This window comes from Hypomesus nipponensis, chromosome 23 (assembly GCF_054491055.1).
Source record: "Hypomesus nipponensis isolate SF chromosome 23, ASM5449105v1, whole genome shotgun sequence".
Taxonomy (NCBI): Eukaryota; Metazoa; Chordata; class Actinopteri; order Osmeriformes; family Osmeridae; genus Hypomesus; species Hypomesus nipponensis.
This window is the reverse complement of record NC_140383.1, coordinates 3,299,105-3,371,193: the sequence shown is the minus strand read 5'-3', so window position 1 is coordinate 3,371,193 and position 72,089 is coordinate 3,299,105.

Here is a 72,089-nt window from a genome sequence, read left to right as displayed (position 1 = left end):
CTTTTATTTGCCATTCGACAAGTGGGTGTGATATCATTTCACCCTGTGGTAAGAGAGCTTTAAGAGTAATCTCGCCAAAGTTTTACAATGTCTGAGTTTGCAGTCATGTCTAATGGAGTTGGCAGTGGAAATGGCCGCTATTTTTTTTACGCGCTCTAGTCAAAGGGCTCTCAACGGAATGAGTCTACATGACTAATATTTTATTTAGCATAGAGTAGCGTTTTAGCACAAACATGTTTCTGGATGGGAAAACCAAAACACCTGGCATGACTGACAGGCAATTTAAAGAGGAGAGATAGAGGCTTTGATCTTTTCCAAAAAATCGGTGCCAGACACCTTGGTCAGGGATGGTGTGTTTTTTTGTTGTTGTCTTGCGTGGTCCTTTTTTCCATTTCCTTCCTGGGTTATCCCCCCCCCCCCCTGGAGAGGTGATAAAGATTGATCGAGGACTTCCGTGTAGAGGCAGGCCTGTCTGAGTTGCCTATTGTAAGGTGATCTGGATCAAGGCCCAGTTAAGATCACTTGGGGAAATGGATGGGTCTGGTGAGCCTCTGTGAATGTAAAGCACTGCTGTGATGTTGTCTGTTTCCCTTCCTCTCTGTCCTTTCTCCTTCCTCTCTGTCCTTTCTCCTTCCTCTACATCCCTTTCTCCTTCCTCTCCATCCCTTTCTCCTTCCTCTACATCCCTTTCTCCTTCCTCTACATCCCTTTCTCCTTCCTCTCCATCCTTTTCTCCTTCCTCTCCATCCTTTTCTCCTTCCTCTCTGTCCTTTCTCCTTCCTCTCCATCCCTTTCTCCTTCCTCTACATCCCTTTCTCCTTCCTCTCCATCCCTTTCTCCTTCCTCTACATCCCTTTCTCCTTCCTCTCCATCCTTTTCTCCTTCCTCTCTGTCCTTTCTCCTTCCTCTCCATCCTTTTCTCCTTCCTCTCTGTCCTTTCTCCTTCCTCTCTGTCCTTTCTCCTTCCTCTACATCCCTTTCTCCTTCCTCTCCATCCCTTTCTCCTTCCTCTACATCCCTTTCTCCTTCCTCTACATCCCTTTCTCCTTCCTCTCCATCCTTTTCTCCTTCCTCTCCATCCTTTTCTCCTTCCTCTCCATCCTTTTCTCCTTCCTCTCTGTCCTTTCTCCTTCCTCTACATCCCTTTCTCCTTCCTCTCCATCCCTTTCTCCTTCCTCTACATCCCTTTCTCCTTCCTCTACATCCCTTTCTCCTTCCTCTACATCCCTTTCTCCTTCCTCTACATCCCTTTCTCCTTCCTCTCCATCCCTTTCTCCTTCCTCTCCATCCCCTTTCTCCTTCCTCTCTGTCCTTTCTCCTTCCTCTCTGTCCTTGATTCAACTCTCGCTTCTATCTCTCTGTCACCAAAACTCAATTCACACCAGCTTCAGTTCAGCACTTATCCTGGAAATATCACTTTTACTAACCTAAAGTAGCTAAAGGTTTTTGGATGCCAGCTGTTGGTAATGGTACCACAGGCAGAACATGGACACTGTCTCTATCTACACCACCATGGCAGACTACAGCCAAGCCAAACCAAGTGCTCCCATGTTAATCTAATTCAGTTCAAGTGCAGCATCTATTATGTAAACCCTAGCCTCTGGGAAGCCCTGCAAAAAGGTGCTCTGACTCAATATCCTGATGACTAAGCTTTTATTCCTCGTTTACAACAACACATCGTACGCTACGCTAATTACGCGGCCCCGAGACCGATGAAAACATCTTGGACCCCGACAGGCGGGAGAGACAACAGAAGACGAGCACATACGGTCCTGTCCCGAAACACGACGACAACAACGGCAACAACAACAGCAGCAACAGCAGCAGATACTTGGTCTGCCTCCGGCCTGTGAGAGTGACTCAGCGCTTTTCAAGGACACGGGGACCTCCCCTTCGAAACAAAGACTGTCATCCCTCTCAGCGGCTGTCCGACCCTCTCTCCTCAGGGATGGGAAACGTTGCCCCTTTTTTTGTGTTTCTCGAGAGCTACAACCTCCAGCCACAACACATTTTGTCCTCTGAGATGGAGGGAGAGATGCAACACAACTTCTTTATGAAGCGGGGCATATTCAATTCTGGGGGTGCTGTTTGTTCATTCTGAGTAGTGTGTGTATCGCCACTGCAAGGTTGCCAGGTTATTGTGAAACTGGGGGGGGGGGTTGTGTGAGAACCCTTTTTTACACTTGACCTTTAGCACCAGCAGAAATGGATTAGGTTTGTGTGTTGCTCTCTGTGATGCAAACAAATACTGAGTGTCATCACAATTACATAGCTGTTCTGGCTCATGTATTCTCTGGTATTCAATTATCTATTTTTTTCTTTCATTTGGAGGCTTTCAGGTGAAATCCGTTTGCCCACTGTGAAGCACTGATGTTGTTTACGTGCTGGGGAAGAGAATCGATCTCCCAAACCATGCTACCATTACTCAGAGTTCAAATCAAACATGTTGGTCATAAAGGGCCGCAGTAGACATGCTGTACCATTTGAAACACATTCAGTACAGAATCGATTTCACTCACCAGATGATGCTGTTTATTATACATTTTTTACATGCAGTAAGAGATGACAGAAGTGAACAGATTCGCTCGACTCACTGCATTTGATAGATTGTTGGACAAGAAGAATAGGAAGTATTCTGTCGGCAGCGTGAAACAAAATGGCAGCCAAATCATTGCGTGAATTTCCATGAAATCACACGAATAAAGGGTCTCAGGTCTGTAGAGAAGACGGTACGTTGTGCCTTCTGTTTCTAGAGCAGCTGTGGGTGTGCTTGTGTGTGCATGTGTGTGTGAATCTAAGCAAAAGAGAGTGGCCCATTCTCAGCCAAGAAAGGGATTTATAAAACCTGACAATTGCAGGCTTTGAGAAGCTCGCCTTATTGATTTTCATTATCCGGTTTCATCGCTGTCGCTTGAAATCAACCCTAATGGCATCAAGACTCATCAGCATTGGGTATTTTGGAGAGGGTTTGGAATCAGGAAGGGAATGCGACAACAAGAAACAGATTGTGTGTGTGTGTGTGTTGTTCTGTGTGTTTCTGTGTCAGTGTGTATGCGTCTCAGAATGTAGAAAGGATCGGGACGTGAACAGGAAGGAAGTGTGTAATGTAGGATATGCATTTCCATACGTATTCTATGCTAACCATAACAAATCACCCAGCCACACAAACACTTCTCGTCATCATCCGATCCAGTGGTGAGGAAATGTGTTGTTGTGGGAAAGGAGAGCGGGGGGGGGGGAGAGAAATAAAGGGGGGGGGGGGGGATATAAAGAAAGAAAGAAGTAAAGGGAGGCAGAATAACAGTCAGGAAAAAGGAACAGGAAGGAAGAGAGAGAGAGAAGAATAGAAGATAGACGTGAAATGCGGAGAGGGAAAGAAAGGAAGAGCTGGAGGGAGGCTGCAGGGACCAGACAGAAAGACACGCCAGGTCTCTGGCTGTAGCGGTGTGCTGTAAAGGGAGGGTCAGAGGAACTGCCCTTGGCCTGTTCTCAATGCTATATTTGAAGCTGTGGAGAAGCCCGCAGCTAACCTTCCCTCTCTCCAGACTCCACACCCATCAGTGTCAAACCATACAAAGCTGAGCTTTCAGCCTGCGTCCAACTCAAAGTGGTCATTCTTCCTCGGTGTATGACACATCGTACCGCCGTTACCAGAGCTGGACTGGGACAAAAAAAACGGCCCTGGAATTTCTGCTCATACCGGTTCACCACAATCAGTTGGACACCACTGGAGCCTGTTAAGCGATGTGATTGGCCCAGCCCAGTGTCAGTAAGGAAAATGAACCAATGGGCCGCTGTCCCTGCTTCAGGGGCCGGTCTTTGGCCAAGTTTAAGTTTATTAAAAAAAAATATACATATATATATATATACATATATTAAATATCATATCGGCCCCAAGTGCGTTGGCCCACCGGGCCTTTGCCCGGTATGCCAGATTAGCCGTCCAGGCCTGTCCGCTCCGTCAGCTCTGCACACGGGCAGAACACGGCGTTGGACGAGTGACTGAAAGAGAGAGAGAGCAAGGGGGGAGATGGGACGCTTTGCAGGTCTGACATATCCTCCTCTTTATCGCTGGAGTGCGTGACCCTTTCAGCCGTAACCCTGAGGTCCCAGGTAGCCCGTAAACACACTGATTTGACTGGAATGTTCTCCTCAAAGACTCTCTCCACAGAGGAGAGCGGTGTTTAAACGTTGTGAACACACGCGGGCTGCTTGTCTGCGTTTCACAGGGCGCAGACAGGGTCCCAGGATTCTAGATGTAGGAGAGTGTGGAATGTACGAGACGTAGTCGACGATGGAAGACTGCAGGGGTCAGCATCTTAATCAACATCTTAATGTGTTGGGTTTATATCGTCCTCCGCTTCCCTCGGCCCTCTCTTTAGTGGGATCTGCACACCTTTCCGATAATGACTCTGCTCTGCGTGTTGGTGTGTAGATATGTGCCTGCATTGATGTGTGTGTGTGTGTGTTTGTGTAGGTATTTGTGTGTGTGTGTGTGTGTGCTCCTGTTCAGAGAGCCCTTCAGGGACCCTACAGAGTCATTTTCCTTTTAATTTATTTCTTTCCCCAGATCACGATGATTCCCAGCCTAGGTTGCACTACCTCCACTGCATATTAAACACACAAATACACACTGTCACACACATGGAAAGTCATGCTAGCACACACGCATGCACATTCTCATGAGCACACAAACACGCAAACACACACACACACACACACACACACTCTCTCTCCTTAGAGAAGACTGCTCTGTTTCATAATTACACCTAATACCAACCTAATCTGCAACCATAACTGCATGCTTTCAACCCTGCACTGCAGTTAATTACAACATGCTGCCATCTCTGTAAGGCAATCCAGAGAGGCCTTTGTTTTTCCTGAAAGCGTGTGTGAGAGAGTGTGTGTGCTTATGCAGCTAAATGCATATGCGGTGTATGAAAGGGGTGCGGTATCAAGGAATGCAAAACAACCAGGTTCGTGACCCCGGGCGCAGAGTCGTTTGTAATTCCTCTTTTTCTCCCTCGTTCCTCTCATCATCCCCCCCCCCCCCTCACAACAGGGAGGCGTCTCCTGTAGAGGCGGAGGGCCAGGTGTTCTGAGTTAGACCGTCAGCCTGAGAGCATCAGTGTGATCAGAACCATACACCGCCAGCACACCGGGGGGCGCGGCGCCGACGAGGTGAGAACAGCCGGCCAAATTAGTCCGCCCTCTCGCCTCATCCATCATCCCTTCTTTCACACTCCTTCACGTTCTTATTGCTTCTCCTTCCTTCGCTTCTTTGTCTCTCTCTCCTCCCTCCTTCCTTCTCCCTGGGCAAGCAGAGACCGCCTCACAATCAGCCCTAACCAGAGGGACTAATGGTCAATTAATGACCTGCGAAAGAATTGAGCTTTCTCTCTCTCTTTCCATCTCCTCATCTCTCTCTCTCTCTTTCCATATCCCCATTCTCTCTCTTTCCATCTCCCCATTCTCTCTCTCACTCTCTCTCTCTCTCTCTCTCTCTCTCTCTCTCTCTCTCTCTCTCTCTCTCTCTCTCTCTCTCTCTCTCTCTCTCTCTCTCTCTCTCTCTCTTTCCATCTCCCAATTCTCTCTCTCTCTCACTCTCTCTTCTCTCTCTCTCTCTCTCTCTCTCTCTCTCTCTCTCTCCCTCTCTCTTTCCATCTCCCAATTCTCTCTCTCACTCTCTTTCTCTCTCTCTCTCTCTCTCTCCCTCTCTCTTTCCATCTCCCCATTTTCTCTCTCTCACTCTCTCTCTCTTTACTTTTATTTGCCTGGGTGATAGGGGTTGCCTGGGCTGCAATTACCGCTTTGATTAAGAGAGGAAATTGCTGCAGTATCAAACAGTGTTTATAAATGAGGCGTGGATTCATCAATACAGGGGACAAAGTGTCTGTCAGGGGCTTTAATATGACAAACGCCACCGAGGCCAGCAGCGGTCACGCCGTAAACGACCGGGGTCACACACTTATCCTCTAGAGGCCGTTCTTTTGATCTGTTATGTAGATCAGCACACACCTTCTGTGTGTTTTCTAACAGTGTTTCCAGTAGTGGATTTCCTTTGGTTTTGTGTTGGTCCACGGACAAACTGGTGTGTAAATGTGTGTGTGTGTGTGTGTGTGTGTGTACATTCTGACCCACAGTTTACGCACATGTGGCCATGCATGTCTCGTGTTTGTTTGCTCTCCTCGCCGTTTGTTTACGCGCGCTCGCGCGTGTGTGTGTGTGTTCCGTCCGGCGAGCTTGCAGCTGTGTGGTATCCCACGGTGGTGAGAGGAGATAAATAAGGCCTTAAAACAGCCAGGCAACATCAACCAAGCTCCGCACTCTCAAGTCAACAGGGAGGAACGTTCTGAATGGAGGGATTCAGACTCGCAGATCCCCCTGAAGGCATATTTGCGGTGCTAATGTGAATCACATGCCTAACTCTTGTGCTGTGTCTGTTTCCCTTTAGACAGACTGGGTTTTGTGGAGGGTGGGAGGGATGGAGGGAGGAGAAGAGGGAAGGAGGGAGGGGGGAGGGAGGAGAAGAGGGAAGGTGGGAGGGCGGGAGGGATGGATGGAGGGAGGAGAAGAGTGAGTGAGGGAGGGGATATGGGTGTCATTGTGATGAAGAGGGTGAGATGGAAAGATTGGAGAAGAAAAAGAGGGAGGTGATAAGACTGTCATTGTGAGGAACGGAGGTAAAGAGTGAGGGATGGAGGGTCGAGGGGGAGGAGAAGGAGATGAATCCCAGGAACAGTGAGGCAGACCCAGTGCTGCTGGTGAGGAAAGGTGGGTGGAGGATGAGAGAGACTTGCAAGTGACAGGGTATATGTTGTTGTTTAGATATGTCAGTAAGTACACACACCCACCCACCGGTGATCGATATACAGTGATGAACATTTCACTGATGAATTATCATCATCATCATCATTACCATCATCAGAACTATCAATAAATATGGTCATAAACCTCTGCCAAGTAGACTTACATATATAATAGCCTGCTCATTAAAGCAATGTCTTTCAGCTGTACAAAACCTGTTTGTGTGTGTGAATGTGTGTGTGTGTGTGTGTGTTTATGCAAACACAACTTGTTCCATCTGCTGTTGAGCCTGGCTTCACTTTGTAAAGCCTCCATTCACCTGCAGGCAGAAATACCATGATGTTTTCACACGTTAGCGCGTCCATGCTTCATTTTCTTTCTCTCTCTTTTATGCTCTCTCTCTCTCTCTGTTTCCCTCTCACCTTCTCCCTCTTCCTCCCTCTCTCTCTTGCTCGCTCCCTATCTTTTTCTCTTCTATTTCTCCCTCTCTTTCTCTCAGACTTTCTCCCTCCCTCTCCATCGGTGTCTCTCTGTCTCTCTCTTTTTACTTTGTCTTTGTGTGTCTGTCTCTGCTCAGCCCTTTCTTCCTCTCTCCCTGCTAAGGTGTGGAGTGAGAGAGAGAGATAGATAGAGAGAGAGAGAGAGAGAGAGAGAGAGAGAGAGAGAGAGAGAGAGAGAGAGAGAGAGAGCCCTGGGCTGGCCACCTGTGCCACAGTGTAAATCACTGATCAGTGGAATTAGCGTCTGTGTGTTTATCTCATTGTGTGTGTGTTAAGTGTGTTAGAGAGAGAGGGGGAGAGAGAGAGAGAGAGAGACGAGGGAGAGAGGGGAGGAGAAAAAGGGGAGGAGAAAGAGAGAGATAGAGAGACGAGGGGAGAGAGGGGAGGAGAAAGAGGGGAGGAGAAAGAGAGAGAGAAAGAAAGAAAGAGAGGGAAGGGGAGGAGAGAAGGGAGGAGAGAGGAGAGGAGAGAAGGGAGGAGAGAGGGGAGGAGAGAGGGGAGGAGAGAAGGGAGGAGAGAGGGGAGGAGAGAGAGGGGGAAAGAGAAAACAGTGCATCTGTTTCTCCCATGTATTCTCTGCTCTCAAAATCACAAAGCTCTTTCAGCAGTGTAACGATGTCTCAATCTGCTGCTTGGTCAGTTTGGTTTCCTCCCTGTTTCCACGGGGTTCACATGAGAACAGGAAACACATTGCGACCAAACAGGCCCTCGATTTTGATGGAGAACAAACATCAATCTAACGTTATAATGTGCAGTCGGCATACCGAATGGCAATTTTACTGTGATACTTTGCACGGGCACAGAGTGCATTCAGGGAGCTGCACCTATAGCCTGTCTACACGGTCCACTAAAATATGCATACATGTGCATGAATAAGCAAGAGAAGGAAGTCATGCTAAAGTTCAGGATCATAAATAATTGTGATCGGGTCAACACGCCTGCTCCGTTCATGGTCAGCCACAGCCCTCTGATTTGTGGCAGAATGTGCCGCTGTAAAAGTAGAACGACAGGGTGACACCCAGCCCGGGGCCAGCCTCGCTTTTTAGAAGCTTACAGAGACCATCACAGGCCCGCACTCTCTCCTCGCTACAAGGTGTGTGTAGTCTCTTTCTCTCTCTCTCCCTCTGTGTCTCTTTCTCTCTGTGTCTCTCTCTCTGTGTCTCTTTCTCTCTCTCTCTCTCTGTCTCTTTCTCTCTCTGTCTCTGTCTCTCTCTCTCTCTCTCTCTCTCTCTGTCTCTCTCTCTGTCTCTCTCTCTCTGTGTGTGCCCGCTTGTTTCTGAGGCACAGGACTTCTCCTCATCTCTCCTTCTGCGGATCATAAATAAATAAGAGGAAATTTAAAGCAGATCTGTGGTCTGTGAGCTCCTCGCTACACCTTCTCAAGTGGAGCGGAGGAGGGGGGGGGGGCGCACTGCTCCGTCCTGCGGCCATGCTTGTTTGGCCAAGACCTCGAGCGGGCAGCTCGCTTTCAGATAACCGTCGGGAGAGGTGAGGGGTTAAGGGATGGAGGGGAAGTGTGTTTCTGTTGGGACACGGATATCAAGAGAGGAAGCGTGTTTCGGGCGGGCTTTAGGGAAGAATGCATGTCCGAGGGTTGAGCAGGAGATGAAGGGAGAGAGGGACGGAGAGAGAATAGAGAGACAGGAGACCCGGGCTTTAACGCACACTTTACTGTCACTGAACCGCATCTCCCATAAAACATTGCCTGTAATTACCCAGACGCCCCGGGTCATTTCCTCAGCAGAAGCATTTTTCATTCCCTCCTAACCTGGTTGTCTCTCCATATACTGGAGGTTTCATTTTTCTCCCCTCCGCATACTCCCCCTCCCATCTTTCTTCTTTTCCTCTCCGCTCGTTTCTCACAGAGAGAGTAAAATGGAGTAAAGAAAGAGAGAGAGGGAGGGTGAAAGACAGTGAGAGTGAAAGAGAGTGAGAGTATGAGAGTGATAAACAGTGAAAGAGAGAGTAAAAGGGAGAGAGAGCTGGAGACAGAAGGAGGTGGGGTGGGAGGGTATATACGTAGGGGCCGTGTTCTCTAGACGCCCTGAAAGAACAGTGTTATAGCAGTGTCCTCTGCCATGCCTAATGACATACATGGAGGAGGATAGAGAGAGCAGGTACAGGGGGAGAGGGGACGAGGGGGAGGAGAGGGAGAGAAGACAAGAGGGGGAAGAGGGGGAGAGAGGGAGGGAGGGAGGGGGATGACAACTACCTTACCTGGTGATATCATACCTCAACACCAGTGTTACATTCTCAAAGTCCCCTCCTCTGGCCCATCTCTCTTTCACAATGACATGCACACACACACACACACACACACACACACACACACACGCACACACTTCTTCCTGCGGCGCACTGTGAAAGTCACTGAGTTCAGGACGCATAGTAACAAGTATGCCAGCACCTCGTTCCCCCTCAAGTTTGGGTCCAGCAGCCATGCATGAACAGCAGAAATGTGTTCAATCTGTTCACCTTCAGAGAACAATACAGTGCATATGGCAATGGGTTTTCTACTGAGCAGGAGTAATGTTGGAACTCGCCCCTGAACAATAATTCTGTTCATCAACATATTATCCTGATTCTTATTATTAGCATAACATTTATAGTTGTCATTATTTATTAAAATGTTAATTGCAATGGGGCATTTAAAAAATAATAACTTTTTTTTTATGGTCTTGAGAGAAGGAAAGAATGCACGCTGATGCTGAAGGCCAAAACAGCCAGGTGCTGAGGATAAGGAAGAGTCTCCAGGGCAAGAACACCTCAGACACACCCAGGAGGCCTCTAGGGGCCTGGGCAGGGGCTCAACTGCTTTGGATCCCAAAGCAGTTTCATCTTGCTAATTAGGATTTAGCTAAATCGCACACACACACACACACACACATGCATTAGTCCTTAACCTTTATCTAAACCCATTTAAGGTGAGGCCTGTCGCTACTCTCAGTTGTAGGGTTCAACTGGGTTTCAAATACAATTGTTTGCAACACCAGAACCCAGGAAGTGGCAAGGAGAGAGAAAGAGAGGAGAGAGAGAGAGAGAGAGAGAGAGAGAGAGAGAGAGAGAGAGAGAGAGAGAGAGAGAGAGAGAGAGAGAGAGGGAGAGGGGAAGACAGGGAAAATGAAGCACGGACCCGCTATGGGGGAGACAACCGGGAGAGACAGCCGACAGGGATCAGAGAGAAGGGGAAGGAGAGCGAGAAATCGGCCAGGACATAAAGAGACAGATAAGAGATAGCAAATAAACGGAAAGGGAGAAAGGGAGAATTCTCTCTTTTCATCAGAGGCTGTTCCCGGGTAGCTTGCTGATTGAAACGGACACAGTGACAGTGTAATATCCCCCCTCAACGCTGCCTGGTGGCTGGGACTCTGACCTGTATCAAACAGCTCCATTAACCCCGTCAGGTGAAGGGGCTTGAATACGACCACTCTGCAGAGAGTGAGGTCAAGCTCAGGTGAGTGGAGTTAATACTGGGTGTCCATTTGAGTGAGCCAGCAGTGTTTGATTACCCATTCTGTTTTCACAAGGCCAAAAGGCTCTGGAATGCCGAATAGTCCGAAGTCTGTTTTTATCATGCTAATTCAAGAGCTGTCTTTGCTAATTGGCCTAATGGGAATACGTTAATTCAAACCGTTTCTGTTCTGTCACATTTTTTACCTAGAAAACTTTTTTTTCTTTTTTTCTTTCTCTCTCTTCAAAATCTAGCCTACTATTTCAGTCACGCTTTGCTCCTCTCTTCTCTCACAAATGCCACGGATTCTGGTGCAGTAAGCGGCTCTCTGTGGGCCATATATGAATGTTAAAAACTCCCAATATATTGCTAGCCTACCAAGCTAGTCTACAATCAATACGAATTAGCATAAACATAGCTATGCTAACGCAGCCAGGAACTCTGGGGGAGTTTCGCTTGCACCAGCCTCGTCAGAAGACCCCTTAATCTCGTCTGGAAATAGCCCGGTGCGTAGACAGGGTTTGGGGCGAAAGGACGAACGAAGCTTTTTAGCAAACGGCGTCTGTAACTCGACAGAGAAACAGTTGGTTAAAGCCACAGTGGACGGGAGAAGGGGTCGTTCCGTTTTCATCGAGGTGGCGGGACTTAACTGTCGTAGAGACGCTTAGACGAGTTTCAATCTGAGGAGTCGGGCTGATGGAGAGACCGAATGGGGACGAGAGGCAGACCAGTTCAATTAGACACCGTGGGAGAACAACACCGGAACATATGAGAAGAAGACAATCATAGAATGTAAATGAAATGTAATCGACCCCCCGGTCTGCAGCGAGGAACAATTATCTCAGACGACATTTGAAGACACTCAACGTCCATTATAAACGTTTTTAACAAAAGTCATGAATGATCTTTGACATAGACGGCTCAGTTGAACTCCATCTGTTTGGTCCCATTTCTCACTAACCAGAGGAAATTATATATTCTCTTTAAACACGATATGGGCCCATTAAATATTCTGTTTCTGACTCTGGTAATTGACATTGACTAAAATTTATTCTTAGATGAACCAAATGACTGATATTAGCTAATGGTAAAACAATCCATTTAGCATTTAGAGCAAATTATTGTAATCATATCAAGTGTTAATAGCTATACGCCATTATAAATCATTTTTTATGACAACCGCTAATCTAAAATCCGATTACAGGCTGGTTTTTCTCTGACTTGTTGAATTGTTCAAGGGTGGGAAAGATAGATTTTACACGTCTTCGTTCTAAAGGGTCTGTTCATTTTCACATTAAGAACTTTAGGATCATTTGATGGAAAGTATAGGCAATGAGTTTGTCATTAGATGGTCTAAATAGATTTTCAAAAACCTCTCATCCTTTACGACATCCATTCTCAATGAATTGCTTCATCAGTAGTCTCTAGTAAGGGAAACAACAACTGGAAAAAATACCTGAAATGTTAGAGGCGGTTTCCAGGCAACGATACGAAGAGGACATTCCACAAAATCTTTGGGTGGTGACGTGTCTGTGGAAAACTCAGTGGCAAAACCCCCATGCTGTTTCTCAGGCTAATATGACATTGTGTGCCACACTATCGATGTCCGATCACGATCGTCGCACCATGTGGAGTGGAACTGATCACCTGCCAGGATGCATGTTCTGATTCTCTCTCCTCCATTATGCTAACAACCGCTATCATCCTCAAACAGACCATGTGCCAAATGAAAAGAAGAAAATAAGAAAAAAAAGCGTTTGAATAATGTTCAGTACTTGGCCCAGACTCTCCCTTTGGAAAGCCGTCGTTGTGTTTCATTAGATTACATCTGATCAATGCAGCCGGCACTGAGACCCCCGTGTTAATTGTGTTTTGGCCAACATCTCGTTATCTGAGACATATGCTCTGTTTTGTGTAGGCTTATATTTTATGTATTTTTTGGCGGGGAGGGGCAAAGGGGGGGGGGGGTGGCTCTAAAGTTATTAAAATATGCTGTTTGTCTTCTTTAAAGCGGTATACGGTAAATAACATAGATCCTATAATCACGTGAAGTGGAATGGGCTGTTCCTCCAGCCCTGTTGGGTTGTATTAGAGGGGGCTAATGTTGTTTCTCCGCTGCCAAATGCTCTGCTTAATGGCGGCAAACGCATTACCACAGCATCACATTCCCTCAGCCTCGCGGCTCAGTTAGTATTGTGCTACACGGCACTGCCCTTTGCCCCCATCCTGCGTGAATAAAGCTTCCCGCCATAGGGAAACAAACTCTCTGGCAGTCAGCGGGAGACGACACAATAAAAGGATTGCTTCTGATGGATATCAGCGCCGGTGTCTCTTTCGCTTTCCGACATCTACATCCGTGGAACCCTCCTCTTGGCTGACGGCTGTTTTGGAAGGCGTTCTGTGACGCTCAGGTGTTTGCGTGGAGATGAAGGATCACTCCCAGCTCAAGCCCAGACACTCAGGCCTCAGGCAGGGGAGTTGAGTTGAGAGTCCCTCTCCGCATGGAGGCCCCAGAGTGGGGCTTACTGCCATCGCACCTCCCGCTGAGCGAGCACGGATATGGATCCATCGTACAGTCTCGACCCAGTGGAGGGGGGATCAGGAAGCACACACACGATCGCATGCACATACGCACACGGGCGCCTGGATGAACCCCATTTCTGTCTCACCGGGCCATCCATGATGTATAATGACAGTGGAAACCCAAATGGTACAAACAGACCTAATAGTAATCACCGATTAACTGTCTCATCCTCACCATTAGCAAAGTAGCAGCAGCATGGATAATTGCTTTTAACTAATGGCACGCTTGTTACCAGAGTGGAATCACCATTGGTTCTGGGGAATCTAAAATGGATGCCAGGTGGATAACAGGGCATAAATATCCTAAAGGAAACTCTCCTGTTATCTTGTTTTCCTTCCTCTGCCTCTTTTTCTCTCTCTCTCTCTCTCTCTCTCTCTCTCTCTCTCTCTCTCTCTCTCTCTCTCTCTCTCTCTCTCTCTCTCTCTCTCTCTCTCTCTCTCTCTCTGTCTCTCTCTCTCTCTCTCTCTCTCTCAGGCCTCCTCTCCTTCTGTCTGTCTGTCTGTCTCTTCATCATCCATTATTCATTAAAACAGTCCACACTGACAACAAAAGCTTTAAGTTTCATCGCAAAGAGCACTTTGTGTTTGTTGAGGCTTGAAAACACAGCTTTTTTCCACTCTCCGTCCCTCAATCTGACAACAGACTTGATGTCCACAAGTAAATGCCAAGTTTTGGGCACACACACACACACACTTTTTATTCCCTTTCATGTCCAGAGTATTCATATGTGAGCCTTGAGATGGAAACAGTGGTGGTCTCCATTATTTCACCTCCAATCATGGACTATATTCAGACTTAGGACACCAGGTGAGCAAATTCTGCAGCCAATCAGCAAGGATAAGCAGTTAACCTGTCGCCGGGTAGAACATACTTCTGCCATAGCAATGTAGAGGTCTATGATGACGTGGAGTATAGCTGAACCTCAGAATATATGCGTGTCTACATGCACATTTCATAGCTTCCCAGACAAGTGTATCCAGATGGAGGGAAAGAGCCTCTGCTCATTTAATGGTCAGTTTAGCTAATGTAATAATGGCTGCCATGGAAGCTCTATAATGACACCCTCAGTGGGTTTATCTGCTAGCGAATCCATTTCAGGCTCTCCTATTAGCCGGTGGCGAGGCCCCATCCGCAAGGTAATTGCAGTTTTCAGACACCTTGGGTTGCCAAGACCTGGGAAGAAGACATGAGAAAGAAAAGGCAAATGAGATGAGGCAGTGTTATTTAAAAATAAGTCCGCTTCACTGAGCATGTCTGTGGAAAGAGGCCACTTTGAACCTTTGCAGCGTGTTTGAGATGTAAGACATGGTTTTTGACTTAGGACGGTCTGGCGGACGTGCGTTTTCTGCGGATATGGACTGTGTTTACCTCTGCTGTGAGCTCATGGCGCTGGAGACGGACTCACATGCAGACACACAGTCCACACTCTATCTCCTTGACTTTGATGGGTCTCCCACGCACAGCCACATAGATCTCTCTGTCATTTTAACAAGAGCACCCCCCTGACTAAAGATGCTGTCCTCATCACATTCTCCAGCCTGCAAACGTACCCCCCCCCCCCCCCCACACACACACACACACACACACACACACACAGACAAAGACCAAGCCTCATTCGATTGCTACAGTTGGACTTCACCAGAACACATGGACACTATTATTTTCCTCCCCTATACATTTACTTCCTGTATCATCATTCCAGAGGAAGTGTCAGAGATTTTTAATTACAGTCTGTGTAAAGCTCTACAGTGGGAGGTTCTTTTATCCGTGTTTCCTTTCTCTCCAATTCTCCCTCTTGCCTTTTCTTCTCCCACCAGTAAAGGTTGGAAGACACGCCACACACACTAGGGAAGAAGGAGAGAAAGGAAGAAAAAAACAAAACAGAAACCGGGTAATTTCAGCTTTCCAGACTGTCTTGTCATTTGAAGCTAATTGCGCGGTTTAGCGAGACTCTAGCAATTACAGTCCCCTTCTTTGTGTAAACGCGATAGCTTTCAGGGGTCTGCTGGTTAAAAGGGATGGGGCCCGCTGCATTCTCGCACGGTTGAATTCAGTGTTTTATTTTCCTCTTCTCTCAATGCAGATGTGTTTTAATGGAGGAGAAACACGAACATGTAATGACGAATTAGCTCGAACGACGCAGACACTAAACACAGCTAAACAAAACGTATTCTATACACGGGCTTGATGTGCTTGATCCCTAAATTGGTCAAAGAAAGCCAAATGGTCCATAGGTCTGGTTTGGTCCTACATCTAGAAACAAATAGGGTCTGTGTGTCTTTTGTTGTTTTAATCAGGAGGACCAGTAATTGGGACAGTGATAAAAGAAGATTGTATGAATGTAATTAAATGTCTCTCCATCTCTCTCTCTTTCTCTGTCCTCCACACACACACACACACACACACACACTTTTGGTCTTTGTCTGCACTCATGCCCACACACACACGCACACACGCACACACACACACACACACACACACACACACACACAAGGGAGAGCATCAGTAGCGATGGAGCCTGTGAGGTCAGGGCTGTCTGGCTAAAAAGGTCAAGTGTCTGCCTGTCTTGTTTTCGTCTTATGCCTGGAATGCAGAATACTGCGTGTGTGTCCGTGTGCACATGCACACATGTGTATTAGGATATAGAAAGGGATAATCGCCTGACCAATGATCACTCTATTAGTCTACAGGTGGGGCCTTGAGTGACACAGTCATCTCTGTTTCTAGAGGATACATCCCAGCAAACACAGATGCACACTTTGCTGACTGTCACTCTCTCACGCCGTAGGCTGTGAAACGTAAGGCGGTTGTCTTCGGCTTCGAACCGCCTGAGATCATTTCACCTTCTTACCAGAGGAGGGGATTTATTTATTTATTCACATTGACATTCTGAAATGATTTGAGCCTTAAGACTGTATGGATTACTTAAATAGTGTTGCAAATAATCCAGACCCATGTCACAATGTCAAAATGCAAAAACACAATCATTTTCATTTTGGGGGATGGTCAAGTTCAGTTTGAGATGGTTAATTTTGCACTTTGGGACGGTACTGGGCGAGTGAGGATAAAAGTTCCAGTTGTAAGCCCTGGGCCCAGGAGGAAGCCATGGCCAGAAAGGATCCCCTCCCTTGTGGCAGGAAAACATTTGGATGTGGCAGAGGGGTTGGTCTGGTGCCTACTCAAACAGGACTAAAGCTAATGACTGCTTAGCTGGATCAACCTGGGCTGATTGGGCCTGTTGTTGTAGTCAGGAAGCCAAAGGCGGAGGATCAAGTGTGTGTGTGTGGTGTGTGTGTGTGTGTGTGTGGTTGGAGGTGTGCTCCTATGGAAATGTCAGACAGAAGCAATTCAAGCTCTATAGGGTGGACTGATGAATATACAGAACATAGAGAGGGCCATGTACATAATATGGCTGCTTTCATCACAGTGGTGTGGGATGCCTCCACACACACACACACACAGACACACACACACACACACACACACACTCACACACACACACACACACACACACACACACACACTGCTGTGTTCAACATACTGAATAGCCTGTGTAGAAACATACGTACATTCATTAGGATGAGACGTTGGCTAACAGATGGGAGGATAAACTACAATTCCCAGTTGTTCCGATCAGTTTGCCTTCAACAACTGGCCCTTTTCATTTCAGTAGTATGGATGGAGCTTACATAATACCATGCGTGGTCTGCTGTTTTTGGAAACGCAAACGATGGCAGTGGACCAGGCGAAGGGGATGAGAGTCCCAGTTTTGCTCAATTACAAGAGGCTAATCCTACATGAGTGGAGAATGCACGACTCCATTACACACACACACACACACACACACACACACACACACACACGAGCGTGCGGACACACACACACACGAGCGAGCGGACACACACAAACCAAACAGACTCTTTCTTCTGCACAGACACTCAGACACACACGGACACACACACGGACACACACATGCCCTCTCACAGACAGAAACTCTCATACACTGATCATTTTCCTCTCTCTCTCTCTCTCTCTCTCTCTCTCTCTCTCTCTCTCTCTCTCTCTCTTTATCTCTCTCTCTCTCTCTCTCTCTCTCTCTATCTCTCTATTTCTTTCTCTCGCACACACACAAGTGAATAATTTATCATAGAGACACAGGGAGCCGTCAGTTTTCTCACTGCACACTCTGTCCCTCAACAGGAACACTACTCTCAGTGTGTGTGTGTCTGTGTGTGTGTGTGTGTGTGTGTTTATCTTCATCGTTTTGATCAGCGCGCTCACGTCTGTGTTTGTACGACAGTATGCCTCCTCAATCAGACTGAAAGCCTGTACACACAGCTTTTGTTCTTGTGGAAGTTTGGAATGTTAATCAGAGCAAACAACGTTGTACTTTCCAGATGTGTTTTAATGCTTAATGCTGAGGCAAGGCATCATCTTACATCAGGCAACATGTCTGCTTCATGTGGATTATTTAGATCGAGGGACTCACACCTGTTGTGTGATATGAACCTTCCTTTGTATGATCAGTTTCTGCTTTTCTCTGTTTCATTATTTAGATGTGAAGATAGTGAATGGCTCAGGCTTAGGAGTTAGAGTGTTTGCTGTAGAAATTGAAACAATGACGTTATGTTGAGTTGAACGCTAGGTGGTCGCCATTTGGACACCAAACCTAATAACAAAACCGTGTAAAGAAGTCTTTAGTCGGCTGAACATTCAAGCCATTTTACCATATAACTGTATTTGAATGATCAATGTGCCTTTGTTCGAAACGCCACACAGTTTTAATTGGAGTCTACTAGATACTAAACTTATTCTGAATGAGAGCAGACGATGACATTTATCAATTACATTAATCCATTACATTAATCAATTCCATTCCAGTATTGAAAAGGTAATTAAGGTGAGATTGATTCGCTTCACAGCTGGTACTCACGGGTCTGACCCTTCCATTTAAAATCAGTGGGTGAGACAAATCAAGCGCGTCCAAGTCTCTGACAGCAGATAGCCACTGACCCGGGCGTGCTGTCCCTCTAGCCTCTCCTGTCCTCCACCCCAGGGTCAGACACGGGCAACTATTGAAGTTCATCTACTTAACTATTTGACAGAAACTGAGGCGCGTTGGATTCGAATCATAACTGGCAGACAAGGGACAGATCCATTGATTTTATTGGGTAAAACGGCGGTGTAGATTCTCTGGCCACTCCTGTTCATCATGCCATGTCGAGGCATGGTCCTCTTGTTTTCTCTCTCTCTCTCTCTCTCTCTCTCTCTCTCTCTCTCTCTCTCTCTCTCTCTCTCTCTCTCTCTCTCTCTCTCTCTCTCTCTCTCTCTCTCTTTCTATTACAATCTCTAACACTATCTATTTCTCTCTCTCGCTTCTGCTCTCCATCATCCTTCACTAGAACGCATGCCTCCTGTGTTTACCTCAATGGAGACGGCGACAGTTAGCCTGTTTACACAGACAGCAGGGCTGGACACGGGCCCAAGGTCGCTCTCTCTGTCTCTCTCTCATTCTCTCTCTCTCTGTCTCTCTCTCTCTCATTCTCTCTCTCTCACTATCTCTCTCTAACTATCTCTATCTCTCTCTCTCTCATTCTCTCTCTCTCACTATCTCTCTCTAACTATCTCTATCTATCTCTCTCTCACACACTATTTCTCTCACTATCTCTCTCTCTCTCACTTTCTGTCTCTCACTTTCTTTCTCTTTATCCTTCTCTTGTTCTCTGTCTCTTTCTTCTTTTTTTCTCTCTTTCATGCCTGCCATTTCCATTTCCTCTGCCATCAAGCTGTTGTTGTGCTGCTGGGGGGTCTGTGGATGGATAGTGTCTCTGGAACCTAATGATCCACCCTCCTGGTCAACCAAGTGAATCAACCCTCCCACAGTGTGGGGGGGGGGGGGGGGCTGGAGGACGGCCAGTGTGGATTGACCTTCAAACAGTTGAGTCATTTAGATTCTGACACTACTGAGGCACAGCCCACCCCCTCCCCACCCCCCCTACAGTCTCAGCTTCAGAAACCCAGCACACCCTAACCCCCAGCTCCACCCCCCACCACCCCCCCTACAGTCTCAGCTTCAGAAACCCAGCACACCCTAACCCCCAGCTCCACCCCCCACCACCCCCCCTACAGTCTCAGCTTCAGAAACCCAGCACACCCTGACCCCCAGCTCCACCCCTCCCCACCCCCCCTACAGTCTCAGCTTCAGAAACCCAGCACACCCTGACCCCCAGCTCCACCCCCCACCACCCCAAACACATCATACCCAGAGAGCAGAGGACAGAGAGTTGTGGGCTGCAGCTGAATCTCAGACTCTCCTCAAAGGGTCTTTTTCGGCAGCCACCCTCCCAGCTGCACGCTGGGACCCAGGTCATGTCATATTCAGCATCGACCAGGTGGTGCTGCAGTCTTCATTTATCGTTGTTATGGATCCGTTGTGCCAGGGAGGAATATGTGTTATTGTATATTTTTCCGCTGTCAGGCTCGATCCACTGCAGATGGACATTGAGCTATGTGAGTGCACTGCACAGACCGTCCCTGTGTTACCGCTGAGTGCACTGCACAGACCGTCCCTGTGTTACTGCTGAGTGCACTGCACAGAGAGTTCCTGTGTTACTGCTGAGTGCACTGCACAGACCGTCCCTGTGTTACTGCTGAGTGCACTGCACAGAGAGTCCCTGTGTTACTGCTGAGTGCACTGCACAGAGAGTCCCTGTGTTACTGCTGAGTGCACTGCACAGAGAGTCCCTGTGTTACTGCTGAGTGCACTGCACAGAGAGTCCCTGTGTTACTGCTGAGTGCACTGCACAGAGAGTTCCTGTGTTACTGCTGAGTGCACTGGACAGACAGTCCCTGTGTTAGTGCTGAGTGCACTGGACAGACAGTCCCTGTGTTAGTGCTGAGTGCACTGGACAGACCGTCCCTGTGTTACTGCTGAGTGCACTGCACAGAGAGTTCCTGTGTTACTGCTGAGTGCACTGCACAGACCGTCCCTGTGTTACTGATGAGTGCACTGGACAGACAGTCCCTGTGTTAGTGCTGAGTGCACTGCACAGACCGTCCCTGTGTTACTGATGAGTGCACTGGACAGACAGTCCCTGTGTTAGTGCTGAGTGCACTGGACAGACCGTCCCTGTGTTACTGCTGAGTGCACTGGACAGACAGTCCCTGTGTTACTGCTGAGTGCACTGGACAGACCGTCCCTGTGTTACTGCTGAGTGCACTGGACAGACAGTCCCTGTGTTAGTGCTGAGTGCACTGGACAGACAGTCCCTGTGTTACTGCTGAGTGCACTGCACAGACCGTCCCTGTGTTACTGCTGCACAAACTGAATACATACATGAGCTCCTCGATGATTTCTTGTTGAAATGGCTTCACATCTTCCATATCTTCCACATCTACTATCCACATCAGACATGTCATTTTGTGACGATCATGGCCAGACCTAGTGAGTGACAGGTCTGACTGTGCAGGACTACTTCCCTGTTGAGTCTCTCACAGCATCTCTCCAGCACTCATCCATCCTCCGATCGCCATGGGAACCTTCCCTGTCAATAGCTTGGGTTGCCCCTGGAACTGCCTGTGGTGATGAGCTGATAGGAAGTCGCCACGACGTTGCTAAGTGGAATGGCTTCAGTAAGTGCCTCTATCAGTTTGTCCACACAGACTTACATTCGGATGAACTCATTTCACTCTCCTGCTTTCCTTCACATGCGCTATTTTTTGTTGTTATTGTTGTTCTTGTACTACGTTCTTATGACACACACATTTCCACACCAAAATGTCTTCCTCACTCTAGTTTCCAGCGTAAACCCCCTCTACATCTCCCTGGCTGCGCTGCACACAGTTTGTATATTACCCATCCATCTCCCATAGAGGAACAGGGATCACAAGCCCTGTTGTTCCAGATGGAGTCCAGGGAATGGGATTATTATTGCAGGCAGACTGGACTGAAACACACCATACTCCCAGCAGCCTAACCCTCGTGGAAGAAACTGTCTCCAGGACAGAGGCTGAGGCTCCACGCTTAGCCGGTCCCTCCTGGGGGGTGGGGAGGGTGGGGCGGCATCTTTCTGATTCTGTGCAAAGTGTTATTTGTCCTTGTTGACCTCTAAGGAAGTAATTGCTTTTTACTTTCCATACTTTGTTTTTGTTCCCAGGAAGGGTCAAACTAAAATGCGGTATGTGTTGTGAAATTCAACAGTTTATGTGAAATCCTCGGCACCCGTTTGTTATTTTCTTGCAAACTTGATGTATTCCGTACATCTGTAAACCCCCTTGCTCATCTCCACTCACCTCTGACAGACAAACGCAGTACCACCTCCAGTGTTTACCATCCCACAACAGATCCGGTTTGGTTTCCCGGGCAAAGCTCAACCTGGGTCGTTTGGGAAGCGAGCCGTCGGAGGGCCCGAGGACTGGGTTTCTCTGATTTAATTTGCAGTTTACCGCAGTTATCTGGGTGCGTGTCCCGCAGCGTTCTCCGAGAGGGGAGAGTGAACGGGAGCGACGCAGAACAATACAACTCAGCAGCCCCCAACCTGACAGAACGCTGTCACGCTGATCATGTTAGAACCGCCTGCTCACAGGAGGGAGGGAGAGGGGGAGAGAGAAAACAGGGGGAGAGATGGATAGATGGGGGGGGGAGAGACAGGGGGAGCAGAGGAATGGATGGAGGGAGAGAATGACAGGGAGAGGAAAGATAAAGGGGGTATCAGAGGAATGGAAGGATGGATGGATGGAGCGAGAGAGACAGAGAAAAAGAAGCAGTGATAGGTGAAAAGAGGAGGACGTTAAAGAAAGTGACGGCATTGACGCATTGAGCGTTGAACAACAGAGGTGATAGGAGTTCAGAGAGAGAGACAGAGAGAGACAGAGAGAGATAGAGAGAGAGAGAGCGAGAATGAGAAAGAATGAGAAAGAATGAGAGAGAGAACGATTGAGGGAAATAGCAGGGGAATTGCCATAAACCTCCCCTTGGTTGGAATTCTGGCCTCGGGAAAAACAATGCAAGCAGCCATTAAATACCTAGGATGTGGAGCCAGTGGAGGGCTTCCCCTCCCAGGCACAGCCTCTCCGTCTGGGGTCCACCACACTGACACAGCCTGCCTCACCGCTACTGCTGGAGCAGCAGCACATTAGCAGAGACCCTGATGACTGGATACACGGTCAACTGAACATGAACCACCCCTGTGGGTTGGTGCTGTTGAAAAACACCATTCTGAATGGTGTGTGTGTGTGTGTGTGTGTGTAGGGGGGATCTTTGTGTGTGGTTATACAAGCACCATATCATTCCATATGACTGTGTGTGGTTCACTGGGACGATAGGGCCTGCCACTCGGTGTGTCAGCTGTCAATAGCAGGCCTGTAGCAGGCCTGTAACCAGTCCTCCTGCCCTGCCGTCCCACCGCAGCAGCCTGTCACAGTCCACAGTCTCTGGAGTACTCCAGCCTCCAGCCCCCCCTCTGCTCCTTCTCCCTGGGCCTCACTCGGATGAGTCCTCCAGGGGGAACCCTCCGGGGGACCCCGCCGTGATCACTTACCCCCACCCGGTGTAGCTAGCCAGGGGCTGACGTCCAGGGATGAGGGGGGTTCCAGGGGCGAGGACGATGGGGCAACTGGAACACATATACACAGCATATACAGTGAACACACACGCTAACACTCTCTCTGCTTTCAATATTTTTGTAGCAGCCTACTTACTTCGCCAATGAATGCTGCCTATTTGGAGTAAGTGCATCAACCATCACTTTCATTACCTTTCCAATCACACTGGGCTGTTTTTGGCACACTGACAGGCCTTGGTTGAGTGTGTGTTTTCCCAAAAGTTCGCACATAATCATCTCTGAAGTCCAACAAATCACTTGTGTTTACTTCTCTCTCCTTTTCTCTCTCCCACTTTTTATACTCTACTCTTTCTCGTTTTTAAGTGCCTGCCCCCTTAAACTCTCCATTCGTATTTTAAGTTCTGAAACCCTTTTATAATGAACTGTCAGACGCCATTGAAATAAGTTCAAAGACATCGAATTAGCAACCCAATTAAAGCATTTGTATGTTCTGAAACCAAGTAAACATTTGTCAATGATGAGTAGATATTCAAATAATCAATGAATGATGTTTAAACCATTCAAACCCAAATTTCCAGATACTGATGCGCTAGTAATGCCCTTTAAACTAGACAAAGCCATCTTCACTCCTTCTTAGCAATAGCGTTTTCCTCGCAGCATTAAGGAAATAGGTTGGGCTCTTCCTGCTGAGAGTTGATTTGTGGACAATTCATCACCATCAACTGAAATAGTCACCGGGATCCAACACAAGCTAATTAATCTCCTTCCTCTTCTTTCCTCGGGCTGGGAGCTTCATCAGTCTCTGAGCTAATACCGCAAGTCCTCTCCTCTCGGGCTTAGAGTCTCCGCCAACGCTGTTACCAACAGCCCGTCAAAATCTTAACGCAACGTAGGAGCAAGCTAACGCACATGGCTTATCACCAGCAGACATGGGAGGCAGCGATCTTGGCTAGCCTGGTTGATATTTGGGCGTCTTAATCCGTGGCACGTTCGCTGTTCAGTGCTCAACCTCATTCGTTATCATCGGTGTAAAGCGTAACGGGCCAGGAAGGGGCTTAGAGATCCGGTTCCACTCTCTCTGCTCACACGGGGGACGTTCCTTCACGGAGATGGCTTCGTGCAGCGCCCGGTTCTCTTGTGAGAAAAGAGAGAGGGAGGGGGAAATAAGAAAGGATGACGTGAGAGAATCAGGAAAAAGTGAGAGAGTGAGAAACACAGCAGAGAGAAAGAAGAGACAGTCCCTCGGTGAAGAAAAGGACCGCCTGCTCCTAAAAAAGAAATAACCAAAGAGATAGAGAAAATGGGAGAGAGTGAAAGAGAGAAAAATAGAGAGATGGAAAGACCGAGAGAGAGAGAGGGCTTTGGCAACAATGCTCACTCATTCATGCTGTGGTGTTCATGCCAATAAAGCACTATTGAATTCAGAATTGAGAGCGAGAGAGAAAGAGAGAGAGAGAAAGAGAGAGAAAAGCTTAGGTGCTCATTTTCCCTGGGCTGGGAGGGCCAGTGTGGATCAGGCTGCCTGGGAGAGAGGCCTTCTCCTGGGGTATAGCTAAGCCTCCTGGGGGAGGCCGAATTCCACAGCCCTCATCAGTCAAGGATCCCTACCCTGGACTCACTCACCTTAATGAGGTCGCAGTCATGTGACCCGTCAGAACTCTGGAAACACGGCATGCCCTGGAAATAGAGAGAGGTGGGGCTGCGTATCCTGGCTGGTTTTGATGTTGTTTCAAGGGATGTGATTAGTGTTTTTATGTGTGAATATGTATGTATCTGGATGTATTTGCTTTTGTTTTCAAAGCGTGTGGGTATGTAAAGTGCAGAAGAAGTGGCACGACCTTAGACACACGTGTGTAAGTCACACACACACACAAACACGTGAGCATGCATACTTGTAAATGACCCTGCTCACACACACACACACACAGCTTGGTTAGACCAGGCGCCATGTGTGAGTCAGAGCCATTAGACCAGTGGTTCAGTGGTGTCCTCTGTGAGTCAGAGCCATTAGACCAGTGGTTCAGTGGTGTCCTCTGTGAGTCAGAGCCATCAGACCAGTGGTTCAGTGGTGTCCTCTGTGAGTCAGAGCCATCAGTCCAGTGGTTCAGTGGTGTCCTCTGTGAGTCAGAGCCATTAGACCAGTGGTTCAGTGGTGTCCTCTGTGAGTCAGAGCCATTAGACCAGTGGTTCAGTGGTGTCCTCTGTGAGTCAGAGCCATTAGACCAGTGGTTCAGTGGTGTCCTCTGTGAGTCAGAGCCATCAGTCCAGTGGTTCAGTGGTGTCCTCTGTGAGTCAGAGCCATCAGACCAGTGGTTCAGTGGTGTCCTCTGTGAGTCAGAGCCATCAGTCCAGTGGTTCAGTGGTGTTCTCTGAGGTCCAGACACACTGGGATGAGAAGAGCCTGTCAGGAGAGCAGCTCTGTGGGCCTCTGGTCCAGCGTCCGGCTCAAGCTCTGGTCCAGCGTCCGGCTCAAGCTCTGGTCCAGCGTCCGGCTCAAGCTCTGGTCCAGCGTCCGGCTCAAGCTCTGGTCCAGCGTCCGGCTCAAGCTCTGGTCCAGCGTCCGGCTCAAGCTCTGGTCCAACGTCCGGCTCAAGCTCTGGTCCAGCGTCCGGCTCAAGTTCTGGTCCAGCGTCCGGCTCAAGCTCTGGTCCAGCGTCCGGCTCAAGCTCTGGTCCAGCGTCCGGCTCAAGCTCTGGTCCAGCGTCCGGCTCAAGCTCTGGTCCAGCGTCCGGCTCAAGCTCTGGTCCAGCGTCCGGCTCAAGCTCTGGTCCAGCGTCCGGCTCAAGCTCTGGTCCAGCGTCCGGCTCAAGCTCTGGTCCAACGTCCGGCTCAAGCTCTGGTCCAGCGTCCGGCTCAAGTTCTGGTCCAGCGTCCGGCTCAAGCTCTGGTCCAGCGTCCGGCTCAAGCTCTGGTCCAGCGTCCGGCTCAAGCTCTGGTCCAGCGTCCGGCTCAAGCTCTGGTCCAGCGTCCGGCTCAAGTTCTGGTCCAGCGTCCGGCTCAAGCTACTCTCTGAGACTTCCCATCAAACAGGCCTCAGACACACCCTTTGTGTCAGCACTCTGTGGAGCTCGGACACATCCTGGGCGCCCCTCAGTCACACACAGAGAGAGACACGCATCGTCTCCCTCTCCCAAACAATCAAACACACGAGCACACACACACACACACTCAAACATTCCACCTCACATAAACACACACTTTCCACCTTCACATGTTGTACAGTACACACACACACACACACACACACATACATACAGTACATACCTTACAGACTACACACATGTATGTGCATGTGCACACATACTGTGCATATATCATATCTGGGACATAAATCATGATCAATCAGACAACAATCTACGACACTATTCTGGGCCTTAATTCCCCTGGAGGCTTCCATACCTCTCATACTCCCCTCTCCTTCACCGCAACGGTATGTTTCACTGCCATAAACACTTCAGAAGTGTCTGAGACCAACACACACATACTCTCACACACACACACACACACACACACATACTCAGACACACACACACACACACCGTGCAGAGGCCACTGTCTGTGTTTTAATAGGAAGCAGATTGAGGCTGATTTCTCGTTGTGCGTGAACGTGAGTGTGGAAGAGATGTGACACCTAGCTGGCTGTCTGAACCAGACACCAGCTAAACACCCCTCCAGCCTCCTCAGAACCCATTCCTGCAGGGTTAGATGCTGGGAGAGCCCACATTGTGCAGCGCCTTTCTCAGTCCCCGCATAAACGTCAGCCCAAATGACAGGTTCCCCCCTTTTACTGCCGCTGCAATCTCTCCCGCGGACTACAATGGACTTGTGGAATTTTAATGGCTTCTGCTACAGAATTATACAAGCCGTCTCTCTCAGATTCCCTCTGACGCAGTAGTTCAAGCTTTTACCTCTTGGAGGTTTCGAGTGAGATCAAGATGGAGGAATGGATGTGCGGCTTGCCACACGCGCAGCACGGTCATGATGGGAGAGAGAGGATGTAGATGCTGCAATGTTTTCGTCATGCCAGGCTGATGCGTTGATGCCAGGGGCTGCCCCTATGCCTGTGATCTACGACAACCACCCAGTCCACCAACTTGAAAAGGCCTCTGCCCCTGATCGGAGATCAGCCGATTAAAACCCCGGGGAAGCGTTTGCTTGAACAGCTTGGTGTCCACCGATGCTTTCTGCTGCCTCTCTGACAGCGATGGGCTGCCCTTCAAAACAAACACGTCCCTTGTTATGCCGTTACAGTAACACAGATTTCTAGACGTCCTTATTTCCGTACCAGTCTTTGATGTCGCTTGGCAGCGGACTTCAATTTCGGTTTTGACGGTCGTAGTTTTGGTGGCAGATGCTCCAATTACAGAACGGACTCTAATCGCTTTGCTCTCTTGTAATCCCACAGGCTGACAACTGCGTCGTTGTGGCACGCAGCCCCGTTAACAAGACTCGTACACGTCTATAAAGTTAGTTTCCTCCTCTTCTCCTATCTCTCTGTGTCAGGTGGCAGGGTTACAATAGAAGTGTAATGAAAGGGGACTGGAAAGAGCTGGATGTTCTCTGGGCAGAGAGAAACAGACTTCACTCACTGTGGGGGTGTTGGGGAAAGTGCCAGGGGGGGGGGGGATTGGGTGGGCGGGGTTGAAAAAGGAAATTGATCGGAAGCGCCTGAAAAAAGAATCCATTGCTTGTTTGTTGGCCTCACCTATTCAATCGTGCACAATTTACCGTCGTAATTGAGTCCAATCGAAGAGGGACGAGCCGAGGTGATTAAAGGTTTGCCGGTCGCAGCTGTGTTTGCCATGGGTTCATGTCCTTCCCCTCCCCTTCTCTCCACAACTCCTTTCTCTCTATCAATCTCTCTTTCTCCCCCCCAGACCCGGCAGTCTTCCTTACGTGACGAGGGAGTGAGGGAGGGAGGGAGGGAGGGAGGGAGGGAGGGAGGGAGGGAGGGAGGGAGGGAGGGAGGGAGGGAGGGAGGGAGGGAGGGAGGGAGGGAGGGAGGGAGGGAGTGAGGGAGGGAGGGAGGGAGGGAGGAGCCCAAATTGAAACATCTGTGCTCCCATGTTGAAACAATGGCAGCATCGCCCCGTAGACCATTAGCAGACTGATGAGTGAACAGTTAGCTGGAACAACCTTGTGTGTCTGCTTTCCTCGCATGGTCTTTAATCACGGCTTATCTCAGCCAACACCGACCACGCCGCACTCTCTCTACCTCACTTTCTGTCTCTTTTCCTCAATTAAAAAAGTTAAAAAGTTCACTGTCTTTCATTTTGTTATCCTCTTTTTGTCTCTCCATCTCTCCATCTCTCTCCATCTCTCTCTTCCCTCGCTTTTCTCACCACCTCACAGCATTCTGCTTCGGCATCGTTCTGTTGTCCTTCCTGTAGTTAAAACAACACATTTCAGGGCGATGTGTGTTGTGCTGTGTTAGCTGACGATGACATGGCGCCGACCAAAGAATGTCAGTGCTCTGAGAGTGTTGAGGGAGATGCATGCTGGGTAAATGAGAGAGGCAGGTTTTGATTGGCTAAGCTAATAGCATTGACCGGAGTGTGGGAGAAAATGAGAAAAAGCTAATGCTCACTTTGTCCGACATGTGAGGCCAATCGCAAGGTGCTAACAGACTTTGATTTGATGCATCTAAAAATCCCAACGTTGTGTCAATCGCCGAGCATTAGGATTGGCAGAAAATGTCAAAAGTTTTTCATCTCCACCACACCAATTAATGCTCTACGAAGCTTCCCTGTTTGTTTGTTGACGTTCCAGGTAAGAGAAAGCCTTCCAGGAGCGCGGTTTAGTTAGCTTCCTTCTCTTTTTTTGTGTGGTCAGGCTTAGGGTAGTGTTCCCAGTTCACCCCAGTGATGCAGCAAAAGAGTGTATGTTTTGCTGGGATCGAACCCTCCAGGAAATGGCTGACAAAGAATTGTAACTGCTTGTTTTCTTCTGCAAAACAAAGGTAGCGGGAAAGACATTCCTTTCTCATGTGACCACGAATTGCAGGACTGGCCTTGATGTTTGCAGGCACACACACTACGGTCTCAGGTTTTTTTTTAACATTTTTGATTGAATATCTACTTCCTTTGGTTTTACCAATTACAAAAATACAATTCCTTAAAGAACAAGAAAACCAAGTTTTTATTTATTCAAGATCATAACTATTCAACATCAAACTTAAATGCTTGCTGTGTATTAAGTACTTTTCTCGACACAATAACAACCAAACACATATTTTCTTTCAAGCTCTCCTATATTACAGAGTTACAGGGGTAGGGGAAACTGAATGAACTGTGTCAGCCATCAATCCCTCTCCTGTCCTCTTGTCCGTTCCTCTATTCTCATCTTCTCTCCCCTTATCTCCCCCAATTCACCCCACCCTTCCTCTCTTTCCTCCAATGCATCAATTAGAGTTGAGCTAGCTGAGGAGAGAGCAGGTGAGATACTCTGCTAGCTGTCCAGGGAGAGGGGAAAGAATCTACTTCAGTCATTCTTTGTTTCAAACCATGTAATGGTCACAATGTTTCAAAGTGAAACAGAGAGAGAGGGAAAGAGGAGAAAGAGAGAGTGGGGAGGAGGAAGATAGGGGGAGAGAGAGAGGGGGGAGGAGGAAGAGAGAGGGGGGAAGGAGAAAGAGAGAGGGGGAGGAGGAAGATAGGGGGAGAGAGAGAGGGGGGAGGATGAGGAGAGGGGGGAGGAGGAAGAGAGAGGGGGGGAGGAGAAAGGGAGACGGGGGAGGAGAATGAGAGAGGGGACCCAGAGGAGTGTGTAATCACTCCAGCTCTGCTACCTGATCCACTCTATAGATCAGTGGTGTTTGAGGAGTGTCTTCCTCTTAGTTTGAAGGTCAAGGTTCTATAACTGACTGTCAGGGATGAACTCTCATCCCCAGTGTCTGGGATATCTGGACATGGGTTAGTGTATTTCATGGTGACACAGTAAATGTTACGGCTGTTCCGTACTCCAATGTCTTGGCAGCTGCATTGCAGGCTAAATGAGTCATACAGTATGGGCTTGAGAGAGTGTCTGCTGGGTCTGTAGGTGTGTAGTCACTCGGCTTGTGTGTGCTGACTGTGCGTGTGTGTGTGTGTGTGTGTGTGAGGTTCACCTGCTCCCACAGTGGGGTCATTGTGTGGTCCTGTAGACCCCTGACGCCGGGCCTGCACACCCTGACAGAGTGATAATGGAGCTCCCATCCCTGCACACACACGCTCACAAAGACCCTAAAAGCTCCCCCCCCCTCCTCTCCATTTCAGCCCCCTCCGTCCTCCTCCGTCCTCCTCCGCCCCCCCCCCTCCACATCCCTTTCAGCCCCCTCCACATCGCCAATGGCCTCCTTATCACTGTGCCCCCCTCTCGTGGTCTCTCTCTCCTCCCCCTTCTCTCTCGCTCTCTCTCTCTCCTCCCCCCTTCTCTCTCTGTCTCCCTCTCTCTCCTTCCATCTCTCTCTCTCAGCCTCTTTCCTTCCATCTCTTTAGCTCTCTCACTCACAAACACTATAATTAAAGTGCAGTAGGTCATTTGACACGGCCCTGGTATTTATCCATACATGCATGTTCACATGAATACGGCGATCTCACCAGTGTGCCAGTCAGCAAGCCTGTTTGACATTAACAACACCAACACCGAGCCTCTGCTCTTAAAACCGCCAACGACCGAAGCGCTGCCAAGTGTGGGCGTAGCCGACTTGCACGCGTATTCATCCACGCTGCCCTTTTTCCCTCCCTACGGTCCCAGGGGTTGGGCCATCAGCTAACGTAGCAGTTACCATAGACAGTGACAAGCGACCTCCACGTCCAAAAATCAAGGGGAAAAAACTGTTGTTCTCTCCCTGTCTTATCACGGCTGCTCTCTCCTCTCAATTAGGCTGTCGTCTGTTTCCTCCCCTCCCTTCCTCTCTACAATTTCTTTAGGATTGCTGAGAAGAAAAAATCTTTACCACCTCCATTCAGTTTGTTTGGGGGGAGGGAGGTCGGGGGGGTGGGTGGGTGAAGAGTTGTTGAACGTATCAGCGTGTCTTTGAGTTTGTTTTGAGGGAGGCTGGCGCAGGAAGGGGGTGAGGTGCAGGGGTGAGCGTGTGTGTGTCTGTGCACGCGCGTGTGTGTGTGTGTTTGTGTGAGGTTTGTACACCAAGAGCCAGTGGGTGCAGGTTAAGTTACCCCACCCTCCCCTCTTTCTCTCTGTGTCTCTTAAGTCACTTTTCACAGGCTGCGCCCCTGACTTACAGGACTCCAAATACATGAACAGCACAAAGAGAGGAGCCGGATCAGCTTACCTACCGAGCACCGACACAGTCGTGTCGAGTGTGTGTGAGTGTGTGTAAGTGTGTGATTTTTCCTGTGTGTTTTTTCCTGTGTGTATTGACTTCTTCTATGTATTTGTTCATGAGATGTGTTGTGTGAGAGTTTGTGTGTGTGTGTGTGCAGCTGTGTGTATATGATCGAGTGCGTGTCTGTGTGAGTGAGTGTGTGTGATGGTTTGGGCAGACCCTGCTCGTTCGTAAGCACACACACGTGTGTGTGTGTGTGTGTGTGATGGAGGTCCATGCTGTGCAAAACGTTCAGGAGGGGCCAGAGAAGGAAATACCTCCTGTTTTATTAGTATCTGATTCTCTTGTATTCCTCTCTCCATGTCAGAGGACCTCATCTGTGGCCATGCTTGAGTGCAGCACAGGTCCCAGGCAGGGCAGGGGAGGGGAGGGGAGGGGAGGGGAGGGGGGAGGGGAGGGGAGGGGAGGGGAGGGGAGGGGAGGGGAGGGGAGAGGGGAGGGGAGGGGAGGGGAGGGGAGGGGAGGGGAGGGGAGAGGAGAGGAGAGGAGAGGAGAGGAGAGGAGAGGAGAGGAGAGGAGAGGAGAGGAGAGGAGGGGAGAGGAGAGGGGGGAGAGGAGAGGAGAGGAGAGGAGAGGAGAGGAGAGGAGAGGAGAGGAGAGGAGAGGAGAGGAGAGGAGAGGAGAGGAGAGGAGAGGAGAGGAGAGGAGAGGAGAGGAGAGGAGGGGAGGGGAGGGGAGGGGGGGAGGCACGGGGAGGGGAGGGGGGGAGGGGAGGGGAGGCACGGGGCACACAAGCATGACGGCCGGAGTAAAGCTCTTACACTGAAAGGAGAGAAGATGAAGAGATGGGAGACAGAGAAGCCTGGACATCAGCTTCTAGTCCCCCTGTGTGTGTGTGTGTGTGTGTCTGTGTGTGTGTCTGTGTGTGTGTCTGTGTGTGTGTGTTTGCGTGGGGGATGTGTGTCATTGCAACCTGTTGCACTTTGCAGTTGACTCCAGCCTGTAAAGGGAGCTAGTCTTAGAAGTGATCAATTCAGCCTGATATTTTTGGTCCAGAAAGTAGCATAGAACAAGCGAGGGAGTGTCTTACCCAGGGAGGTCAGGAAATATCACAGTGAGTGGAATTTCAGCTCTGCCATTTACTGCCTGTGGAGCTCTTAAGAAAATGGGTGTTTTTTTCACCCACCTTTCTGGTAGCCTAGGCAATCTCTCAAAGACTTTACAGCATTGTTTTGTTACCTGAAATAGACATTGAAAGGCAGCTGAAGTTGACATTTGGACTGAATTACAGTTAGAATTTCAGTCCAGGTTGCTCGATTCTCACATCGACTAGCTCTTTGTTTTTCCCTCTGGCTTCTGTCTGAACAACACATTTCCTCTGGACCTTTGGATTGGTGGGTTTTGGTGCGGCCTCAGTACCAGGCTCCCTGCACATGCACACGGACATACATCCTGTTCAACTCCTAGAACATACTTCCTCCTCCATGGAGGTGGAAGTAAGAAGAGGAACTGAATCCTGAGCAGTTATACAAACATGAAGGTTAAGAGGGTTTTTTTTGGTGTGATTTTGTAAAGGAGGTGTCAACTTTCATTCTATTTGAAGATCGGTGTGTATGTGAGTGTGTGTGTGAGTGTGTGAGTGTGTGTGTGTGAGTGTGTGTATGTGAGTGTGTGTGTGAGTGTGTATGTGAGTGTGTGTGTGTGAGTGTGTATGTGAGTGTGTGTGTGTGTGTGTGAGTGTGTGTGTGAGTGTGTGTGTGTGTGTTTGTCTTTGTGAGTTCTCATCCACTACTCATCCGTGCTCTCAGGTAGCAGAGCTTTGATCCAGATATATAGCCCATCAAAGAAGAGCTGCTCTTGTTTGCAAATGAGTTATTTGAAAAACAAGCCTATTTTTCACCCCCCAAAAGGTCTTTCATTTTACTTTAAAAGAAATGAAATGTTTCTCAAGAGGAAGGGCTTGGCAAATAAGAAGGGAAACAAATGTCTGTGAACACGAAGACAGATGTCTCAGGTTGTTTGCCTCGCCATGTTCCTGCTCTCAACAAATATGCCACCGCAGTAGAATAATATACTGTGTTTTGTAACTCTTTATTTTGGATGGCCCCAATTGACACAAAGCACCAACTGCAACAGAATATGCACAATAACTGGTCATTTTCAGTGCGTGTTTAATTGTCTGTTTCATACATGAACATCTGCAATAGGCAATTTTTAAGTAAAACAATTAAAAACTTCTTGAACTCTTACAACATTGGGGGGAAAAAAGGAACAGTTTATAAAATGCAATCATGAGGGTTGCAATCGGGTTGTGTTAATCGTGATTTTCAAAAAAGTGTATTGTCCCTTGCAACAATTCCCTCCTGTTTTTGTATTCTTTCAGTGCATTATTTTTTAATTATCCCCCTAATCCTTAATGCCTCACTGTCCTTCTCTGTTTGTATGGTCCCTCCAGAACCAAACCTTGAATCCACCTAATAGCTTTTTCTGTTTTATCTGTTGTACCCAGTTGGACTGCGTCAAGCTAGCTCACTGTTCCAGAAAAGCTACACAAGGCCTTGTTTCCCTATAGACAGTGGATATCCTGGCTAATGTATTGTTTACCCATGCAAACGCTTAATTACTTGACAAGATTAATGACCCTTCTGCCACGGCTGACATCATTGGTTCCCCTGGGTCCCAGGGCCTGGGTGGACCTGGCATGTGAGAGCACTCAGACAGAAAGAGGTGGGTGGGGTTGGAGTGTGGATGTGGCATGGGACCTGGTGGTAGGCCTCTTCGATTGGCCGGTTTTATTTTTAGATTAGTGAGGGAAGTGGGGTGGGTCCGGGTGGAGAATACAGGTTAACAGACAGACACTTAGCAGACGAGACAGGACTGTAGCATCCCACTCTCGTCTGTGCCTCTCTCCAGCTCTCTCTACCTCCTCCTTATCTCTCTCTCCACCTCTCTCTACTTCCTCCTCATCTCTCTCTCCACCTCTCTCTACCTCCTCCTTATCTCTCTCTCCACCTTTCTCTACCTTCTCCTTATCTCTCTCTCCACCTCTCTCTACCTCCTCCTTATCTCTCTCTTCACCTCTCTCTACCTTCTCCTTATCTCTCTCTCCACCTCTCTCTACCTCCTCCTTATCTCTCTCTCCACCTCTCTCTACCTCCTCCTTATCTCTCTCCCTTCTCATCTGGGGAAACTCGTCCTCTATGAGAAAAGTCAGCGGCGTCATTTACTGCAGGACTGAACTCCTAATGTGAAAAAAGGGAAGTACCTCTCAGCTGTCTCTGAGGACTTCTTAAAACGCACTCCTCACAAACTGACTCCCTGACACGGATCCAATCGATCCTTGGCATCTATGTCCAGGACGTGAGCTGTACACTGCTGCCTTTAGTCTCATCCTGTTGGCCGTCATGTCATCTCTCTCCTCAGCGGCGATGCTTGTTTTAGGACCTATTGTAAAGAGTCCAAATAAATCCTCAAGGTGTCCTAAACCTGAAGGACATCTGAAGGTTTCCTTCTGAGAGAACATTCCAGACGCTCTCTCTCTCCCTCCCCCTCTCTCTCTTTCCTTCCCTTCTTCTCTCCCTCTCTCTCTCCCCCTCTCTCCCAGACCTGGTGGTGCTAGTCCCCCCTTGCTCACAGCGGCAGAGAGCAGCCACAGTGAGCCGGCCGGTGATCCAGTCCTCACCTGAGACCCTGCTGGGCCGCTGTCACACCGAGGCCCCCCAACGTCTGCCTGGAATCCCCTCCCTTCCTCTCGCTGGTCTGCCCCTGCCCTGACAGCATCCCCCCTCCCCTCCACCTATCTCCCGTCCTCCTCTCTTCACCAGTCTTCTCCTGTCTAGCTGCTCCTTTCCAGTCGTTTCTCTCTCCTTGTTGTTGCTCTCGTTCTTGTTCTTCTTCCCTCCTTTTGTCTCGCCCACTCCTGTCACTCGGCCTACGTTCCCCCTCTCTTCTCCCTGCTCTCAGTGCACGACCATGGAGCTACGCCGTAGAAAGGCACCGTGTTCAGGTGCACAAAACCCCGTTAGCTCCGGGGCTTGGATCGTGCCGCGAGCGAGATGTTGTCGCACGCGTGCTTGTCTGCATGCCACACATGCTCCAACAGCACAGGCAATTCAATTTCAGCCGTATCCGACAATCGTATTGCCAACTCTGAATGTAATAGCTGGAACACAGGCCGTAATAACGCGTGACGCTGATGCTGACCGCGTGACCGCTAGAGTGGATCCCACCAGATATCTTGATAGTTGAGTGACCTTGCTGGGCTCTGACAGTGACCTTGCTGGGCTCTGACAGTGACCTTCTCTCCTCTCTCTCTCCCCCCCTCTACCTCTCTCTCTCCCCCTCTCTCTCCCTTCCTCTCTCCCCCTCTGTGTCCCTCTCTCTATCCCCGTCTCTCTCCCTCCCTCTCTCCCTCTCTCTCTCCCTCTCTCTCCCTCCATCTTTCCCTTTCTGTCTCCTTCCCTCTCTCTCTATCCCCCTCTCCCTCTCTCCCTCTCTCCCCCTCTGTCTCCCTTCCTCTCTCCCTCTCTGTGTCCCTCTCTCTCTATCCCCTCTCTCTCCCTCCCTCTCTCCCTCTCTGTCTCCCTCTCTCTCCCTCTCTCTCCCTCCATCTTTCCCTTTCTGTCTCCTTCCCTCTCTCTATCCCCCTCTCTCCATCCCCCCCCCTCTCTCTATCCCCCCCCCCTCTCTCTCTCTCTGTCTCTCTCTCTCTCTCTCTCTCTCTCTCTCTCCCTCGCTCTCTCTCTCTCTCTCTCTCTCTCTCTCTCTCTCTCTCTCTCTCTCTCTCTCTCTCTCTCTCTCTCTGTCCACCATCCTCAGCAGTTGTTGGTTTATAGGGGGTTTAATGGAGGATGCAAATTTAAGCGCCACGCACGCGCAGCCATCGCGCATCGCTCATTAGATTCTCATCAAGGGCTAATAAGACACAAGGGGCATCAGCATGTTTATGGGGCATGCTCTCTCCCCTCGCTCCCTCGTAGCCAGCCAATGAGAACGAAGAGTTGACGGAATGGCTTCAGAGACACAGCAACAATAAAACACAATGGAGTAAGCCGGATGAATCTTCATTTGCCAGGCTGCAGTCTATTAAACCTGCCTGACGCGATGCTAATGAGATATGTGTTTTCATCGCAGATACACAGCGAAGGCCACTCTCAAGGCTTCAAACAACACTGAGACATAGTGTGGATGGTTAGTACGGTGAATCTGCCGTTCTCAGAGCTAGTGGCAGGTGTCTAAGCTGCTGTACACCATCACAGCCTCTGAAATCCTCCATAATGAGACGTACACAATCGCAGCTCAAACGGACTCCAAGGTCATCTAAGTCCAATGGATCTTTCTGATTCTCTAAGAGTTGCTCATCTTTGAAGATATTGCTCCTTTGTGGGCTTGTGTCCCCCTGTGGCTGATGGTGTCAGTGGTGTGATTTATCGTGCGATCCATGGCCTGGCTCAAGGCTAGGTCACCCAGGGGTCACCTCCCTTCTGTGACTGACCCATCCAGGCCAACTGTCAGCTGGCCCTTCCAGCGTTGTCATTTTATATTATATTCTCGTGCGCTAAGATTCAGGACTTGATTCTGCACTACCGTCGGGCACTCTTATGTGTTCTCATTAGAATTTTTTGATTAAATTAAATGGCAGAGTTAAATGGCTGCCATGGGAATGGAAAGAAATAAGGTTATGTGCTTATTGCTTTGATCATTAGTGGGGATTGGGTAAGCATTACAGCAAGTAACGGCTTGTTTTCTGAATTGGAGGGGTTTAAACCAACACCTATTTTAGTTTGAGCTCATAGGTTGAATTGGAAGCAAGTATCTACAACATTCAGAGACTCAAAGTTAATTTTACGTGCTAACAACTTTCGGGGGTTGAATCCGAATCTGAAATATTGTCAACGAACATTCTCCTGACTCCACATGTGTGCTCACTGCCGTCCAAAGTGGACCACTTTCTCCCTGACAAATGGCACGGTGTGGACTTAACTCAACAAGATAACCGGAGCCACACTCTCAATGTCCTGTCAGTGAGGAGATCTCTGGAGAGGTGAGCAAACATGGCACAGTTGACACAGAGCTGCTCATGGATATCAGAGTCGATGTGCAGCACGTTCTGTTGAAGAAGACGCTGGGGGGGGAGGAGCCACGACAGGAGGGGGAGGAGGAGAGAGTTAGATGGAGAGGGAGAGAAACATAGAGAGAGACAGAGACAGAAAGAGTGAGAGAGAGACAGACACAGACACATAGACACAGAGAGACACACCGTGATGTAGAGAGAAACTAAAGAGTGAGCAAGTGAAAAACAGAAAGAGAGTGAGAGAGATGGGGAGGGAGCGATAAGAAGAGAGAGAAAGTGAGAGAAAGGAGAGAGAGATAGGGAGAGAGAGAGAAAGATGGGTAGGGAGGGATAGGGGGAGAGAGAGAGTGACAGAGAGGAGAGAGAGATGAAGAAAGGTAAGTTGAGAGAATGATGGAGAGGGAGAGATAGGGAGAGAGCGATCGGGAGAGAGAGGTTTGATTTTTGAGCTTATGAAATATTCATGTCCCTTCAGAAGGTGCCAGGCTGAATCAAAGGAAGATGGGTGTGCTTCTGTGACGGAGGCCTTGTTGGGATAAAATCAATTTATCTCTGATTTCAGAGGGGGGGTTAAAAATATCCCCATCATTTATTTATATCACCTCCCCCCTTCCTCCCCCCGACACTACAAGAATCAGGTGACAGTCAACCCATGGAGAGATTGAAGCTTCTCGCCTCAGTTTGGATGCTAATTCACACAGACGTCATTCAGGAAGTGTGGAGAAACTTCAGTAAGAGCCTGCTGTGTATGTGTGTGTCTGTGTAGGATGGGGCATGTGTAAGCTAACACGCGTGTGTGTGTGTATAGACATTTTGAGGCGTGTGACACTTGCATCTATATTTAACTGCACACTGTGAACACGATGCTTGGCTAACAGTACAACTTAGGTGCATATCCGTGATTGACTTCCATAATCTGTTACCTAGAAGTTCCATGTACTTTATGTAGGTTCCAACCAATATACACAAAATACAATTCTCAAAGATTTCACAATTGCTGACATCTGTGCCAGAAGGCATCATACGTATACAATAAGAATCGTGCAATTGTACAGTATATCACAATGTTGTCAATTACTCTGTGAAGGTGGGCTCACCTTGTGTTGTTTGTGAGCTTGCAGTTGTAGACATCCAATCTACTCTCTCTCTCTCCTCCACTGTGCTTAAAGTGTTTAATTTCCATCAACCACATCTTCCGTAATCCAGCCCACCTGTTCTACAATTAGAGAGTGGAGCTTGTAAGAAGTCACATTAGGTCATTAGTGTATCTTCTCCATCAGTCTGCTAAGGAGCCAGGCAGAGGCTCCGACCACAGGTGGGCACTGAACACACACTCTCACACACACACTCTCAAACACACAAACAAGCACACACACGTACATACCCAACACTCTCACGCACACACACTCTGTCTCACACATACATACACACACTCACACACTCACTCACTCACACACACACACACACACACACACACACAGACATACTCACCCAGTACTCCCTCTCCCTCAGATTTTCCTCACGCCATCATCGCAGTATCATCATGTTTTACCGCATCTGTCTCAAGATGGAGGACCATTAGAGAAGGTTCCGTCTTCATGTTGTCAGCTCATGGATAGCGACAGCCGTCTTGCTTGGCCCCCTCACCCCCCCCCCCCATCTCCATCGCATGTTTACTAGGTGCTTCAAAGTGCACACTCTCCTCTCTCTCCCCTCGCCCTCCTTTGTGTTCTTTACTCTCGCACGGAGCGTTCCTTGTGGTGGGTAGCCTTAAGAGCCGCGGTCCTGTAAGTGTTTACAAACCCCTAACCCCCATCCTCCCCTCCCCCACCCTCAATAAGCAGGCTCATGGCCGCAGCCAATGGCGGGAGCAGTAGTGCACTTCACGTTCACCGGAGCACCCTTTGTTCTCTCCCTACACCACTCGTCCGGTTGCCAATGGAAACAACCTCCGCACGGTCGCATGCGGCCCGGCGCTGAATACTCTGGAGGTTGTGTGTTCCTTTCCTTTCTCTTTTTTTTTTCTCTTTCTAATCAAGTGTTCTTATTTTTATTTATTGTTTTTATTTGTCAGCGCTGCTCACGGCCCCTCGTGTCTACCTCCGTGTCCGCCTCTCCCTCCTAACTTCCCTGTCTCCTCTCACCGGCGACGTGTTAGACAGCACAGGACGTTCACCTGTTTTCGTTCCGCCCTGAAGGAGGTGAGGTCGTCCACTTCCGAGTGCCTGTTGCCTTGGGAAACAGGGATCGCAGAACGTCTTGTCTTTCTTCATTAAGCGTGACGGAAGTCGGTTCGGAAGGCTGAGGAATGTTGACGGTTCTCGAGTCCGAAGCAGGAAGGCGTGGACATGCGTACAGGTAGAGGGAGACCGTTCAAACAGGAAGTTCACCTACGTTCATAAAGTCCACACAGTGTGTATCCTTTCATGACCCCTCTGTATAACCTCATGTATGATCTAACTGACCTCTCTTTCATGTAGTTATGTGACTTGATTGAGTTGTGTTTCAGTCAACAGAGAGCTTCTACATATGTAGAATATGTTTCAGACAAACGTATCGTATCTGAAAGTCTGTGTTTGTCATAAGAATTTTCATTTCAAGGAAACTTTTCTATAATCAGTTGCTCGTACAGCATGAAAGGGGAAAGTTTGGAGGAGAATACGAGATGACATCACTTTCTCTTCTTAAGCACAGCTCTCAAGTCAGACTTGAGAAAGAGACAACGTTTTAACACCTCTCTTTCCAAAGTGCACTTTTTACAAGACTTTCTCACTTGGTCTTGTTGTCTCTCCTTTTCTCCCTCCCTGTCAGAGACAAAAAAGAAAGGTGCTGATTCTCTTATATTTATAACTGCCATGGCTGCTGCGATGTGTCACGGCTTCAGACGAGGAGAACGAGACGTTTTCTCACCCCGGCTTTCATGGTTATGCAAAGGCAGACCTCAGAGAGGACAGTGTGAGGAGCTAATAGAGACAGCGAAAGCCTGGAGCGCCATGCTGGTTTATGTGTGATCTCTCTGAGCCGCCTGATTGCAATGGAACACTGTGGAAGGTTCTGAGACTCCAAAGCCAGTTAGACGACAGTGTATAGGGTTAGGGTTATGGGGTTATGGGGTTATGGGGTTATGGGGTTAGGGTTATTAGCCCTATGGTCGACACAGATGGTGTCTCAACAGCACCATTAAATCCTACTGTTTGTATGAAACTGAGTGGTTCTCTTCAGATTTATTCGGCTTTACACTTTTAGTCTGACAGTTGCTCTCTGACTTGATCTCAACCAATCGGTTGTGCTGCCTCGACTCAACATATGGATTCAGTATGATTACAGGGCAGCAGATCGGCCAAACCGTCTAAAATCATGTGCAGGTGAGTTTTTGTAAGAGAGTGGAGTCCAAACTCGAACTTAATTCAAAAAAAGAAGAAAACGTATATTATTTATGGTTTGTAAAATGGATTGTCTAGATTGAAAAAGCTTTATTTTTTTTATTGAATTTTTTTGCTGTGAAAAATGGCCGTGCAGTGGTGGGGTTCTGGCAGGGGAGCGCTGATTTTTAAAGTCATTGCCTGGATAAAACCTGTTCTGCATTACCTAAATGAATTCTTTAATGGGGAGCAGGCTGGCGGGAGGAAGCTAGACACACAAGGGAACAAGTATACAGCCAAAGTAGATGGAAGTAAACAGAGGCAGACAGGCAAGCAGGGACTGTTCACTCTCCTCAGCATCTTAGCACTGTAATGCAGTTACTTAGCAGACACTTCTACCCAGAGTGACGTCCAATTCAGGAGGATTTGAATCTGCAACCTTGTGATCTGTAGTTCCAATGCTCTAATCACCAAGCTATGTACACAAACCGTAAAAAAGCACTGTTTTAATTATCCTGACACTAACTGGTGTGATATGGGTCAGTTCTGGAGCAGGACTGACTACAAACTAAAGTCAGCGAGAAAATACATTTTAAATGAGGTTCGACAGAAAGAGGAGTGATGATTTTTTAACACAAACATGACAGACATCAACTGATTAGCTTGTATAGTTTTTGTTTGTGGTTTTATCATAATGTTTTTTATTTCATAATGTTGATTGCATTTGTTGGTGTTCAGAATCAGAATAAAACCACAAAAGATGGCTTTAATCAATACAACTTTGTCAACAGATCTCTGCACCAAACATTTACTGAAGTGACGTGAAATAATTTGTCAATATCGGTTTTATGTTAATGCCAATAGCACTTGAGGGGAGAGTTAGCATTGATTAGGCATAATTCAGTCATTTATAGGTTTATTGAACATGACTAGCACACCATTGTGTTGTGCATGTGTGTGGTGAGGGGGAGGACTTTGGCTCAGATGTATATAGCTTTGTGGTTAGAGCACTTGACTATAGATCAAAATGTTGAGGGTTCAAATCCTGATTGTAACGTGCGTTGCTTGGGATGAAAAGTGTCAACTGAATAAACATATAATTTTTCGGTGTGTGAAAACTGTAAACAGATGAATGAACTGGGTTAATGTATTCTCTGACGAGGGACGTGTGGAGAGAAGTCAGACTGTTTGTAGGCAGGTGCTAACAAACAGCTACACTCAGGAAGACTCGTCCACGGGGAGGGGGGGGGGGGGGGGGTTCATCTCTGAAGCCTTTGTTCACTTCCTTCATCAGCCTCTTCTTCTTTTACCTTTTTTTGTGTCACTTTCAGAGTCAAATGGCATCCCACAGTCTTTTCATATTGTCTGTGCGTCTGTATCAAGCTGTTGCATCATCAGAGGTTGTTCTGAGCAACCCACGGAAAACATTTCATCCGGAGTAGATTTGACTAGATGTGGATTGTACCATTGTAGGACTACAACAAGGGGGCCCGCCTTTAACCTTTGACATTTCGGCATCACTATCGGCAGTACATTCCGCCTCTCTTGACCTACGAGTGGTTTGTTCCAGAGCGTCTGAGCGTCTTGTTGCATGTGGTTATGCAGGGTTATTGACCTACCTGTCGACAACCGCCATCTTCTTAGCCCAGTTTAATTGCCCTAATAGTGCTTTTTGACAGTCTTCTCATGCCTCTGTTGTCACCACAGGCCAGCCCGGTGACAGACAAGACAGCCAGACACTGCAGGCCATGTCCCTCTCTCTGACACTTATCACGTCACATGACCCTCTCGGTCCCGTGTCACATGACCCTCGACAAACAGTGACAGCAGTGTGGCACGAACGCAATTACCTGAAGTGCAACTACACTGAGGTAAATTACAGGGTTGATTAGGAATCACAAATGTACCGATGTGTACATTACGCTGCCTTGTTGATGGTGCTTGATTAGAGTACTTATCACTCGAGTGAGAGTTGTGGTAAATTAAATTGATACTCCAAATACCAAAACTTAATTTTCATCACAGTATGGGAGAGATTTTCTCCATAAGCCGTTTAAGCTTGGTTAAAGCTAGCCTCGTATCCGTTTGTGCCGTACGTCTTCTGACTAATCCCTACAGTGTGTGTGTAGTGTCACAGTTAGCCACATACCCTCCTTCCATTCCAAGACATTTAGTTATCAATCCCCCTGGCAAATGGAAAAGTCATTCTTCCTTCAAGAGCATATAATTGCAAGTAGAATAATAATTTGGTAATGCCTTTCAAGACATAGTTAGCATCAGGGCTCATTTACTAAACTCTCAACAATTAGACATGTACAAAGAAATATACTTTGGCCCTGAAATAGGTTGACTTTAAAACTGAAAGGCGAGCGTTAGTTATTTGCAGTGGTTTGATTTCAGTTTTTCATGCCTTTCATGATTCAGCATGGTTAGCTAATTAATTTCCTTTGCAGCTTTTTGGCCGGTTATGTGAATTGTTTGAGTGTGTCTGTGTATTCAGAAGTGTGTGTATACACATGTGCGAGGGTATGCATAAAACCTCCATGCCCTCTGATTTCGTCAAGGTCTCGAGGAAACCAGATTCCTGTTATGAACGAAAATCAATAAGTTTGTAGCTGTAAACACTATAGCAGGACCTGCCTGTTCGTTTACGGATTTGAGACAGACGTAGTAAAACAAGTGAAGCTGATCGTCTCTTTGTAATGCTGTTCGCTCACCGCCCCGCCGCTTGACCTTGGAGTTTCATTTAAATGGCAGAAGAAAAGAGTGGCATTTAACAAACACACGGACATTCTTACTATACCTGCTTTCTCCTACAGCATGCATGACATCACACACACATTCTCACGCAAAAGCGTGCACGCTTTCCCCCACACACACTATCACACACACACACACACTCACACACAGATGTTTACAAGCTTAGCCGAATCAAATCAAAATGTATTTTGTATAGCCCTTTTTACAAGCAGTGTGACAGAGGGCTTCACATACGCTCATAGAACTGCCCCTCAACCAACCTTAACCCTCAAGGAAGACAAGGAAAAACTCCCAGAAAAACTCACTAGAGGAGGAAAAAATGGAAGAATGCGCGCTAACACACATTTATTATTGTATCAAGTTCATCTAGCCAGACTGTTGACTCACTGTAAGCAATCAGTCTATTATTCTTTTCTCATTAGAGCCGTCCATGTCAATAGGATGAACATGCTCATTTCCTGTTCCAGTGTTCAGCAATAACAGAGATAATGGACCGTTCAACCGGACCATGGACACCGCTGATTAGAAATTGCATCAACAACAAAGGGCTGATCTCACCCCCTTTCACAAGTCACTCGTTCTGTCCATCACATCCAGAACGTGCAGTGACCACAGAGGAACCGCCTTGGTGCTGGATGGGTTCTGCGTGCGGCTGGTCGGTGACGGCACGAGCCAGCGCAGGTCTCACCCGGACCTGGAACCCTGCTGTGGAACCCTGCTGTGGAACCCTGCTGTGGAACCCTGCTGTGGAACCCTGCTGTGGAACCCTGGAACTAGAGCGGGACTGAGATGGAAACTGAAGCGTTCTGAGGACCCCCTGGGCAACGAGACTGCTGCAGTACAGGCAGCGACCTGACAGACTGTGAAGTACTTTCCACTTTGAGTGGACTTTGTGGAGTGGGTTTAACAGTGTGTGTGTGTGTGTGTGTGTGTGTAGGTGAACCACGTGTGTGGGTCTTTACAGAGCGGGAGATGTTTGAGTGTGTTGTGTAGTCGCCCATTCTACACATGCCACACAAATGCAGTAAAGGAGGACGTTCCATTGAAATCCAAGGAACAATAGCATGGGGATGCATTTCCAATATGGCGGAAATGACTTGTACCCAGAGTGGAGTGAGAGGAGGGCATGGTGGTAATCCACAGTGATAACAGAGAAGTCATTTAAAAGACACACAAAAATGAATAGAAAGCCTGATCCTCATCCATATGTAAAACTGCACGATGGCAGAGATACGACCCTGAGCTGCTATACCTGCCTATGTGCACTGAGGGAATAGGGATTACTGTACTGTGTGTGTGTGTGTGTATGTGTGTGTGTGTGTGTGTGTGAAAGAGAGAGAGAGGGACAGAGGGTCCTTTTAGGGTGTGTGCGTAGGTTTGTGTGTGAGAGAGAGATAGAGACACAAAAATATATATAATGCAATTTTATTAGGGTGTGTGTGTATGTGTGAGAAAGAGAGGAAAAGAGAAAGAGAGAGTGTGTGTGTGCTTGTCTTGTTAGGGTGCGTATGTGTGTGTCTCCAAGAACTCTTCACGCATGGGAAGTCAGTTCCAATCAGTAGTGTATTACTGTGTCCAGATTTTTCCACTGGGATCCAGGCCTCCCATCAGAAGTGTTACTGGGCTGGACTCGCTTGGTTCAGCTTCACCGCCGTGACTCACCCTCCGCGGGGGGGCTCTGACACAAACACAAGAGGTTAGGGCCCAGGTGAACATTACAGACTACTGTCTAAAACACTCATGGTATAAACACTCACACTCGACACACACACACACACACACACACACACACAGAACTGCACCCATAATTGTCCACGACACCGATCTATATACCATTCGCTCAGTGTTGGAAGCCAGACGCATTGAGACCTAACACTGACCATGTGTGTTTGGTGTGGGCACGAGGATCCAGCTGGAGGGAGTTTGGTTGTTCCGTCAGCTCTGCGCTCCCCCTGCGTGGGGCTGAGTGGAACCAGGGGCCCCTGGAGGCCCCGGAGGAACCACAGTCCCCCGCGACCGGGAGGGTGCAGAGCACTCAGGGCTTGGCCGATGCCGACGGAAAAAGGGGAGGGAGGGAGGGAGGGAGGGAGGGAGGGAGGGAGGGAGGGAGGGAGGGAGGGAGGGAGGGAGGGAGGGAGGGAGGGAGGGAGGGAGGGAGGGAGGGAGGGAGGGAGGGAGGGAGGGAGGGAGGGCCATGTGTGGAATTTGTGGCCATCTTCAGACTATGAAGGTTGCCTGTGAAAAGACGAGATCGTGGAAACAGAGAGGGATTGTAAACAGAGATAGAAAGAGAAAAATAGCAAGTGAAAGAAAGTAAAGAGAGAGAGAGAGAGAGAGAGAGAGAGAGAGAGAGAGAGCGAGAGAGAGAGAGAGAGAGAGAGAGAGAGAGAGAGAGAGAGAGCGAGAGAGAGAGCGAGAGAGAGAGAGAGAGAGAGAGAGAGAGAGAGAGTGGAAACAGAGAGAGGGATTGTAAACAGAGATAGAAAGAGAGAAATAGCAAGTGAGAGAAAGACAACAGGGAGGGAGAGAGTGTGTGCTTCAAGACCAATCCAAACTGCTCTCCACCTTGGAGTATGTTGTTGGCGATGGACGGCTGTTGTCATGGTTACTGATGGATGCTGATGTCTTTTTTGTGACTCATCGTCGTCATGAGATGAGTGCATACGGGAGCGTGTTGTGTGTGTGTGTGTCATGACAGTAAAAGGATTGTCATGGAAGTAACAAGGAAGTGAAAGACTTATAAATGCCATGCTAGAGGCATGATGGAGTGAGAGCAGATAAAAGGAGAGATATAGATAGATGATGAACGAGGAAATTGACAAAGCTAATCAGTGTGTCACTGCATCCGGCTATCAAACGTACCATCCTCCTTCCGTCCGTCCTTCCTTCCTTCCTTCCTTCCTTCCTCTCTCTCTCTATCTCTCTCTATCTCTCTCTCTCTGACACACACACCAGCGTGCATAGACACTTCATCAGTGATTCATTCTGTCTTTCTCACGTATAAAAGACTGACACTCATAACCGCAGCAGACACACACACTTTTACACACACACACACACACACACTTTTAAACACACACAAACACACACAGATCTTAACACCCACAGATAGAAAGAAAAAAAAGTGTTTGATTAGCAGCAGGGCGGCGGTGGTGCTCCTTCCTGTCACCCTCGCTGAAAGGCTCTCGTCACGCTGGCACGTGAGTCAGTCCGCCGCGATGCGCGCGCTCGCCTCTAATTGAGCATTGCCACCTTTGCTCCCAGCCAATTACATGGCGTACATAAATTGCAGCCTGTTTCACATTAGCAAGGGGTACCTGTAAAACGCTTTTGCGATACAGAAATGCATTGTCTTTGCCAAGGCATTGCCAAACAGCTCTGTGGTTCATGTGCCTCACACACAGCAATATGGGTGCCTGCAGACATTTTCTTTTATTATGTATGAAGATGTCATTTAAGCATTAGTTTAACAGACTCAAACTCTGCACCATAAAGACTCGTGTTGGTGTTCTGTGCGGTGTTTCAGAAAGACTGGAAATGAGAGAAGGGCGTGGTGGAGTGGGGGGATATGACTTTGGTTAAACTCCATGCTTGTTGTCTGTGGGTGTGTTGTGTGGTGTTTGTTTGTGGAGTGTGAGGGTGAATGAATGTTTTCTAAGGACTGTATCCCAAGCACTAATCGCAATTGGCTTTCCCTGAAAGCCATGACGACTCGAGGTGAAATCAGCCGTTGACTGAGTGATTTTGGATGCCACTGTGCCAGGTACTAGAGACTCCTGAAGATCGCCCACACTGCTAAATCTTCTGGGACTCCTCTGAGCTTTCGTAGGCTTAGTTCTGAGATGGTTATCTACTCAATACAAACCATACAGTGACTTCATCATAACTTCCTCAATGTTAGTTGAACTCCGTGGATATCGTGCGTATATTTGAAACGCTCCCACCAGAAATAAGGGCCAAAGACCAAAATGGTGATATTGGGAAACGGTGGAAAGCCGCACAGACAGAATGATAGAGAGGAAGAAAGAAAATCTGCCAGTCTGTGAAGAACCGTAACAATGTCACAATCACATTCCAAACTTCAATCAGTGGTTTGATACGGGTCAGTCTGAATGAGGTGAGTCACAGGCAGTTTGGGAAGTGAGCAAATTCTTTTCCACTTTGTACGTGAATGAGTCACTTCTGAGGTCACTTTGTGTACAGTACAAAGATAGGCCCCTTGAGCTACTGGATCATACTGGGAAATGTAAGATAATCTTCCTTCCAAAGAAGACAGCCTACACTTTGTCTTGTGTTGGCAACATGGCCACACTTGGGAAACTATTCATCAAAACAAGACTTTAAGAGTAACGGAATAGTGAACAGACGTATTCGCACACCATCTCAGCTTAGTCCTAACACATCTGCTATGTCTATATGAACCTGAACAGAGCAGAATGTATTCATGCATAGGCATGTGTACAGTTCATTTATCATAAACAATATGCTGGTCTGTCCAGCATGAAAGGAAGGAATATTAAGACCCACAGTCTCAGAAGAAAAATGTAACTCTAAAAGATATTCTTTATTTCACGATGGTGTAATGTGTGTTCAAAAGGTCAGCATTTCTAATTAAAGGATGGACAGAGATCTACTTCCTTTGAGTGGAAAGAGAGAAAGAGAGAGAAAGAGAGAGAGAGAAAGAGAGAGAGAGAGCTAGAGGGAGAGAGAGAGGGAGAGGGAGAGGAAGAGGAAGAGAGAAACTCGTAGATGAGAGGGATTTTATAATAATGGGGAGTCCAAGCCAAAACTGCAGAGTAGGTTCATTAAGCCAGATAGATATGGCTGCTTCTGTGTTCCTTGTGCTTTTAACAGTCATTTCTTAATGGGAATTACCTAGTTTCTTCGATGCCTCTCATGTCTGGGTTGTCGAGTCGCAGGTTTTGTGCTCAACTCAGCAGAACAGGACCAAGACAAAACAGGAGGAAGCTCTTATATCTGGAACAATATTTAACGGCTGTTTGAGGGTTGTGGGGGAGTGATGAGCTGGATTGGTAAATAATATTTATTCACGTCTACTACACTACGGTACCTTAATGGAGTAATTGCATTTTGTGTTTTAACTACGTGTTCACACACATTTGTGTTTACGCACGTTTGAATTTTCTGTGTGTTTCTGTGTGATTGTGTACGTGTGTAAGAGAGAGGTCAGTGTTCAGGTCATCTACAGCTGAAAGGGTGTGTGTGGTTGCTGTCTTTTTACCCTCAAAAGACAAACTGTCAGGGTACTCATTTGGATGAGAAATCTGAATCTACAGTGAATAATGAATAATCACTGTTGTTTTGTCTCCCTGACAATAAAAACCCCCACACACTGAAGCCACACACTGCACATGAACAGTTGTACAAATGATGTACATCCATATCCGTAGACAGAAATGTGCTCTCGTGGACACACACATACAATATTATTTCAGAACTCCTCTAGTTTTAAGCTTTTTTTCCCCCTACCCCAAGTGTGAGAAATCCCAGCCATTCATCATGTTTACTGTACGTGTCAAATTTTCTGTGTCTTCCAAAGTGAGCAAACAGTCCCATAATTCAAATCCGTCTGTGCTTGTCGAGAGCTTTGGTTTTTTAATGCAGTTCTTATTTCATCTGAGAGATAGAGGGAGAGACACAAGGGAGACACAGTAGGAGAGAGAAAGAGAGAGAGAGACACAAGGGAGACACAGTAGGAGAGAGAAAGAGAGAGAGAGGGAGAGACACAAGGGAGACACAGTAGGAGAGAGAAAGAGAGAGAGAGAGAGGGAGAGACACAAGGGAGACACAGTAGGAGAGAGAAAGAGAGAGAGAGGGAGAGACACAAGGGAGACACAGTAGGAGAGAGAAAGAGAGAGAGAGGGAGAGACACAAGGGAGACACAGTAGGAGAGAGAAAGAGAGAGAGAGGGAGAGACACAAGGGAGACACAGTAGGAGAGAGAAAGAGAGAGAGAGGGAGAGACACAAGGGAGACACAGTAGGAGAGAGAAAGAGAGAGAGAGGGAGAGACACAAGGGAGACACAGTAGGAGAGAGAAAGAGAGAGAGAGGGAGAGACACAAGGGAGACACAGTAGGAGAGAGAAAGAGAGAGAGAGGGAGAGACACAAGGGAGACACAGTAGGAGAGAGAAAGAGAGAGAGAGGGAGAGACACAAGGGAGACACAGTAGGAGAGAGAAAGAGAGAGAGAGGGAGAGACACAAGGGAGACACAGTAGGAGAGAGAAAGAGAGAGAGAGGGAGAGACACAAGGGAGACACAGTAGGAGAGAGAAAGAGAGAGAGAGGGAGAGACACAAGGGAGACACAGTAGGAGAGAGAAAGAGAGAGAGAGGGAGAGACACAAGGGAGACACAGTAGGAGAGAGAAAGAGAGAGAGAGGGAGAGACACAAGGGAGACACAGTAGGAGAGAGAAAGAGAGAGAGAGGGAGAGACACAAGGGAGACACAGTAGGAGAGAGAAAGAGAGAGAGAGGGAGAGACACAAGGGAGACACAGTAGGAGAGAGAAAGAGAGAGAGAGGGAGAGACACAAGGGAGACACAGTAGGAGAGAGAAAGAGAGAGAGAGGGAGAGACACAAGGGAGACACAGTAGGAGAGAGAAAGAGAGAGAGAGGGAGAGACACAAGGGAGACACAGTAGGAGAGAGAAAGAGAGAGAGAGGGAGAGACACAAGGGAGACACAGTAGGAGAGAGAAAGAGAGAGAGAGGGAGAGACACAAGGGAGACACAGTAGGAGAGAGAAAGAGAGAGAGAGGGAGAGACACAAGGGAGACACAGTAGGAGAGAGAAAGAGAGAGAGAGAGAGGGAGAGACACAAGGGAGACACAGTAGGAGAGAGAAAGAGAGAGAGAGGGAGAGACACAAGGGAGACACAGTAGGAGAGAGAAAGAGAGAGAGAGGGAGAGACACAAGGGAGACACAGTAGGAGAGAGAAAGAGAGAGAGAGGGAGAGACACAAGGGAGACACAGTAGGAGAGAGAAAGAGAGAGAGAGGGAGAGACACAAGGGAGACACAGTAGGAGAGAGAAAGAGAGAGAGAGGGAGAGACACAAGGGAGACACAGTAGGAGAGAGAAAGAGAGAGAGAGGGAGAGACACAAGGGAGACACAGTAGGAGAGAGAAAGAGAGAGAGAGGGAGAGACACAAGGGAGACACAGTAGGAGAGAGAAAGAGAGAGAGAGGAGAGACACAAGGGAGACACAGTAGGAGAGAGAAAGAGAGAGAGAGGGAGAGACACAAGGGAGACACAGTAGGAGAGAGAAAGAGAGAGAGAGAGAGAGGGAGAGACACAAGGGAGACACAGTAGGAGAGAGAAAGAGAGAGAGAGGGAGAGACACAAGGGAGACACAGTAGGAGAGAGAAAGAGAGAGAGAGGGAGAGACACAAGGGAGACACAGTAGGAGAGAGAAAGAGAGAGAGAGGGAGAGACACAAGGGAGACACAGTAGGAGAGAGAAAGAGAGAGAGAGGGAGAGACACAAGGGAGACACAGTAGGAGAGAGAAAGAGAGAGAGAGGGAGAGACACAAGGGAGACACAGTAGGAGAGAGAAAGAGAGAGAGAGGGAGAGACACAAGGGAGACACAGTAGGAGAGAGAAAGAGAGAGAGAGGGAGTGAAGAGGCGAGAGAAACAAGACAAAGGGGAGCACACAGGAGAACTCTTGGCTCATTACACTCTCTCCCCTCCACCTTCTCTCTGTCTCTCTCTCTCTCTGTCTCTCTCTCTCTCTCTCTCTCTCTCTCTCTCTCTCTCTCTCTCTCTCTCTCTCTCTCTCTCTCTCTCTCTCTCTCTCTCTCTCTCTCTCTCTCTCTCTCTCTCTCTGTCTCTCTCTGTCTCTCTCTCTCCCTCTCCCTCTCCCTCTCCCTCTCCCTCTCTCTCTCTCTCTCTCTCTCTCCCTCTTCAAAGACAGGCTAGAATTACAGCTCGTACAGGCAACCTCACAACACATCCATAATGAATGAAGGACCGGTATAATGACAGTGTCCTCTCTGAGAGCAGACCCCCGCCCACCCCCTGCTCCTCTCTGCTTCGTGCCCAGACCTGGACCTCTATATACGGCCTAATGATGTCACCCTTGGCTCCCGGGGCCATGGAGATGCCCCATTCACTGTTAGCTTTAATTATTCATATGATAAATGTTCCGGACTATGATAGATAACGCACAGGCTCGGGTGAGATGCTCCAACTGGCATGCTTCACTGGGTCGTAAACAGGAGTAAGAAGTGGCAGAGAGAGAGAGATGGAGAGATAGAGGGATGGAGAGAGAGAGAGAGACATAGAGAGAGAGAGAGAGAGAGAGAGACATAGAGAGAGAGAGAGAGAGAGAGAGAGAGAGAGAGAGAGATGGAGAGAGAGGCAGACAGAGGGGAACATATATCACTCTAATGGCTGAGGACCTGTCATCTCTCTTATTTAGAGGACATCCAGACCAGTGACCTGCTAGCACCGTTAGCATCCGTTGACTGATGGTCCTCTGAGATGAGAGGCCGTGACGTTAGCACAGGTGCTAAGGCCCAGAAGACCGAGTGCCCGTCCTCATCGCGTTATCTCGACTCCCAAGGCTAGGCCACATCCCGCTCGCCTCTGCACCTGACCAACTGTACTGCCACTGTACTGACGTTGCTCTCCGTGTTAGCGAAAACCCGCCAGTCGTTAACGACCCGTGTCCGTTCCTCTTTATCATCGGGCTTTTCCTGAGGGCCACTGAAACATCTTCATTTTTGGGCCCTTGCCGTGCGTGGGGTGCAGGTGCTGTGTAAATGACACGACACAGCTGCTTATTTCCCCAGAAGAGCATCTTGTAGCAGAGGACACATCAGAGGAATCCTTATTGACTGATTGGACAGGTTAACAGGTCGTCGTCACGCCGACGCCAGATTGTCACTCAGTCTCCACGAGGGACTTGCATAATGAGGTTTTGATAGTCTTCAAGGAGTTTGGATTTGACTTACTAAGTCAGAATCCAAGCTAGCTACATTTAGCATGTTTACTTGGCTCAGCATTGACTTCTTGTGGGCAAGAGATGCATGTGTTTCACTTTGAAAGACAGTTTGCAGATGCAGCTTATCATTCAAGGCTTCATTTTTCAAGTCAAGTTGAGTTTATTCGCAGTATTACTCCTGGAAGACCTCCAAACCACAACAAAGCTAAATAAAATGACTCAAATAAAATCCGGCAACATTATATTAATATGACAGTTGGCTAAACAAGGAGGAACACCACAAAAGTAGACAAAACAATCTCTCCACCCTGGTCTGTTCACTCTTCTAATTTCTGATTGATTCTCGAAGGGTCACCATCAGGCCACAACAGCTGCTCGGTGACCTTTCTTTTTCACTTTGCCAGTGATGATAAATGCGCTAGGCAGCAGGACCCTATGACCCCAGATCCTTCGAACACACAAACAAGATTGTGCCAAACATGCTTCTACAGCGACTCTCAAAGGATGTAGCCTTGGGGGAAATTAAGGCAGTGGTGCAAATCACCTTGTCTTGTCTCCATGTCCGTAACAGGTGTGTGTGTGTGTGTGTGTTTGTGTGTGTGTGTGTGTGTCCATGCGCTCCAGTGAAGCAGCTTAGTTCATGTTTGCCTCCATCAGAAAGGCCAATATCATCCAATGTACGCCTGGAGAAACCAAAGTCAAGCTCTCACCTTAGCGAATGCCGTTGAAACAATGCCTTTTTCACTCACAGGGGAAATACCCATGGCAATCATTGGATGAGAGCAATATGACGATGCAATAGCTTCTGCTTCAGAAGTCTGCAACAGACATCAGGATCAAATAAACCTCGGGTGAAAGGAAACATGCTAGATCCATCCTCTAGAGGAATATTCAACCTGCTCTGTCAGGGACTACTTAAACTCTTTATTTTACCTTTAACAGCTGAATGTACATCTGTTAAATGGTTGGCTATGGACGAGAAGAAAACAGTTGTCCATATTCCAACACTGAGTCAAATGTGTGTCTCTGTGGTAGCTGTGTCTCCTGTTTAGTGTCAGTGCGGCCGCTCAGAGGGTGTAGAGGGTGCTCAAGAGGTGACCCTGAGCATGAGCACTGACATCCCTTCATCCACCCCCCCCCCCCTCACACGTGTGTGTGTGTGGAGTGTGTATGTGTCCGTGCATGTGTGTGTACGAGTGTTTGTGTCTGAGTGTGTGTTTGTTGGCGTGCCAGTCTGTGTTTGTGTGTGTGAGTGTGTGTGCACGTGTCCTTCCGTGTGTGTGTGATGAGAGAGAGGGGCTTCATGATCCCCGCTTGCAGCTGCGTGTTCCCATTCACAAACACCATGCATACTTCATGGCTACTTCATACTTAATGGGCGGCTACCAAACTTGAGAACCGTGTCTCACACAAGAAGAAAAACAATCTGCTCCCTGTGACTGTCCACTCATTGTTTAGAGTCCAGTGTTGTCAGAGAACGCCTCAGATAGACGAGAGCGCACATGTGCCTGACGGCTTCACCCAGACACACACACACACACACAAACACTTATCCAAACAGGCAAACAGAGAAGCAGTGAGCGAGAGACTGTCATGCATGCTCTCGGGTGGGGGGGAGGCAAGGCGTTCTTGAACCCTGAGTTGGCAAGCTCTCTTTTCCTCGTCTGGGAGGAAGTCAAAAGAAAGAAAGAAAGAAAGAAAGAAAGAACCTGTTGAATTATTGAAAAGCATCCGCAGAAGAAGAAGGAGGAAGTGGGTGGGGGGTGTGTGGGGGGGGGCACATTTCAATACCAAAGGAAAACAGTGTAGATAAATGGCACACCTATCTATCTCCCTCAAGAGGATGTTTGTCAGACAGCCCATTATTCCCATAATGCAACTTGACTTTCCTTTCTCTTTCACCCCCCCCCACTTCCTCCTCCCCTCCCTTGTCGCTCCACACCACCTTAAACCCTGTGTCGATGAGGCACCAACAGGAATTGATTGGTACGGTGTCTATCATCCGCTTGGGCCTTGATTGGACTTGTTGTTCTAATCAAAAGGCAGATAATTAAGATCAGTCATCTGAGAAGCCGGTGAATCTCAGGCCTCGACTCCCTCCCTCTGCCTAAGCTTCTTGCCAGTGTGGCCTTGATAAGCTGTTGTTGCCAATTTGGGGAGATTCTTTTGCTTTGACATGGCATTTCCGGAAACAGCGTACAATGAGCGGAGTTTAAACAAAGCTTTTTAAACTATGTAAAACAGTACTCATGTGTAATTGGGTGTGCTCAAGCCTTCGGCAAGCACAACCATTGTTCTCTCACATATATATATATATATATATATATATATATATATATATATATATATATATATATATATATATATATATATATATATATATATATATACATTTTTTTTTTCCCACCCCTAAGGATCCCTCAATATTTGGGCTACATAGACAACGTCTGTGTCAAAAGGTTTGTCTTGTTAGCAATTGCGTTGCATGTATTTTAATTTACGTTCCGCTGCACGGTTTAGAAGGTTACAACGTTTTTGTGGCAAAAACTGCCTTGTGTGCACAAAGGGAACTCAGCGCTAGCTGTGTCACAACGTCATCACACGTTAGCAATGACGCATAGATACGACGTAAATAGATGTGCTAGTAAGACTGTTGCACAGCAAGTATCATATCCTGCCGTGGTGTACTAGCAGCATCCTACATTTAAGCAATTCAAGACTTCCATGTACAGTAAGTAATGTCACATTAAATAATGTATTAAAACTCAAACGTAGCACAATTCAAAGACCAAATGGTCGCTTTTGGCTTTGTTACTGACAACGATCGCTTCCAGCAAACTTCTTTTGAATTAGCCATTTCCCCCATAATAAGTATCAAGCTTATTCACATGTTTGTGGGCATATTTTCAGGTAGCAGATGTTTGAATCGTGATTCCATCTGAAAAATACAGGTGGTGACAACGTTGTTAGAATAGCATGTTTCAAAGGGGGTTCGGCTTGTTTCATAATAAATGGATCCATCTGCAACCGACGCAAGCAAGCACACCCTACAATTTCCCCATAAATTTTACCCTCTCTAGTTATCTTTCTTGTGGCCCAGAAGGTGATGGTATGGTGTAGTATGAGACATTTCACTGACACCCATTTCTTTCCAAACACATTACAAGCAAACGAGGAGCCAGAGATGGACGAGAGCGAGACAAAGGTTTCTTATTGAGGCCCGGAACCGCGATGACTCCATCCAGCAAAGATTCCCAAACACGCTCCGCCATGGGAGGCGAGGACACAGGTTAAGCAGGGGGGGAGAGTCGCTTCTCTTTTTCCCCTCCCTCTTTCATCCTCTTTCCCTTTCCTTTATTTTCCCTCTCTGTCGTGGTTTGGCTAATCTTCACAGCGTCGGGGGTGACTGGGGAGGAGGCCGAGCCCTCGCCCGGGGTGAGGGGACTCCAGAAAGGGGGTCGGGGCCAGAGCGCGCCCCCTCCAGCGCCTCACCTCCCTTGAAGGATGGATCCGCCACCGGCTTCCTGAGTGCTTCCAAAATAAGTCCCCTCGTTCACTTCCTGTGCATAATTGTCCCCAGCTGTAACAGGGGATAAATAGGGCCGTGGGGAGATGCGATTTGTGATTTCTGAGAGAGAGTGAAAAAGGGAAAATTGGTAGCAGGCCACAGAAATTAGCATTCTTTTGGCTTAAGAACACATTAAACATTAAATAGCTGCAAAGTCCCTAAGTATGGGGTCTGGGGAGGGGGAGAGAGGGTATGGTGGGTGAGCGCAGGGTAGGAGGTGAAGATCAGAGCTTCTGTACCCTTTGTTTGGGGGTTTGGTTAGACTGACTCCTGCTGCGTCATGCGCTGGAGAAGGGGGGTCATCCATTATTGATGAATGTTTATGTGCCCGGGCTGCCTCTCTGGATGTCTCTTATCAGCTTTCATGTCTCTGTTATGCTACACCATGCGGGCAAATGCTAACGCTCACTCTGACACATACACTGGCCCTCACACACACACACACACACACACACACACACACACACACACACACACTGGCCCTCACACACACACACACACACACACACACACACACACACACACACACAGACACACACACTGGCCCTCTCTCACACACACACACACTGGCCCTCTCACACACACACACACACACACACACACACACTGAAGCATGCATGCAAATGCAAGCATGTAATGTACTGTAGACATTCAAGGGGGATTTTTTTCATAATCTCATCGGGGGGGCTTTGATCTCACGGACGTTCACACTTTACTAGACAGTGCCGCAAAGCTGTTGCCTTAAAATTATGTAAGACTTCTCTGTGAAATGAACAAAAAAATGACGAAAAATACTGCAAACCTCAAGACCGACAAATCCCCTGCCGTAAGGAAGTATGTGTTTAATCACTGCCGGACTCAAAGAGCGCTTCAGTCACGGTTCCAAGCCTGCGTGCTCTCTGCCACTTTCCTGCTCCGATGGCGTGGGCTCTGCCTCCTGAGCTAGCGACGGGCGGAAGCATGATCCTAGCTTCCACCGTTCCAGCAGGTCCTCATCAAAATGGAGGATTACCTTCCCATAATCCTGCTGTGTTCAGCGGGAGGCTGGCCCACACTCGGCCCAGCAGGACAGGGGTATGGAGGCCGGCTCCGTCCAGCCATCTCACTGTCCGTCTGACGGGGAGCCAGGCAAGGACGTGGAGCCCTTCCAAAGACCCCAATCCGCCCCAGCTGGGGCCTCCAGGTGCTCCCTGCTGATGAGGGAGAACCCACTGATGCTCTGTCACCATGGTGTCTGTCACCATGGCATCTGTCACCATGGAGTCTGTCACCATGGAGTCTGTCACCATGGAGTCTGAGCTGGGTGGGGTTTTTGTTGTTGTCGAGGTGCGTATTTAGGGTTTTTTAATGTTCTCAAGATGGAGGGGTTTTGTTTTTCAGAGGTAGAAAGATGCACCCCACAGGCAAAACAGATGTTTCCGAACATGTGCACTGTAATTTTAGTAATGACCCGATGTTGACAGGGAAGGGGATCACAATGGGGAGGCAGTGAAAGGCTTAAACCCCAAAGCGTGCTGTATCTTTAGTGTTGGTCATAAGAGCTTCTTCAGAAAACAGCTTCAGAAAACACTTTGTTCTTAGAAACCGTGTTCCAGACGATCACATCTGGGCTGACATGCTGGAAGAAGCAATGTGACAACCTCGATCTGTTTCAAAAAGCTGCCAGGGCCTCCGAAAAACGATTTAAACACACACTCGCAGTGTCACACCACTCGGTCTTCCCATGTGTCCCACGGGCTGTACTCGGTTTGTGACAGATGCTAATTAGTTAGCTACAACTCTGTGAAGTGAGGAAAATATAACATCTCAGTCACCGTGGCGGGAGATCCTCTCTAGCCTTACGACCAAAGGAAGTTTGTGTTCCCTCGTTCCCTCCTTTCATCTCAGTGGCGTCCTCGGCGAGAGCCAGCCTTCAAACCGTGGACAACGTGACAGACTACCTGTCATCGTCACACGGGCTTGGCGTGATTTAATTAATTGCAGCTGCGAGAAAGAACTCGCCGAAAACTCGCCTCGAGGATTGAACTTTGGAGAGACGCAGTATTTATTCTGCCGTGAACTGAATCGTCAATGTTTCTTTCCTCCTACCGACGAAGCTCCTCGGAAGAAGAATAAAAAATAAAAAAGTGACCTAGGGATTTCTGAGCGCTGACCCTCTCATCAGTCGAGGCTAAAATCACATTAGCGGCCTCTTAGTCAATCACACGCCAATCTCACACTCATTACTCTGCTTTCAAAGCTGTAACCTTCAGCAAACCTCTATCACTGCGATCCTGGTGGATCTTTTTGTTATTTGCATTGTCAGCAAGCGAGCCAGTTGTTCAAACCCATCCGCCACAGCCTAACTTGATTTACTTCAACTCCTTTGAGACTTTCAATCACAAAGTGCTCTGAGGTAGAAAAGCCTGGATGTTTTTTTTGTTTTTGTTTTTTTTTGCTGCAGAAACGTCAAGAACAGTTGAATAGTGAACCCACTATTTGAAACTGTGAAGACTGACCCTCCCCCCCCCCCCCCAAAAAAAAAAAAACCTTTCTAAATCTTTAGATTAGATCTATTTTAGTTAGTTTTTTAGATATTTGAGTTTGCTAGTTACTGTCACTTGGGTGTTCTAACTGTGCTTCAGAAGCCTTTTAGCCAGTTCTGCAGGTCTCACTCAATAAGAGTCAATCCCTATGATCTAAATGAGCTCAAATGAACTGTTTATCTGGCTTGCCTCTAACACTTCCATAGCTCTGCGGGTCAATACAGCTCCCACTGTATGGATCTGCTCTTTCTGCTATCTGCTTGCCCACCTCAACCGACTACCTCTCCCCAGACTTTGGGACCAGGAGGACTGAACCACTTATCTGAAATAATCTCTGACCGTCCCAATCAATTCTTCCCAGTGTGCCCCCATCTTCTAAAATAGCACCAGACCGGTTTCTAGCATGGGAAGTTTTGTGTGATAATATGCAGCTATTCCTGCTGCATCTCAGGTCTACGTAAAGCCACACGGAGATCATTCTTTTTATGAACACTACCACAAAGTGTGCAGTTGTTATTGTGTGTGACTGGTACGATTCAACTGAGATCTTCTAAAGAGAATGGAACACAGTAGGGCGATCCACTGGGCCTCTTTGTGTTTTAGGACATTTTTCCGTGGGTAGAGATTTTAATAAAATCCCGAAAGAGAAACATCTTTTGTGTGGTCTCCCTCTCCTCTCTCCGGGGAGACCACTTAAGCAATGAACGGACGTTGGAGACGGTGAGTCTGTCATTGTCGTGTCTGACAGCATCTCTCTCTCAGCATTACAAAGAGTCTCTCATTTCTGATAAGTGGCAGCGATTCACACAGGAAGGTGGTGGATTCCTTCAGCAAGGATTAACAAGAGGGCGTATGTTCGGATTTAATCCGATTCTCCACACCGAACCGTCTTGCATGTGTGAACAACCATGTTGTTGAATGGCGCAGACACTGGCATTGTGTTTAATGTACTGAATCTACTGGCACAAACCTGTCTAGTATGATCATTCCTGCCATGATTCATTACTGATGAGAATGAGTCATCATGCAGGAGTTCATCACGCATCATACAGCCTGGGGTTAAGGATGTACACTGTATCATGGTTCTAGCTCTCTCTGTCTTTCTTTCTTTTTTCTCTCTCTCTCTCTCTCTCTCTCTCTCTCTCTCTCTCTCTCTCTCTCTCTCTCTCTCTCTCTCTCTCTCTCTCTCTGTCTGTCTGTCTGTCTGTCTGTCTGTCTGTCTGTCTGTCTATCTCTCTTTCCCCTCCTTTTCACTATCTCACCCCCCCTTTCTCTCTCTCTCTCTCTCTCTCTCTCTCTCTCTGCTATCGCACTTTTGCACTTTCATTCTCCATACCCTTACCTTCTCTCTCTCTCTCTCTCTCTCTCTCTCTCTCTCTTTCTCTCTCTCTCCCTCCCTCTCTCTCTCTCTCTCTCTGTCTCTCTGTCTCTCTGTCTCTCTGTCTCTCTCTCTCTCTGCTATCGCACTTTTGCACTTTCATTCTCCTTACCCTTACCTTCTCTCTCTCTCTCTCTCTCTCTCTCTCTCTCTCTCTCTCTCTCTCTCTCTCTGTCCTTGTCTCTCTCCTCAACCTATTTTCTTTCTCTCCTTCTGTACTTTGTATGTCCCCTGTCCACCAGCAGCTGCGTCAGTGTCCTCCAGGCTGTCACGGAGGTCTTTTCAACCTGGAGACCTCGGTACTGTACGCTGTACCATCACCTTGGATGACTGTCAGACTCCACAGGCCACACTTTCATGTGGATAACCACCTCAGCCTTCGCCCAGACACACAAAACCTACCTGTCACAGGACTGCTCCCCCCGGTTCAGCCGGCCTATTTAATGATTCAATTGATCTGGCAAAGCAGTTCGAATGACTGAGTTGAAACACGCGTGCTGGGTGTCTCACTGTTTCCTAGGAGGCTGGAGCGCTCTCGCGTGATGTACGTTGATTAATGACCACGGCTTTTTCCACCAGAGAGCCGTCTCCCTTGCTTCTCACGAGTGGCTCCAAGTGAATTAAGAGCGAGGACATGAGAATCATAATTGCATCCAATTCTGCTGCTCACTTGACTCATTTATATAAGTTATGCCCTAACATCGTTAAATGTGTTGCACGAATCCATCTAAGACGGACTTGGGTTATGAGTGATGGTCTGGAACAGCTTCCAACTGGACGGAAACAATCATCCCTCCTTCTCCCCAAGAACTCATAACGATTGTCAAGTCTAGGATGTTAATCTCAGTTAGCCGTGATCAATATGGCAGCATGAGGTTGGGGGGGGGGGGGGGCTGGGTCATGACTGTGGAGGCCTGGGAGTGAGTCTTCCATGGCCTGAGGGTGGAGCATGGATGTGCCTGCTGCATCTGGGCTTCGACCGACAGCCTGCCTGCTCACCCACGCTCTGCTTCCCAGCCGGGCCCCCGGAAGATGAGCGTGCAAACAAGGTTACGCAAGAAGCGCTTACATGGTACCCCTTGCTCGGGCGTAAGTAAGAACTATTCTCTGTAACGCAACCTAATGTGACTCAGCACAATGGGGTGCTGTGCGCACGACCCCTTTTCCCAAACAAACCAACCTCGATTTCTTCTGCGCCGTGCGTTCTTGAGCTGGAGTGTGCATGCTATGCTTTCCTACGGAGACACAAGACGGGTGTGGGTGTGTGTGTATGTGTGTGTGACGATTTTCTGCTTCGTGTTTTAAAGTGTATGGGAAGTGACATGTTTGCGCCAGCGGCGAGCGTGAGGCTATAGCTCACAAGCCCCCCCAGGTCTTTCCAAACATAGTCAGCCTTATTGTGCACAAACATGCAGGCCCGGCCGAAGCAGGCGACTCGCCTAAGTGGCGGAAGCAGGCAGCAAGGGGGTGAAGAGGGGCAGGCCAAATTGGAAGGGACAGCCAAAGATGGAGCCAAAGACGTGCTTGTTTCTCTTGGTTCTCTTGTCTTCTCCCCCCAAAGGCCGAGACTGTAGCTAAACACAGAGACACAGGAAGCAGAGATGTAGGTGGCCTCGTCTCTCATCAAGTCCACCTGCAATGTCTGCGTTCCTCATATTCCACGACTAAATGTCAGAGGGCAATTTCGCTTGATGCGAGCCGGATGATGTGACAAGGGAGTGATGTCAATGCATCGGTAAAGGTGCGTTCCTCAGGGCGATCCAGGTCCATATTCTGGTTACTTGAACATTCCACAGGTGTAGCGAACCCCTACCTTTGATCCCATGACCACAAGCTCTCGAAAGGTCTGTCGTTGGCTCGTCATAATGTTCAAAGCTGCGCTTCATAGTCAGGTTTGACCACTAGCCGTCAATCACCATTACTTATGCAATACCTTCACTCAAAAATGTGCTTTGTTGGTTGCAGGATTTTTACAGGAACTTTGCTTAAAGCATACGTTCTCAGTCCTAATGTCACATGTCATCTATACTGTCCAGCTTTACTGAGACACAGGGAGAGCCAGTGGGAAAGTTGTGTCCTAAAATACGATGGTTTGGAATTCTTTATTGACTGCATGATGAAGGTTGACCATAGAAAAGAAAAGGTCAAAAGTAGCCACAGAGATGATAGTCACATGGATGTCCACACGTGTATGAGCGCACGCACACACACACACATAGAACATCTCTCCTTCTGATCTCTTCCTCGCACACACACACACACACACACACACACAGACACACACACGCAAGGTTTCACAAGCATGAACCATGCTGAGTACAGAGCTGCTTGAATGCACTTGACTCTCATTCTCATCAAGCTTTCTGTAATTTGGAAAATGAAGCTGTAATTATCACACAAGGTGGTACTAAGGCCATGCAGAGAACAACTAAATCAGTTGTGTCTTATCACGTGTGTGTGTGTGTGTCACACGCATCGCAGTCGTGATGTACGTCAAACACACGCACGCACGCACACACACACACACACACTGCATCACTAAATGTGTATTTCCGTAGTGTATCTGCTTGTGTGTGTGTATATCACAATAAATAGCAGCTCAATGTCAATGAATTGAGAAAGGGAGTGACTTGGCTCTCTGGTTTGATGTGATGTTCTGCTTTATGAGTGTGTTTCGATCATGTGGAGATGGCCAGGCTTGCTGGACAGATGCCTAATAATGAGCACATTGCACTGACAAGCCATTCATCACAGCGCACGGCTATTAACATGCCATCATACAGACACACATACACGTGCGAACACACACGTGCTCACTCCCTCACATCACGCTCTCACAAACGCATTATTCTATGGATGGCTGTTGGCACTATAAATACACAGAGCGCAGACCTGGCATCGCCGTGGAGATCCGTCATTCAGACTTCACATTTGTCATCCAGCAAACAGAGGTCGTGGAAGAGAGGCTCTAAAGTCCTATAGAAAATCATGAAGGGATATTCTCTATAATTCAGGGGAGAGTGACTGGGCCTGACAGATAATGGCTGTGGTGATGTGTTGATTGCCAAAATGCCAGTGTCCCAGTCTACGGTGCGGTGAGGTTTTGAGGAACGGTTGCCAAAGACAAACAGTATACTTCCATGTGATATCAGATGGCTTTCTGCAGCACTGTGTGGATGCAGATGACACAAATCTATAAACCACACTTTGGAGACACCCCCCCCAGAGCCACACCGAAGTGAAAATATATAGCTTTGCAATGGATACGTCTAAAAAAAGAGGAAGGATTTCATATCTGTTTGTGTGGGTTCAATATCTTCTGCTACTCAGGCACAACCAGATGAGGCAAATCTCCAGGCAGAAAGATCAGAGGAACTAAAGCTCAAATCTTATTATCAGGCTGTGGCAATAGCTTTGACTCTTTCAGCGATGTTGCTGGTGTCACGGTTGTTTTTACTGTAGCCTTTGTACGGCGTTTTCCTCTATTTTCACCTTATCTTAATCGTTTATCATGTCTCATCATTCTATGCTTAATCAATAGACCGCACGAAATCCTTCCACTTCTTTGAGACTTCATTTTGTGGTCGTCGCATTATCTTCGGCACAACTGTTTACTGATTGGTGCACATCCTTTGCTCTCAAAGGAGTTAGACGTGATGAACAGATGGAACATTGTTCCGGGCCAGACTCTGTTTGAGTTGGTAGTTTGCCTCATCGATGGCCCAAAAGCACCAAGGTTCATTTAAATTCATCAAATTACACTTCACAAACTCCAGGCTACGGATCACGGTGATTAGAAATGTATTCCCAGGGGTGGAATTCTCAACTCGAAAACTCAAATCACATCATTGGCAACCCCCTAAGACTTAGAAGTCTACCTATAATACTGTAGTCTGGGTACAGCGTACGATGTTTGTATCATGGAGTCAATACTGTAGCTTTGAATTCCGTTGTGTAGCTTGCCGATCGCTGTAGGACATGTGTTATACTGTACTGTTCTGTGGTGCAATGAACAGCCAACTGTAGCCCTGAGACTCTTTCTCATGTCTCTGTAATTTCTCACAGAGTGAGGGAGAACTTAATTTAATCTTCGGCTCACGGTTGGATTGTTTTTGTGTTGTTCTCTAATACTTGGATGGTGATGCTTCCATGCTCTTATTTTGAAAGGCATCACGTTTTCCATCTCAGCCTGGAAACACCCCGTGAGGGTCTCTGGAGCAATATTTGTTGTGTCGGAATCCTCGCACATCTTTCATTTACTTTCTGTTGCATTTCTCCCAGAGGTTCACATTGTGGCGTTTTTCTTTTTGTTTAGTTTTTTTTTCATTGCATGTTTGTCAAGAGACAATAATCCACATAATCAATCTTTTAAGACGGGGAGATTGCTTAGAGTTGTCTGCCCCATCAGTTCTCTCACAGGCAGCAGACTTAAACTGGTTTTCTGAGGATTGGGAGTGCTGATCTGCAGACATAAAAGAGAACCACGAGACAATAACAGAGAAACATCTCGACTGTGACACAGCGTAGCATCAATATGCAGCTCTATTTTGGAGACGATCTTGCTTCATTTTTTTTCTTTCTAGATGACTTTAGTCCAGTAGTTTATTATTCCCTTGTTTCTAACCACCACACACGGCTGAGAAGGAGAGCACAACATGTCTGTTCTTTGCAAAGAAGAAAAAAAAAGATTGAGCGAATGAACAGAACAGAAAAACAAATAAGAGGAATGATTATTTTTCTATTTAGGTTGTTTCATATAAGAACTTCATCTTCCAGTTTTTCATTAAAAAAGGCTTACAATGACATTGTGTGTTTTTATCTCTCAAAAGAGCACCCTGTTCTCTCTCTCTGTGTGTGCGTTTATGGTTTGTGCGCATGCGTGTGTCTGTGTGTGTGTGTGTCTGTGTGTGTGTGTGTTTGAAAACCTCAAAGGACAATTGACTGGTAGTCTGTTGGGAGGAAAGCAAGGGAGCAAGCAGGAGAGGCTGAAAACAAGGATATGTTAATGACATTCTCCAGCTTTGCTTATTTAGCCTATTTTCCAGGGTCTTGTTGACAGAAAGTGACCTTTAAAACTGGTGGCACAAACACACACACGGAGTCGAACACACACACACACACACACACACCCGTCTTTATCACACAGACATGCACATGTTGGAGACACAAATGCATGCACAACCTCTCTCTCCTTCTTCCATTCACACGCACACTTGCACAAGCTACACACACCCACCCACACACACCCACCCACACACACACACACACACTCACCCTCTGCCTGCACACACTCACCCTCTGCCTGCACACATCACAGTCACACACACACACTCCCCCTCTGCCTGCACACATCACAGTCACAGCAGCACATGCTTGCCAGGGGGCTTGACATAATTGTATTAATTGTTAACATAATGATGCATTTATGTTTAATGCCTACCTTCTGGTAATTATTGGGGAAGGTGCCTTAAAGCTTCAGATTCAGGCCTTCTACCCCCTGGATTCTTTCATGAATATTATTATTTTATTATTATTCCTGGTTGCCCCTCTTACTGGTTCAAAGACGATCTATTATGTCTCTTTTAACAAGTCCATGCACAGGTGCACCCCGGCATGTTATAATTAATTCATCACAGCTTAATTGATTTGGTCTCGCTCGCTTAAACAGGGTCCTGTGAAGTTGTGTGGCGAACGGAATGGTGAATCTACACCGTTCCCAAAATGACATCTCTTTGAAATATGCTTTTTGAACTTGTGAGATGTTTGAGTCATTTTGTGTGCAGACAGTGGCCAATCAGGAAATGAGACATGCACCGAAAATTGAAAACATGACAGAACCCAATTTAATGAAAGACTGAAAAACAACTAAACAAGGGAGGGAAGGGGTATTGAGAGAAATTGGCGCTTCTACTGAACTTGATACAGTTTTTTTTTTGTCCATGGGGTAATGACTGTGGAATAGCCAGCATTGCTAAGGGGATAGCTGTTCTGCAAAATACCAAACTAATTCTTCACACACAATAGTGAAAGGGAATAATACTACATAAGAATGCTTTCATGATGAAAGTAGCCTAATTAAACTGAGCTACAGTGAATTTTTGTTTTATAGATCCCGACATCTTGCACATATCAACTGGATTTACTCTCGCTTCGGAGCTGCCACGGCAACAATAACGGCAACTGCAGCATGTTAGACATTATTACAGTTATTGATGATTCATTGATCTGGCGCCCAGGCCAGAGTAATCAAGCACGCTGTCTTCCGTGAGCTGCAGGATCGAGTCTGAATCATGACTCTACTGGCCAGGAGAAGGAAGAGAGACAAGTGTGTGTGTGTGTCGTGTTTAGGGAACAATCATTCTGTGTTGTGTGTGTGTATGCGTCTTAGCACTCATCATTGATTGAGGTTGTTTGTGTGCACGTGTGTGAGTCTGTGTTCCCCTTATATGTTTAAAGGGTGTGTGTTTTCCCTTTCAGCATGTCTGATTGATTGAATGTATGTATGTGTGTGTGTGTGCCCACAGCTGAGTGTTTGAATCATGCATGATGTCATTGTATGTCTACACAATACATAATGCACGTCATCAAAGTGTGTGCTCTCGTATAACCAGAGAAAATCGATCTTCAAGGACACACGTTGTAAACCCCCCCGTCAGCATTGCGCCGCCTGTATCGCCATACAGGATGAAACACACAGCTGGGCTGTAGCAGAGTGCACACAATAGATTTGAGAAAATTCATTGATTCCATAATGGACCCTGTTCTCTGGCCGGGGGGAATTGATGTGCCAGTTGCAGCTCTTGTGTTTCCCCGGAACAGTTACGGACGTGATGAGAGACTCGGTAAGAACCGATGACTTCAGGACTCCTTAAAGCCTCGAGTTTCTGCGAGCGTGAGATGCGTAAGAAAGGGCTGATTTTTTCCCATCAATCATGCCACCAGCAACCTCAGGGCCAGCGCCCCGACCAATAGGTGCCAACCTCCATGACATCATATCCTGTTTCCTCCTAGGATCTGCTGGCAGTGAATCCCACATTGACCTTCCGCACTGCCCGATCAATCCAGTGTCAGTGTTAATCTTCATTATACACATATGTGACCTTTTACAAACTTCACTGGGCCACTGTCCCAGGTGATAAATACTGCGGGGGTAATTGGCTGTTAATTGGATGAGAGGCTATTGACAGATCAGATGAGGACGGAGGAGTGAGGGAGGAGAGGGAGGATGGGAGTCCATCCTGTATTGATGAAGGGATGACCAGGAGCAGGGAAACAATAGCCACCGACTGTATTCATTCATCATCATTATTGGTGGTTGTTTACGGGGAGGGTCCGTCTTGCAGCCTGATATTCCTTGCAGGTGAGGTTTAGAAATTGTTTTTTTTGTTTGTTTTTTTTTGCTGGTATTTATGGATTTTTCAAGCTGATTAATGGTTACAATCGTCCACCTATGTTTCTTTGATTCCCTTGCACATTAAATAATTGGAAAGAGTGAACGTACAACAAACTTTTCTTTTCAACTTAAAGGAATTCCTTCTTCTTGCAGAGATACTTTGTCTTTCACTGTGACAAAGGCTTTGCAATAATGGCTCCGCCGTCGAAACAGGCATTTGTACAGTTGCGGTGCTGGATTGGTGATCGAATTGAAACATAAAATTGTCATTTTCTGGCTGCGTTGTGAACAACGGGGGCTAACGCATTCAAAGGGGTTGTTTCATTACGCTGAAAATCGATGTGTCGTCAGCAATGATGCTTTTAAGGCAGCGTGGCAGGATCCTAAGGCCGAATCTCTCTTCTGCAGACCCACATCTGGGAACGAGGGAAACGACGATGGGGTCGTTGAGAGTTGGGGGTTTTTAGGAAGCGATTTTAAATTTGGATGAAAGGGAAGTGGGCAGATGGATGCTGTGGGAACACCCTTGTGTGTTCTGTGAACGCTGGCTAATGCTCCATCCTCATATATGAAACTGATGTGCCGATCGATAATACAAGCAGCTTTAAATATTCCGTACCTCAGCAGATTCAAGTCACGAAATTTGTCATCGATCAAGAATATCGGTATTGGCTGCTACGTTTGTCTTCATGTAAACCACTTACTTATTTTTGTCTCTGTGGATTTTCCCGTTTTCCCACAACTTGTTTTGTACACAAATGTCCATCGGCCAGGTAACTGGCATCTTTTGAGTCACGGACCAATCAATAGCACTCTAGCGTTGTCTTCAAACCTTTGCTGATAATGTTCGCTCTGTATATCAATAAAACTTACCCTCACAGCTTGCTCCCTCTGGCTTCAGTCTGGGCAGCACAGGAACAGAGAGCAGGTCCTGGTGTCCAAGCTGGGCAGCACAGGAACAGAGACCAGGTCCTGGTGTCCAAGCTGGGCAGCACAGGAACAGAGACCAGGTCCTGGTGTCCAAGCTGGGCAGCACAGGAACAGAGAGCAGGTCCTGGTGTCCAAGCTGGGCAGCACAGGAACAGAGAGCAGGTCCTGGTGTCCAAGCTGGGCAGCACAGGAACAGAGAGCAGGTCCTGGTGTCCAAGCTAGGCAGCACAGGAACAGAGACCAGGTCCTGGTGTCCAAGCTGGGCAGCACAGGAACAGAGAGCAGGTCCTGGTGTCCAAGCTAGGCAGCACAGGAACAGAGAGCAGGTCCTGGTGTCCAAGCTGGGCAGCACAGGAACAGAGACCAGGTCCTGGTGTCCAAGCTGGGCAGCACAGGAACAGAGACCAGGTCCTGGTGTCCAAGCTGGGCAGCACAGGAACAGAGACCAGGTCCTGGTGTCCAAGCTAGGCAGCACAGGAACAGAGACCAGGTCCTGGTGTCCAAGCTGGGCAGCACAGGAACAGAGAGCAGGTCCTGGTGTCCAAGCTGGGCAGCAGATCTGTACGCTCCTACGGGTTTGTCTTGAATCAATCGTTGGCTGGGTTTCTGAAGGGCGGGAGACGGTGAAGGAAAAATAAGGGGGGGGGGGGCGCGGGGGGAGGAGGAAGAGGGAGGGGAGGAGGAGGAGGGGGAGGGAGGAGGAGGAAGAGGGGACTCTAAGCAGAGACATGGATGAAAAGAGATGTGTGGGGTTTTTGGTGACACTCCTACTAATTAATTCATCTGAGGTACATTAATGTATGGGCCGCTGTTCGTTTACTGATAAGCAAGGCAGTGCACACTGTGCTTAATGCTCATCTCTAAAGGACAGGGACTAAAACAAGTCAAGGGATCCCTGCCGATTCACAAGGAGATTCTTTCGCCAAGGGAAAAAAGAAATCTCAAAAGGCGTTTTTACATTTTAATTATTTTCCCCCTTCTTCAGATCTTCCACACTGACAGTAAAGAGGAGCCAAGATTCCCCCATGTTTCATTTATGTACCCAATATGAGGAAAGGAAGTTTTTGTGTGGCCATAAATCCACCAACCTAGGACGGACATTTTCATTTATTACAGTTGAGGCTAAGCTTAAAGCAAACTGCCCGAGAGGGAACACAGAGAAGATGATTGTCAATAACTGCATTTACTAGATAACTGTTTCTGCCACTCTAGTAACCAGCGAGCACTACACTATGGCAATAGGGGACTGTTAGCACAGTCGACGATAAAGCAATAAATTCTCCTTAAAGGAGCTTTTTGTGCCTGTGGGATTTCTTTTTTAAGTGTTCAGTGGTGGTTTCTCAAACTGCTGTTCCTTCAGCATGAGCAGAATCACATTTTTAGCAATTTTATATAAAATACTTTTTATTACTTTATTATAACACTGACGCTGCTTCCTCCACTGGTGCATGAGACGCGTTCTTGGCTGTCTACGGTGCAAAGCACAAACCCATGAGGTCACTTGCCTCGCAAATCAAACCTCGATTTCCAATGAATCAGTAATTTCACGCACCCAAACGACACGGTGGGTGTTTTCTGTGGAGGGCGGCCATTTTGAGACGCAGCAGGCCATGACCACACCTGTGACGGAGCCACCCACCTCCCTCACTGCAGCTGCAATCAACTGCAATTACAACCCCCTCACACACATAGCAACACACACAAACCAGCCTTCTGCTTGCTCTGTTTGGTCAAATTACAACGTCAGTGAGACATGCAGTACAGCCTAATTACAACGAAAGACCCATGCACTTCCTTGTCCCCAGACCACGCAATGTAAGGATGCCACCTGGCCGGCTGCCCACTCATCATGGTGCTCAGTCGTCTAAGGTAAATACAGTTGGTCTCCTAAGAGCTCCTCCCTCTCGGCGTTCAAAGAGAACCTTGTCCGGGCGACCCATAGCTAATTTTCTCTGCCTTCTCCTCCTCTACTCGCTCCCAGCAGACACCAGGTGTGTGCGCGTCGTTTTGGTTTGGTTTGTTGTTTTTTAAAATCAGTCAGTTTAGAACACCGACGGGGCCTTCGTCTCGCTGCTCGTGAACGCACCCCTTCGACCTCGCGTGTGCCTGGAGCCGTGAGGTGGTGTTAGCCCAACACCTGCCACACACCTGAGACCAGTCTGTTAGGTAAAGGGAAGTATGTTATGAGAAGTTTAATAGTTCATTGTCTATTCATTGTCTACTTTGCTGCTCAGTTGGGGGGCGGGGGGGTGGGGGGGGCTCAGTAGTCTCTCTGTTAGGGGGGAAATAACCTAGAGTCCGAGTATGTAGTGGATGTAAACAATGTAAGCAATCATGTCCAAATTGCCAAGCACTCCTTGAAGCACCACCCAGTGTGGTGAGCGCCTTAATCAGATGGTTCAGTGCATCCCACAGCTCCCACGTTAACCTTCCTGCAGGGAAGAAACAGGGGGGGAGGGGGGGCAAGGACTACGTCCCTGCAAGGTGTCCAGGAGGAGGCGACCAGATTGAATTAGCATCCGTCTTTTGGGTCGGAGGGAAACACAGGGAGAGTTAATGAAAGAAAATAAAGCGCATTATTCTGCTACCTGCGGGGGTTGGGGGAGCAAAGAGGGTGGGGGGGGAAGGGGGGAGGTGATAGAGTGCGGAGTGGGGTTGAATATCAATTGCTCGCTATCTATTGGCTGAGTTTCCCCTGACGTGCTCCTGGGAAATGCCGAGTTATTTACCAAAGTTCACCTGCCCTAACTGTGGAGGTTATTAACACGGCTTATTACTATGCTTGGAGTGAGCACTGCATCATAAATGAGCTTTGTGATCTAGTAGAAGATCAGTCAAGCTTCAGAGTCCTGAAGCGTAGGATGATGACATGCAAAATGTACGCGATCAACTATTTAGTCAAGAATCAAGATCAGAGTTGCAAGGAGGTCCATTTGCTCAGTCCCTCCTGTTCGAAACAGTCTTTACCTTGTGGTAAAGGATGAAAAAGGGATCGAACAGCAATAATTGATCACATCTCTAAAGCCAGTGCCCTTCTAACCTGTTTGCACTGCGATCTCGCCTACTTGCCATTCTAATCATACAGGCTCCACACCAAACTCATTCCTCCTTCCTGCGCTGTGATCACCTGTCCTCAAAGCTTTTGCCAATTGCAGGGAAGCTCAAAGTTAAGGAGAAAAAAAAGAGAAGAGAAATATGATTCAGCCTCGAAATAACTGTGAAAGCTGTTGGCAGGAAGTGTAAGGGGGGAATATAATTGCTGCTGTACCATGCTGAAAAGGCTATTCAAATGCCATTCTGTGCAACACTGATTGGCTTCCCCACCCGCCTTCCCCCCGTTGCCCCCTCTCAATGCATTCCCTGTCATTCAAAACGCGAGGAGGCCTTTTCAGAAGCTTGGAATACTTTGCATGGCAAACTAACAAGCTAATTAGAGCAGCAGTAGTGATGGATGTCTGGGTTGGGGTGGCGAGGGTGGGCATTAGGGCAACACGGCACCCTGATAGCGACACGGCCATCTGCCTCGCCTTGACGGCCTAATTGGCAGAGCAAAGGGGGGAGTTGGGGCCCGGCCTAATTGTTGGACTGCTCCCCCCCCCCCCACACACACTGTCGATGGAGTAATGCTGTTCCGGCTCTGCTTGTACCCCATCACTCTGCCCTTAACCCATTTCTTTATTTAGTTTCCCAGGATCAGAACTGATTGTCGGGGTCAATAGGGGTCAATAAGGTGCCTGAAGTGATGATGTTGGTGTCGAACAAGGAATGAATAATGGGTGAGGGTGGAAGGGCTATGCTTCAAAATGTACCAATGAAACACAATCTGGTCAATCTGATCTGCTTGTTCGAAATGAATCGAGCAAATCCCTAAATCTGAAGAACATAGACCTTTTTTTTTCTCGGCAATGAGTGGATTAAAGCACGTGACAAAATAATGTCATGAAATCCGTCTCTGGATTTAGTCCC